The sequence below is a fragment of the Castanea sativa genome, chromosome 10 (genome assembly GCF_040712315.1).
Source record: "Castanea sativa cultivar Marrone di Chiusa Pesio chromosome 10, ASM4071231v1".
Lineage (NCBI taxonomy): Eukaryota > Viridiplantae > Streptophyta > Magnoliopsida > Fagales > Fagaceae > Castanea > Castanea sativa.
The window spans coordinates 35,480,308-35,552,396 of NC_134022.1; the positions used below are offsets into that span (position 1 = coordinate 35,480,308).

The 72,089-nt window shown below is 37.5% G+C and overlaps 1 protein-coding gene across 2 annotated transcripts; it reads right to left on the bottom strand.

The window, feature by feature from the left end:
- Window positions 1-10,305: 10,305 nt before the first annotated feature.
- LOC142612590 (pre-mRNA-processing protein 40A) lies at window positions 10,306-51,205 on the bottom strand. Of its 2 annotated transcripts, none has more exons than XM_075784695.1 (29): window positions 51,063-51,205; window positions 48,014-48,076; window positions 47,350-47,415; window positions 46,929-47,252; window positions 46,638-46,835; window positions 45,678-45,751; window positions 45,428-45,497; window positions 41,713-41,762; window positions 41,522-41,579; window positions 41,053-41,420; window positions 40,871-40,943; window positions 40,447-40,545; window positions 40,279-40,347; window positions 40,124-40,201; window positions 39,835-39,921; window positions 39,684-39,718; window positions 39,476-39,581; window positions 36,319-36,399; window positions 36,105-36,197; window positions 35,983-36,036; window positions 35,668-35,784; window positions 35,437-35,535; window positions 31,869-31,910; window positions 31,706-31,798; window positions 22,040-22,147; window positions 21,862-21,926; window positions 17,764-17,866; window positions 10,988-11,356; window positions 10,306-10,890 (listed from the first exon to the last, which is right to left on the bottom strand). In XM_075784695.1, the coding sequence occupies exons 2-29, from the start codon at window positions 48,044-48,046 to the stop codon at window positions 10,759-10,761; spliced, it is 3,144 nt and encodes a 1,047-aa protein (XP_075640810.1). In that variant the 5' UTR covers window positions 48,047-48,076; window positions 51,063-51,205; the 3' UTR covers window positions 10,306-10,758. The 2 variants fall into 2 exon arrangements, with proteins under 2 accessions (XP_075640810.1, XP_075640809.1); XM_075784694.1 differs by having other exon boundaries at window positions 41,713-41,765.
- Window positions 51,206-72,089: the final 20,884 nt, after the last annotated feature.

Below are 72,089 nucleotides of genomic sequence, written 5' to 3' on the forward strand. Positions count from 1 at the left end.
CCCCAAAAACTTTCCAGACCCAACGCCGAAAGAGCATTTTGAGGCATTAAGGCGCAACTTGTACTTTCTTAACACCTGAAAGGTGTCAGCCAGGTCTCTCACATGTGAAGGTATCGTTTTGCTCTTTACCACCATATCGTCTACATACACCTCAATAGTCTTCCCCAACTGCTGTTCGAACATCCTGGTCATCATTCTTTGGTAAGTAGCCCCAGCATTTTTCAAACCAAATGGCATGACCTTATAATGATAATTCCCCGTCGGGGTAATGAAGGCAGTCCTCTCTTGGTCCTCCAATGCCAAGGGAATCTGGTGGTAACCTTGGAAAGCGTCCAAAAAACTCATCCGAGGATGTTCGACAGTGGCATCCACCAGTTGATCAAGACGCGGCATGGGGAACGAATCTTTGGGACAGGCCTTGTTCAGATCAGTAAAGTCCACACAAACCCTCCACGTTCCATTCTTCTTTTTAATAACAACTGTATGGGCCAACCACTCGGGGTAGAAAACTTCTTTGATAGCCCCAAATCTTCGAGTTTAAGCACCTCTTCCTTCACAAACCCCTCGAATGTTCTCTGGAAGAGCGCCGAGGTGGTTGCCTTCTCGGAACAATAGCTGGGTTGACATTTAAATGATGACAAATGAAGCTCAGATCGACACTTGGAGCTTCGTAAGGATCCCACGCAAAAACATCAATATTGTCCTTCAGAAATTCTAACAATTCGATCTTCTCTTGGTGTGGCAAAAGTATGCCAACTTGGAAGAACCTCTCTGGGTTATCGGCTACTGGAAACTTCTCTAACTCCTCACAATATGTCTCCTCTCCTGCCACCATCCCAGATGAACCAGGAGCTGTTAACTGCTATAAGTCTTTGGTGACCAGAGCCGAAGATTCGGCTTCCGTCTGGTGCAGCACTGCAGCCGATATGCATTGCCTGGCCACCGATTGGCTGCCGAGGACCTCTTCAACACATTCCCCCGAGGGAAATTTAACCTTAACATGCAAGGTAGAGGAGACAGCTCTAAGAGCGTGCAGCCATGGCCTGGCGAGGATGGCTGTATATGGAGAGTACGCGTCAACCACAATAAAGTCCACCTCAACCGTTTCTGAGCCGGATTGAACGGGCAAACGAATCTGTCCCTTCGGCACAACGGCTCTCCCTTCAAAGCTTATAAGCGGCGAGTCATAAGGGGTAAGATCTTCCAGCTTCAATCTCAATCCCTTAAATAGATCAGGGTACATGATATCTGCACCGCTGCCCTGGTCTATCATCACGCTCCTCACATCATAGTTCCCTATCCTGAGCGTAACTACAAGAGCATCGTCATGGGGTTGGATAGTCCCTACTTTATCCTCCTCAGAAAATCCCAAGACGGGCAAATTGAGCTTCAACCTCTTCGACCTGCAGCCTGTCTCCTCGGCCTGAGAATGAGGAACTTCCATCACCCTAGTGGGAGCCGAACCGGTCCTGCCAGGTGCAGCAAAAATAACATTAATTGTTCCTAAAAACGGCCGAGATGAATTATTCCTCTGATTGTTTGAACCAGATTGACTGCCCTGCCCGCTAGGTTGGCACAGGTGCTGCTTCAGTTTTCCTTCACTGATAAGCTGCTCCAAGTGGTTCCAAAGGGTCCGACAATTCTCAGTAGTATGGCCCACATCTTGGTGGTACTGGCAAAAGAGGTTCTGATTCCTCTTCGCAGGGTCTCCTGCCATCTTATCAGGCCATTTGAAGAAGGGTTCTTTACGAACTTTCTCCAGCAGCTGATGTACCGGTTCTCGGAATACAGTGTTCACGGCCTGAGGTGCTGCCGAGGCGGACTGTCCAACGTGATCTCTCCTCGGCCTGTTATTGTGGTATCTGTCCGACCTGAAATCCCTTCTCTCTTGCGGGATAACCTTTTCCTTACCCTTTCCTTGCTGTTGGTCTTCCTCTACTCTCTTATACTCGTCAATACGGTCCATGAGGCGACGTACACTGCGGACGAGCTTTTTAGTCAGAGACTTTCTCAGGTCGTGATCAGTGGGAAGGCCTACCTTAAAGGTATTAAGCGCCACCTCATCAAAGTCGCCATCTATTTCATTAAACATCTCCCAATAACGGTCGGAGTATGCTTTCAACGTCTCCCCTTCCCTCATGGTCATGGATAACAGCGAGTCTAATGGCCGAGGTACTCTGCTACACGTAATGAACCGCGAAGCGAATGCTCTAGTAAGCTCCCCAAACGAACCTATGGACCCCGATTTAAGGCCATTGAACCACCTCACAAAGAATGTGTCCCGAAGTTAGAGGGGAAAACTTTACACATCGTGGTCTCGTTGTGAGAGTGCACCGCCATCCTCCGGTTAAAGTGACTCACGTGCTCCACCGGATCAGTCCCGGCCATTGTAGATGGTAAAAGTGGGTCTGGTAAACCTCCTGGGAAGCCTTCCTTTCTCAATCCTCCGTGTGAATGGAGATTTGGAGAGTTGGTGCAACGCCCTACTCATAGCATCGTTGCCTAAGCCCCTAGAATGAAGCTTCTTACGTCTGCAAGTTGGCTGGTCGTCCTCCTCACCGGAGGACGTTGCACTGGTGGGGGAGCGCGACCTCGAGCTGTAGCCATCTCCCCTATCCTCCTCTGAGGAAGGATTAGATAAGGACGGTGAAAACCTACGTTTAGCACGACATAACTTTCTCTTCAAACGATTGATTTCCTTCTGCATGGATTTAAAACCCTCCTCGTGGGTGGTGCTACCCCCACCATGAGTATGGCTAGCCCTGGGATATTCTGTGTGGACGCTTCCCTCACGATCCCTTCGACGCTCAAGACGCTCGAAATGATCCTCCGGTTGTGATCCCTGTGACTCTGCATGGTGAGCACCTAAGCCTGCCATAGTATCCCCACCTCTTCTAGACTAGATTTCCCACAGACGGCGCCAATTGTAAGTGCACAATTGCACTTGGACCCAAAGACAATCACGGGCTCAGGCCCAATGAGCCTTAAACAATAAAAATTTGTAGAGTGTGGGCTTGAAACCTAGGTTAGAAGTACTGGGAGCTTGATAACAAACTTTTATAAATAAACACAAGTAAATAACGAACGATAATGACAAATGAATCTCCTCGGACTCGAGCCGAGGACTACTTCTTTTTTTATTTCTCTTTCTTCCTTTAAGATTACAATCTCTTAATTTCTTTCTTTGTTTTTTTCATCCCCCACTTTCTTTGGCCTTTACCCCCCTTTTATACTGCCTTCCCTGATACATTTTGAACATTGACTAGAAGTTTCCACCTCACTGTTCAGGGGTCACCTTTCCATTAATGCGGCTAAGGAGGTAGGTGTAGAGCCTTTAATGCGGAGGTGGCAACCTTTACTTTTGATATTTTCTTTAATACTGGTGCATCTAGAAGATTCAGGATGTCCGCTTTTAACCACTGGTCTTTCCAGAGTTGTGCTTTGACCTTCATAATGAAACTTTGAATTCTCTAGGGCTTGTCCGAGGAGAAACTCGTTATCGGCTGTATCCTCCGACCCTCGGCGTGTGGGCCAATTCATAGAGTTTAATCCTGGAACAGGTCGGCCCTCCATGTTACAGCCCAAAGGCCCATAGGCCCACTTGGGTCCTTTTACTCCCCACACTCATTTTAAAGAACTTTTATCTATCTCAATATTTAAAACTTTTCAACATTGTCTTCCACACTTTACAATGGTTCAGAACTTTTAGATAGAGACCCAAATCAAATCCAAATTTTTTTGTAAAGGGTTACTTAAACCCGTTATGTCTATCAAATATTCATGTTATACTTTTTTTTTTTAGTGGAAATATTAATGTTATACACTTATACTAATACCTTTAGTTTTCTATCTTTTAATTATTAAAAAAAAAACCTCTAGATTGTGATGTGCAATATTGTCTTCGACATTTTTCATTAAAAAAAAACCAATAAACATTACTCTAGCTTTATTTAATATTTATTAACAGTCTTTTATTTGCAATTAATTTTTTTATAAAATTTATTTTTAATTAATCACTTCTTCCAAATCCAACAACTTTACTTTTTTATTAGTATGATGATTTGCTTGCTTAAAATTTTTCATATAGATATTAAATGTAGTAAAATTTTGGACTTATTTAGTTGTTAATTTGTACTTGAATTAACTATATATTTTTGTGAGATATATTATTGAATCACAATCTTATTAAATATCTATCATAGATTTATCATATGCAAAATTTCACAACATTTAGTTGTCAATGCCTTCTACTACTGTAAGTGCACAATTGCACCTGGACCCAAAGACAATCACGGGCTCAGGCCCAATGAGCCTTAAACAATGAAATTTGTAGAGTGTGGACTTGAAATCTAGATTAGAAGTACTGAGAACTTAATAACAGGCTAAGATGTGCACACACTTGTAAATAATAAATGATAACTGCAAATAGACCTCCTCGGACGTGAGCCGAGGACCACTTCTGTATTATTTCTCTTTCTTTCTTAAAGGTTACAATTCTTCTTTTCTTTCTTTGTTTCTTGGACCCCCCCTTTCTTTGGCATTCATCTCCCTTAAATACTTCTTTTCCTGATACATTATCCACGTGTTGCTCAAACCTCCTCCCCCCCTAGATATTTCTTTTCTTAGTGCCTTTGAATAGTGACCAGAAGTTTCAGTTCCACTATTTAGGAGTCGCTTCCCCATTAATGCGGCCAGGGAGGTAGGTGCAGAGTCTTTAATGTGGAGGTGGCAGCATTTACTCTTGGTATTTCTCTAACACCGGTGTATCTAGAAGGCTCAGGGTTTCCCCCTTTTAACCAACAGTCCTTCCAGAATTCTGCCTTGACCTTCGTAGTGAATCTTCGACTTCTTTCGGATCTGTCCGAGGAGAAACTCATCCCCGGCTGTATCCTCGGACCCTCGGCGTATGAGCCGATTCGCAGTACTAATAAATCCTTAGCTCAAGAGCAAATCGGCCCTCCTTGCTACAGCCCAAAAGGCCCAAATGCCCACTTGGGTTCCTCTACACCCCACAACTACTAAACCTAAGTTTTTTTTTTCTTTTTCTTATTTTTTTTTTAGTCACAAGAAATGAGAGATCAATTAAAGACATAGTTGAAACTTTTGTAGAAGCATAATGTCTTTCTCATTTTTTTCTTAGCTTTCTTGTTTATTATTATTATTATTGTTGTTGTTGTTGTTGTTGTTGTTGTTGTTGTTGTTATTATTATTATTATTATTATTATTATTATACATGGAGAGTGGAGACCTTCAAATTAAGAGGTTCTTACATTCATAGATTGGACACGTCATACGAGGAACCTAATAAAATATAACTCATTTTGTAATGTAAATAATAACTTATACATATTGCCTATCAAATATTCAAATTTTCTTCTATTAATAGCCTTAGTTGAAAATTCATAATATTTTCAAATACTTGTTTAAAAAACTCTTATCTATCTCAATATTTATAACCTTTCAAAAGTCTTCCACATTTTACATCCGAAAAAAAAAACCAATAAACATTACTTTAAGGAAACTAAATCAGTAGTTCTATTTAGTTTATCAAAAATAATTAGTAGTTCTACTTAATATTTATTTAACTTACAAAATACACCACCACCCAGTCCCACCCCCAATTTGACAAACCAACGATTCACTCGTTAGCATCAGGCCCAAATTCACCCTACTAATTCTAAACTAAAAATAGAGATAGTGCTCTAGATCCTTCCAAATAAGTCCAAACTCATCAGCATCCAACTCCAAATGTACCAAAATGGCTCCTATCTTACCTAAAATCCCTTAATCCCCACCTCTAATCTCACAAGCTGACATTAAAAATTGGATTTCCAAATCAAATTTGAGCGAGAGCATTAGCGTTTAAGCTTAGTGGAGAAGTGCGAGATTGTCTATTTGGTATTGGTCTTTACTCTTTATACAAAACTTTACTAATTGTTCCATGTTAGATGATAATTAGTGAGAAAACAAATGCTACTAGCCTTCAATCAAGCATCTCATTTGCATCTCTCTCTTTCTCAGTATGTTTTGCACTGTGATTATTTTCTAACCAAATTTGATGTTATCCAAATGATGGAGTTTCAACAATGGGGGCATTGCTGCATCCGTTGGTCTTTAATGAAAACGAGAGAAGTGGACGCCTTTGTTATGGGTGCATGGAACCAGTATTTGGCCCTAGCTACAGTTGTAAAGAATGTGGAGAAGGGTGTTACATTCATCATAAATCATGTGCTGAACTACCCCTTGGGTTGGACCATCGCTCACACCCAAACATCCTCTTATTCTCTTCGACATAAAAATATATCTTGATGACGATGAAGAATATGACAAATTTAGCAAATGCAACGTCTGTGGAGAACAGAGTAATGAACACAGTTATTGTTGTTCCCGATGCAACTTCAACGTTCACATCAGATGCTCTTCTTTATCAATCACCATCCAAATTGAATTCCATGACCACCAATTGACCCGCATTTGGCATCTGATGAAGTTCACTTGCAACTTTTGTGGCAAAGAAGGTAATCTGCCCTATTTTTGTGTCCAATGCGATTTTCTTATACATTCAAGTTGTGCTACTTGCCCACGCATACTAAAAGTTGATCATCACAACTACCCTCTCCACCTCACCCCTTCTCTTGAAGTCCATCAATCCGACTCTCCAATTTGTCTACTCTGTGTTCAAAAAGTGGATACACTCTGGCTTTACTATTGCCCAAGATGCGATTTTGCTGCCCACCTCTATTGTGCTATGCTCCCCTCAAATCGAGAGTACGTAAATTTTCAGGCACTTAAAGATGAGCAGTCCACCAAGTCAAAATCTGAAGATCCAGAGCTCTATCAATCCTTTGACTCAGAAGTTTGCAAAGTCATAAAAACCACTGTGGGGGCGGATGGAACTAAAATAGCCACAGAAATCGAACACTTTAGCCACAAGCATGATTTGAAGCTTAATGATGAGATTTGTAATAACACAAAATGCAACGGGTGTGTACAATACATTCTTCCTCCATTTTACAGTTGTACCCGGTGTAACTTCTTTCTTCATAAATCTTGTTCTAAATTACCCAAGATAAATCGACACCAACTTGATCAACACACTCTCACACTCAGTTATCAGCAAGCTTCTTTTTTCTGTAATTACTATGCCCAGTGGTGCAATGGCTTAAAATACAATTGTTCGATAGACAACCTTAATTTCAATGTTCAATGAATTTTATTATTAGACACCCTCACTCTTGCCATTCATGAGCATCATCTTTACCTCACCAACCGAAACTATAAACAAAAGTGTAGCAATTGTAATTCTGAAAGGTATACTGTATTATGCTGTTCCACTTGTGAATTTGTTTTAGACTTAAAATGTGCTACACTACCACTAACCACATGGTACAACCAACATGAACATCCATTCACTCTTTGTTATACTCCTGAAGATGACTTTGGTGAATATTATCGTGATAATTGTGAAAAAGAACGAGATTCCAAGCAATAGTTCTACTACTGTGCAGAGTGCAGCTTTCCTACTCATTGAGACTGTATTCTTGGGAAAACTCCAAATGTCAAGAAACACATATAATAGCCACCTGTTGGGACGTACTACACATTAATTTGATTGTTACCCACACACAATTATTTTCATTGAAGAAATAAAGACCACTGGCAATGTCAAAAGTGATCTATCAATGTGCCCAATGTAATTTCAACGTTCACAACAATTGTTTATAGAAAGACCACTGTTGTTTATAGAAAGACCACTGTTTTAATTCTAGCCTTTAATTCTTTATTTTTGAATCTATTTTATTATTATGGTTGTCTATTGGTGTAGTTTTGGGGAAATTTGTTTTTTAGATGAAGCTTATTAGGCTGTTTATTGGTTTGTGGCTAATTTGTGTGTAATTTGAGTTGGTTGGGGGATGGAACATTGGTCGGTTGTTGATGATGTGACCATTTTGGGTCTATGGGTGGTGTTTGGGCTATATCCTACCTATTTCACAAAAGATCTTAGTAACCTCAAGACTCAAGTTGCATCAATTACATAATACACAAGCAGGTAAGGCTCAAAATTTTAAAAATTCAACGTTTTTTTATCTTTTTTGGGTGAATTTGCCATAGTTATTACGTATATCTAAATTACAAATTCTCTTAAGATACATGAAATTTCTTTGAAGTAATTGTTAATAAAAATGTGAAGTTGGACTTCTCTGATTCCTATTCTACTTAAATAATACCTAAATACTAAAAATATCAATTTTACTGCATTCTAAGTACAAAAAAAAAAATCATCTTAAATGAGGGGGGAAGTTGTGGTCATCAAAATAGCCCATGAAATAAGAAAATAATTCTCAAAGTTACTTGTGAATTGGACAGCTGTTTATGGTGATATGATGTACTATTTCATTCATTCATTGTCTCTATATGATTTTTATTCTGCTGAAGTATATTTAAATGGGCACAAAAAGGCCATTCCAAAAGGGATGTTTTGGAGGCGGTCTCTTAATATCACTGATATTCTCCACCTTGAAGCTTAAAACTTGCTCGCTGTTCTTGTTCACCTACCAGATCATCATGGGAGAAAACCTCCTGGGGGTAAGGGGAGGTGAATGTTTATAGCTAAATCCGAAACCTATGCAATTTATATATTTAATTTCAGATTTACAATTATAAACTTTGAGTAACGAGTGGAATGATTGAGTAACGAAATAAACTTTGACATGCTTGGAAAACTTGCAATCTAACAATAATTTGTTTTCATGGTAGACTGGAAAAGATGTTGCCACACAATACATTCATGGTGGGGTTTAGGATGGCTCTTATAAGGTGACCATGTCACCTTGGATCTTATTGTTATTATTACTTTTTGCCCATAATGATACTGTTTCCTCTAGTTTCTTGTTGGAGTGTGAGAGACGGTAGATGCATATTGATAAAAACAGAAAATTCTTGTAACAGCCAAGTAGACAACCATAAGAACAGAAATTCCTGTAACAACCAAGCAGACATCCAAAAGAATAGAAAATTCCTGGGTTGCATAGTTGATCTTTTTGAAAAGGCCCAAAGGCTGTCCAATTTCTGAGCTCCAGATATAATCTTTGTAAATTGTTAAATGAAGAGAAAATTGATTTATTTTTCTATAGGAAAAACTGTAGCATGAAACGTGCTAGCATATATGAATCCTTTTGGTACAAAATTGAGATTTATTTTCTTCTGTGCAGTACAGATATATTGTCTTAAATTCTTATAATGAATAAAATTTGTTGATCTTGAATTTGAAGTTTTGCAGGGGATGTAACTTTCCAAATCCTGGAAACCTTGAACAGTGTCAAACGCAGAGCAATACAAGATGTTCTTGAAGATAATTTACATGAAGAAACTCAGATATTCGTATGTGACATCAACCCAAACATGTTAAATGTTGGTAAAAAGCGAGCCATGGAGAGGTAAATAAGAGGAGTGAGTAAACTAACATTATACAAATTATGTGTAATGTGCAGAGGATTCCATATGGAATTTGTATCAGATATATTGCCTTTTTATTTAAAAATGAACATTTGCTCCTAAATTTTTAGGTCTTGGTGAAGACAAATCCCTAATAAGGGTGGAGGGGTGTAGAAGCCTTGAACTTCAAAGATAATTCATTGGATGGTTACACAAGCATTTGGGATTAGGAATAATAGGGATAAATCCCAAGGTAGACAGATCTAATTAATCGAGGTAGTCATAAGTAACTAAATCATCAAAAGAGACGGCTTAGGTACTTTACCAACCAAAGGGCTGGTAGACGGACCTGTAACCTGGATGGAGAGAATGAATGATATTAAGATAGAAAGTAGTAGAGAGATGAAGAGGTAAAGGAGAGGAAGAGTTTTGAAAAATTAATAATAAAAATAATGGTTAAAAAATATTTTAATTTTTAAATAAAGAATCTTTTTAAGTCACCTTATTAAATAAGAAAATGTTTTAAATAATTAGAAATAAAAAAGATAATAACGTGACTACTAAAGTGGCTCAACCGGAACGTAGCAACAATAAATGTTACGCTTTAACTTTTAGATATATATAATTATAATATTGATGATTTTTTGTTCTCCCAAATTAGAATTCGATTTCATTTTTTTTTTTCTTTCCTCCAATCTCTCTAAAAAAACAATAAAAAATTATAAGTAAAGACCGAATTGCTTAACACAATTTATTAATAAAAAAAATAAAAAAGAAAGAAAGAAAGAAGAATCTTGATGTTCAGTCTCATGAAAAATTTAAAAAAAAAAAAAAAATTGAAAGGGTAAAGAAAATGTGAAAGCATCTGGATTCACATTAGAAAGATAGAAAGAGAAATATTATTTAATTTGAATCCGGATGTTCGCTCACACCCGGAATTCTACTTGACACCACTTTCACATGTCCGCACAGAATCCAGATTTCATGCAATTCGACAGTTCAACAACCAGATTCCTCATATTCATAATTTGTCACTTCCAAAACCTAATAATCAACATGCTTGAAAATGTACTATAACATTTGCATACCATCAAAATCCTATAATCAAATCAATGATCACTTTTCCATAGAAACAGAACCAGCAACATTTTAAGAATATAAGACGCATCTAATATCCAATCTAATATACAAACCGTATCTGTTCTTTTTTCTTTGACAGCTGATCAGTGAAGCAATTCTTAGTCCTACTTTGTCAAAAGTACTTGGCTAGCATTTATAATGAACTAAGCGAATGTTAGCAATCTCTAAGAATGGAATATATGGCTACTGGATTTCCCCATCCTCACCAAGCTCACCATCTTCAAGTTCCTCATATCCACTTCTTCGACCATCCCGGTGCTCTCTCCTGTGTCTTTTATGCCGGTTTTCACTATCTGATTCAGGTGAGTATGCATGCTGCAAAGAAACATCAGGAAAAGTTCAAAAAATAAGTAAAATTGCGATCATTGTACATAAAACGTTACCGAAACATATCAAAAGAAAAATCACTAGCCTTTCTTGACTTTTTGCGGTCACTGCCATGTCTACGTGATTTTTTAGACTCTTCCTTCTCATCCTTATCAGAACTTATATGGTCACTGCCATGTCTGCGTGATTTCTTAGACTCTTCCTTCTCATCCTTATCAGAACTTACATCATCTGTGGCACTTTGGTGCCTCTTCCGGTGTTTCCTATCTTTGTCTTTTTCCCTTTTCTTGTCCTCTTTATAGCTATGGTTGTCAATCACGTCTACGGTTTCACCATCTGTTTCATCCTTCTTAAATCGTTCCTTCCCCTTTTCTCTTTCACGCTCCCTCTCCTTCTCCTTTCTTTCTTTCTCCTTCCGCTTTTCTTTCTCCTCTCTCTCTCTCTCTTTTTTGGCCTGCAAAGAAATTACAATCTTCAATAGAAGTGCTTCAAATGACAGAACTGCTGGAGATATATATGTATACTTAATGAGTATCATTTACAACACAAGAAAAGGTTCACAAAAAAGCCTCAACAAGCAGCACAAATACTCAGATCAGCAGACATTCTCGAGTAAGAGGTATACAGGATGCTCAATCTTAATATTCAGGGGCATAATAAACCAATGTTTGCAATTGGTTTCAAATTAAACCTTGATGTTTCAATTGCTTCAGTGTCTACCCTATAATTTTAAAATCATTGCAGTCTTCACACTTAGGGAATCTCTATCTAAAGTAATGGAAACCTATGGCTGCACCTGAGACCTTTTAGGCACTGAGAAAAGCCCTTCATGTCGATGTCAAGCAGTATTTTAGGGCAAGAAAACCCACAACTGGAGGTTGTCTTTATTGGACTGGTGACGAGCTAGGGGTTTTCTATTCAACCCTAACACAACCCAATTAATAAACATGTGAAAACCCCTCAACCTTAACATAACCTGTTTATTAAGCAAATTGACATGACACGACTTAATAAACAATTCATGTTGGGTTGAACATGAACCATTTCATCCTGTCGTTTAATACACATGTTGTATTGGGTTCACATAGATATGACCCATTTCAACCTGCTTATAAGTTATAAAATATCAGCCAAAGTGATCATTTCATATTTTGTAAGCACATAATAATTTACAAGCAAATAAATTTTACACATTCTATTTCATACTAAAATCAACTAAAGTACTAATAACATACAATCTAAAAGTTCTTAATTTAACCCAAAAAAATTCCACCCAAAATTAGAAAGACAATTAAAATAAAAAGATGGGAAAAAAAAAAAAGCACTTCCCCCCCTTTTATCTATAGAGTAGTTGACAATTTCCTTCATAAACTATAAAATTTAGCAATGCCCCTCCTTAAATATTGAAAATGGGCAAATACCCCCTATCGATAATTAAATTGTTAATACATAATGGGATCTTTTGATCCCTGGAATATTCAGCAAGGAAATTTCTAAAACACCCTCAACAGTAAATTTAACTCTAATTTATTTGCCTACTCTAAAACAATAAAAAAATATATACTAAAAAAAAAAAAAACCCACAATGAACAGCCCCAATCCGACAAAACAAAATCGCACCCTCTAAACTGTATAAAGAACAGTGAGACTCTGTTTTGTTTCATTTCATGCTTGACATTTGCTTGCTTTTTAGGTTGTGATTGAGTGTGAGAAGAAATGTGGTGTGGGCCTTTTGTACTTTAGTTTTAGCACTGTTTTCATATATACAAGCCAGTATCTCCATTTCAATGGGAGCGTGCACACAGCTCAGTTCTCAAGAAACAGGAGAAATTTAAGTGGTTTTTTGTTGTTGTTGTTGTTCTGATATCGGAATGTGCTCCTTTCCTTGCTTTTGGTTTTCTTAAGTCTCGGCTGGGCTAGGTATGGTTAGGAGTTAGGTTGCGCGGATACTAATAGGTCTAATACAATAGGGGGTATGACATTATACAAGTTATGCAGATATGGCATTTCTTGAAAAACTAGGGAACAACACGTTGGGGATAAGGCAATCGATCAATTAACTAAAAATTAATTATAGGTATATTTTATATATTTTTGGACAAAATTTATGTTTATTTTAGGTTTTAAAATTAAGTAACGATAATAAAATGTTTGAAAACATATCTAAAGTTAATTTAAAGGCAATCATAGATGGCAAAGAAATAAAGTGAACTATTTGTAGGTACTTATTTTACCTACAAATAATTCAATTTTATAAATAAATAAAATAATTCTAGTAAATGTTGTACACAATAACATCTTTGTACATTATATTTATATAATTATAAAATCTCAAATAACAATACTCAATAGACTAACAAATTTATTATTAAACTCACAGCAACTATCATTTAAAAGAAGAACGAAAAAAATTCACAAGTCACAACTAACATTAAGACTTGAGATTTAAAAGAGTCTTTGTCAAAGGGTGGCAGACTCACTATGTTGAAAAGTACCCTGTCAAGCCTTCCGACTTATTATCTTTCCCTTTTTACTGTTCCTAAAGTTGTGGCAATGAGATTGGAATGAATTCAGAGAAATTTTTTATGGGGTTCTTCAGTTGAGTGCTTCAAATACCCCTTGGTGGCTTGGGAAAAGGCTTGCTTACCCTGCGAGTTGGGTGGGTTGGGAATTCGGAATTTGGTGTCGTTTAATCAGGCTCTATTAGGGAAATTGCCTTGGAGGTATGGCCATGAAACTACTCATCTGTGGCGGAGGGTCATACCCATGAAATATGGGGAGGGGAAAGGGGGGTGGAGCACTAGAGTTTATAGAAGGGCTCATGGTTGTGGTTTATGGCAAAGTATTAGTAAAGGGTGGGAAAGTTTTTCTAAGCATTTGTCTTTTGTGGTGAGGGATGGTTCTTGTATTCTTTTTTGGCATGATAAGTGGACTGGGGATAATTCTCTCAAATCTCTTTATCCTCAGTTATTTGTGTGTTCAACCAACAAGAAAGCTTGTATTTCTAAAGTGTTGAATCCTCCAATTGATGATAATGATAGAGTATGGAGTTTAGGACTATATAGGGAATTTAATGATTGGGAGTTGGCGGCTTCCTATTCCCTTCTTCACTTCATTCAAACTCGGATTCCTAAGGGTGGAGGTAGTGAAAGACTTTATTAGTGTCTTGATGGAAGTGGGAAGTTTGATGTTCGGTCTTTTTATCATAAGATTCGAAATGTAACTCTTTCTACTTTCTCTTGGAAGGGCATTTGGAAAGTAAAGGTTCCTAAAAGGGTGGCATTCTTTATGTCGACAACAACTCATGGCCAGATCCTTACTTTGGATAATCTTATGCTCCGTGGCCGCACTTTGGCAAATCGTTGTTGTATGTGTTGAAATGAGGAATCTATAGATCACCTGCTGATTTCCTATCCAATTGCTCATTCTTTGTAGATGTATATGTTTCGGCTATTTGGGATTGATTGGGTCATGCCATGTTCCATTACAGATTTATTTTTTCGTTGGTATCAGTGGCTTGGAAAACATAATTCCAATATTTGGAATCTGGTTCTGAGCTATTTAATGAGGAATATTTGGACTGAACGGAGTTGGCATTCTTTTGAGGATACTGGGAAATCATTGGCTCAGTTGTTAGATTTATGCCAATGGACCCTCTTTGATTGGTCTTGGTGTCAGGGCCTCTTGGATTGTTCCATACTTATGGATTTTCTTTTGTCTTTTAAAATAGCTTAGTGTCTATTAGCTTCTTGTTACCTCTTTTTTCTCTTTGTTCACTATCGTGAACCATTAGTATTTTTCATGCTATTCCTTTTTCAATAAAAATTTTTCTTACCTATGAAAAAAAAAAAAAAATCTTTAACCAACAATAACAATAATACTAACATGTTCCTATTGCAAAAAAGTTCAAAGCTTGTCACGTGTCCTGATGGGGTAAATGGAATCAAGCCGTGAAAACAATAATTGGAAATTACTTTTCATCATGTATCACTCTCACGTGGAATAAGCAGAAAAAACAAGAAAAGTCTAATAAACAAAAATGGATTTTGCAAAAAAAAAAAAAAAAAAAAAAAAAGGGAAAGAAGAAAGAAAAAGAAGATTAAGGAGAGTGGGGCAATGTGAGGACAAGGAGAAGAGAAGAAGAAGCTGTGGAGAGAGTAATCAGCGATAGCAGCAATTGGAAACATGGTGGTCAGTGCGGTGGGGAGCTGGACAGGTGTCGAAATCCCCTTGCTTTCTCTCTCTTTTTTTATCCCAGGTCCAGGACTTACCCAAACCACGTTGTGACCATGTTCTGGGCCTTCTGGCTGTGCCCGTAATAAAATAAAATTTTGGCTGGGTGTGTACCCAATAAATTTGTACCCATACCCATGTAGGACATGGATACTTCGCCAATTTTTGTGTATCCGAGCATCATAGGTTAGGAGTAGAAAGATTGGGTTCTAGTGTCGTGGGAGGCCATATCTAGAGTCTCTGTCTCTCCACATGAGGCCAGGTTGCTATCAATGTCGGTTCTAGGATTTTTGAAACCACAATCTCAATCTCAAAATTCAGAAGATAGAACATAAGCTTTTCTCATCTTAACATTGTCTGAATTTGACAGAACTGTTTTCAGCCAAGTCCATTGACAAAACATTGTTGGTTTCACTCAAATTTATCATACTCAAATCTGATCTTATCTTTGCAAGTTGAGATCTATTCCAAAAATGTACAAGTTGAGATTTTGTGTATTGGGGCTGTGATACTCAGGTTGAGGGTACGATTTTTTTTTCCTTTTTTAGTGTAGAGTAAGTAAATAAATTAGACTTAAAGTTACTGTTAAGGGTGTTTTAGTAATTTCATTGTGGAATATTCTAGGAATCAAAAGATTCTATTATGTACTAACAAGTGAACTAACAGTTAGGGGCGTGGGCTCATTTTCAATAGTTAAGGTAGGACATTGATCGATTTTATACTTTAGGGAAGAAATTGTAAACAAACCCCATAGAGAAAGGGGGGAAAGTGCTTTTTTCCCTAAAAAGAAATGAGAGTTTTTTTTCTTTATTTTGGGTAAAAGGGCTAAGGGCTATAAAATTCCAATGAAGAGAAGAATTATCAATGCAACCATTAAATTTCTTTTAATTATTGACTTTCGTATTTAAAATTCAAATTTATGCAGAATAAACAATAACAACAACAACAAAGCCTTAGTCACTAACTTTTTGAGGTCGGCTATGGATTTTCAACATTTTAATTAGGATTTTCCACATCTAGTCTTTTCCTCCATTCTATTCTATCCAAAGTCATAATCTTTGATACTTCCTTAATTGACATGTCCTTTTTAACTACTACTAATGTTATTTGATCTTCCTCTACCTTTTTTGGTTCCCTCAACCAGAATCAGTTCACCCTTATATATTGGTGCTCGATCACTCTCCTATGAATATGACCAAATTGTCTCAAGCAACTTTCCCACATCTTTTCCTCCTTAAGGTATACTTAATTGACATGTTCATTTTAACTACTTCTACTAATGTTATTTTTGATCTTCCTCCACCTTTTTTCATTCCCTCAACTTAAATCAGCCCACTCTTACTTATCGGTGCATCAATCACTCTCCTGTGAATATGACCAAACTATCTCAACCGACTCCCCCTCATCTTTTAATCAATAAGGGTCAACCCTATATTTCAACGGATTTCCTAATTTTGAATCCTATCTTTCCATGTATCTCAAGCAACTTTCAATCATCTTTTCATCAATGGGGGTCACCCCAATATTTAGGCAGAGTTTCTCATTTCGAATCCTATCTTTCAGTGTATTTCCACTTATCCATCTTAATATTATCATTTCAACTATAGTCATTTTATGAATATATTGCTTCTTAACAACCACAACGTTTAGTACCATAAAGCATTGCTAGTCTTATAACAATATTATAAAATTCCCTTTGACTTAATAGGTATTCTACAATGACACAATGAAGAGTTTCAACCACCTCGACATGAATAATGAAGCGGTTCGTTTTAGGTTGATTGCAGATTCAGCAAGTCAAAATGAATTTGAACAATTTATTCATCCTTTCAAAATGGGTCCTATCTAAACACTAACCCCCAAAAAGGCGTGTCATGTTCACAGTTGTATCAGCAGATATTGTTACCCCTTCAAACTGAAGGATTTTCAATACTTAAGAAGTACAGTTTACGTGAGTATATGTTTTTTTTTTATTAGTAAAAAGAGGGATAAAGTTTATGTGAGTATATGTTTTGTAACAATAGACTCAATGGATTCAAATTGTAACGTTTTCTGAAAGTATTAAGTAGACATTGATATAATTGCAACTTTAGAATATGAATCTGATGTCAAACTTTAGGCTTTATTATGTAATTACCCTAATATTACAATATATCATTTATTAATGTATAAAAGCATTTTTGGCAAAACAAACACGAAAGCTCGGCAATTTTATTGAAAAAGGAAAAACCCAACAAAGACATCAATCAACTGGTCACTGTTTCAGTAGTTTTTCTTCATCACCATGATAAGATGAGGCAAAAAATGAAAATAATATTAGGCTCCTAAGTTAGTACATGAACACCTTGAAAGGTATAACAATAAAGAAGAGATTCAATTTCATTAGATGGATTACACAACTCACATCTATATCTGCTTCAAAAATATATAGCAAGGGTAAGGAACAGTAACTCTTGGAAGTGCTTTGAAAAGGAAACCAGCAGACCAAGTTATATATAGCAGATATACTACATAGCAGGCAGTTCCAGTCAACTACTTCAATATTTGCAATAGTAATAACATATCATACTAGACAATTTAATTATCTTGTTTCAAACTATCTAGGCATGTTTGACAAGACTTGCATACCTTTTCCTCCTCACGCTTGCGCTCCTTCTCTTTAGCCTTTTCCTGCAAGTTTGCAATGTATTCCTCAAAAATCTCCCTCCTAAAGCTCTCCTCCCCAATTGATCTGAACAAGGGGAAAATTGGCTTGGATAAGTAAAAGTAAGGAATGATCAAATGCAAATACCCTTAAAGAATGACAGATGAACACTCATTAGGTCTTAAAAATCAATAATAGAACTGCAAGGCACCCTCCCAATCAAAGTAAAATATTCAAACAAAAATCTCAAAAAGCTATTCTAAATTTTTTGCATAGATTGCTCTTTGTTCTCAAAAGTCTGGTGATTCCTCTCTTTCCATATGGATCATATAATGCAATGCAGTGTAGCCGTAAGTGCAAAAGATCACAATTGTCTAGCTATAGTGCAATGCAACAAGAAGTGCTCGACTGTTTCACTATTGCCATTACACATCTATCAATCAATAGCTTCTGTTTAACAAGGTTATCTATTCTCAGTATAAAATTCAAAGCTGCTGTCCATACCAAAACAGCTACCTTATGTGGAACCTTACTGCCCCAGACACCTTTCCAACGGAACACAGAGTTAGCTGCACACCTCAAACATGTGTAATAGGACCAAACACCAAGTATAGTGAATTTCCTTATATGCCCCATTTTTTATTTTTTAAGTGTAGTGATAATATAATATATTAGGGGTGTTTTAGTTAATAGAAGTAGATATATATATATATATATATATATATTTTAAAAAAAACAAAACAAACAAACATGAGAGAGGGGGAGAAAAAAAAAAGATAACTGATGAGTCAGTTGTTTAGTAACTTGAGATATAGAGTTTAACAAAAACAAAAAAACAACTTGAGATATATTAGAGATTTTTTTTAGCAAAAGATATATTAGAGAGTTAGAATTAAAATTTAGGAACAGATTGATGGTAAATGAATTTTTTTTTTTTTAAATTTAGCTAAAATTTATGATTTTTTAAATTAATAATTTCACATATATAACCCTATTATTTAAGCTTTACAAATTGGTAAATTTGAGAGTATTCTAGGCATCAAAATTGAGATCCCAAACAAGGGAAGCCATAATAAATACTAATAAAAACTTCTCTTCTTTCTCTACCTCGTCTCCAAACCCAAGTTGAAGAATTGAAAATCCTCTTTCTCTCAATAGAGAGACGAGCAAATGGCTTGCTAGGTTGTGTGAGTTTATTTGGGGATTGGCTTTATTGGTGAATTAGCGACAAGGTGTGTTGACGCAATCATCGTTGATGGATGAATTGCGATTATTAGAGGTGATGAGTTACAAAATTGAAACTTCATTTTGGTCCAAAGTAGCTTAAATGGTATAAAATACAAAGTATAGAGTTCTTTTCGAATATATATCTTTTAGACTTTCCCTTTTCACAGAAAACTCAAATCTGCAATTGCTCCTTTGAGTTCGGTAATGATAAAACAAATGTTGTTGTCCGAGCAGTGTCTCCCGAATGACATTGTGTACGACATCCTAAGTCAGATGCTAGTGAAATCCTTAATCCAATTCAGTTGTGATACTAAATCTTTTGAAACCATAATCACCAACCCCAAATTCATTGCCACACATCTCAACCAAGCTATACTATCCAATAACAACACTCACACTCACAATGGTTATCTTCTATATACACCACATCCTTCATCACCTTACACGGAGGAAGAATTGCATACCATTGTTTACAACACTGACCACACTTCGACTGAGGTGCATACCGTTGTTTACAACACTGACCACTCTTTGATTGAGGTTTCTAGCTTTAAAATCCCCCATGTTCTTGGTAGTACCAACATTGTTGCCTTCTGTAATGGCTTGTTTTGTCTCACTAAAAATTTTGAGAAGAGCTTACCTGGTTGAAGTCTATATTTGTGGAAGCCAAGCATTAGAATGTTTAAAATGGTTCCTACTTGTGACTACCTTGCAGTTTCTAGTGTCACTCTTGGATTTGCTCATCAAAACAATGATTTGCTCTTAAAATTTCAATCAAGATTCTCAATGATTTCACTAGCATTTGACTTAGGATGCCATACACAATGTTGTTCGGGAGACACTGCTAGGACAACAACACCATTTGTTTTTTCATTAGCGAACTCAAAGGAGCGATTGCAGATTTGGGCTTTCTATGTTAAGGGTTCTATGAAGAGGGAAAGACTAAAAGATACATATTTCCGAAAAGAACTCTATATTCTATAGTCTATACTATTTAAGCTACTCTGAACCAAAACAAAGCTTCAATTTTGTAACACATCACCTCTAATCGCAACCCATCCATCATCGATAATAGCATCAACCCACCTTGTCGCTAATTCACCAATAAAGCAAATCCCCATATGAATTCACACAAACTAGCAAGCCACTTGCACGTTGCACTATTGAGAGAGAGGGTTTTCATTTCTTAAACTGGGTTTGGTGACGAGGTAGAGAAAGAAGAGAAGTTTTTTTGTGTGTTTATTATGGCTTCTCCTGTGTGAGATCTCAATTTTGATGCCTAAAATACTCTCAAATTTACCAATCTGTAAAACTTAAATAATAGGTTATATAGGTAAAATTATTAATTTTAAAAACCCTAAATTTTAGCTAAATTTAAAATAAAATAAAAAAGCCGTTTACCAACAATTTGTTCCTAAATTTTAGTTCCAACTCTCTAGTATATCTTTTGCTTAAAAAATAAATAAATAAAAACTCTCTAATATATCTCAAGTTTTTTTTTTTTTTTTTTTTTGTTAAACTCTATATCTCAAGTTGCCAAACAACTGGCTCATCAATTATAATCCAAATTAAAAACTCCTCAATTTTAGCTACAACTTTTTCTTTTTCTCCCTCTCTCTCACTTTTTTTTTTCACTCTCCACATTAAAATATATATATATACACACTTCTACTAACTAAAATACCCCTAATATATTATATTATCACTACACTTAGAAAATAAAAAATGGGGCAAATAAGGATATTCAATAACTAAATTCGAAAATTTTATAATTAAAAAAAAAAAATCAAATCCCACATTCACCCCATTTTCCTAAAAGTTAGCATACCTCTTCAAAAGTTAAAATTTAAAATACTCAACTTTTAAAATCTTTTCTTTTTACAATTTGTTTGGCAAAGGATTCAAATAGGCCAACCACAACTTCTCCTAAACTCTAGATAGAGTTTTTATTTTTTCTTTAAAAGAAAAAAAAAAAAAAAAAAAGCCCACTAGACCACAACTTCTCCTAAACTCACTATCTCTAATATATATATATATATATCACACAATCTCTAAAAGGAAATATATATCTCATACACGTTTGACACATCATTTTCCTAATTTTAAAACATTACAAAATTTTAAATATCAACAGGCAAAGCCAAAGGATTCACATTTAGAGGGTACAATTTGTAATTTAGTTTTCCTTCAATATTGGAGATACTAGTAATGCTGATACAAATTAGGGTGCCTACATGTATTCACATTAATTCAATTAGCTTTACATCCATGGCAATTCTGCCTATAGTAATCATGAAACTATTAATCATCAAGTTATGACCAATAAAATAAGACTGTTAGTTAAACACGTATATTAGACATGCCATGTTCTAGGATATGCACAACATTTCTCACACCTTTTTTTTTTAATAATCAAATAAAAGCCGTAGTCCTCAAAGGGATCCTTTAGTGTTTAATAAGATTTAGTTTTATGCATCAAAACAAATACTTTCAAGTTTATAGCCAATAGAAAGAAATACAATACAATAATGGATTTATTTACACAGGAAAACAAAATTAACAAAATTGACTCATTAAGCGGGGTTATTTCTGGGTTAATGTTGGAGCGTCAAAAAGATGCACTCCTAAGAAATATTTCCTTCCCAATTAACAATAACCAATGGAAAAGATGTATAGCACATTGCCTTGGGGATCATATGCCATAAGAACTGGGAATTACAACCAAAGGGGCAAGATAGTAACTTAACTAAGTCCACTATTAAGAAAGGAAGATTAAACTCACAAAAATTAACTAACACAGGCATGTTCTACAGAGGAGAATAAAAGGGGGAGTGGGGAGGGGGTTAATGTAGTACCTATATTCTTGGCTCTCTTCAAAAAGTGGTCTGCAATCTTCCCAAACAGAAGATGCAGTAATTTCCTATAAAGTGGAACAGAAATCAGAAGTTAGATGGGATGGTCAACACAATCAACTTACCCTAGCAGTTCAAAATGGAAATATCTATGTCCAATTTAACAACAGTCTCACAATACCTTGAATGTGTATAATAGCTTTGTGAAGTCATCGGCAAGACGTTGACGCTTTCTAGCTTCCTTCTCCTCCTTCTCCTTGGCTCTCTCTAATGACTCCTCAAACACAAGCTTCAAAGAAGTACAATTAAAATTTTAATTTAACATATAGCACAGACAAACTTCATGCACATTTTTCAGGCATACTCTATAATCACAGTGTGATTTCATCTTGGTATGATAACAGAAGCAAGGTTGTTCAGGCTTATTTAACAGAACAATCAAAATGTCTCTCCACCTCAGTCACTCCAACAAGGGATGGACAAATTATTGCCATGAGCAACAATAAGTAGCAAACACGGCAGCAATTAAGACTCCATGTAAAGCATTTATGAAAAAATGTAACACAGATAAACAGAAATCCAATCAGAAAAATTAATGACCACTCACAGCAGTCAATTAATCATACATAGAATGCAAACGTGGTGTTAGTTGTATATGGGATTTCTTAATATAAGACAGCCACACACACATCTTTATAAAAGCAGAGGATAAAAGGCAAAACAATGATGACGATGATGATAAAGAGCATGAAGTCAGGATAACGTCATGAAAAGAATAAAAAAGATAATAAAAATAGTAAGAAAGAGAGGCAAAGGATGGCAGCATGAATTGAGTAATATTTAGCATTATGCTTCATTTTTCAAAATACGTGTAGTGCATATAAAATTATAATATTCAGTTTATTTTTCAAGGTTTAAGTCTATTTAAAAATTGACTCAAGATTTAACAATTGTGGTATCTAAACATATCCAATACAGATACATGTACACACAGATACATATCTGATACATATATTGACAAGTAGATTTTTTCACAGATATGCTGGGATAAAACGGGATATGGCTTTTATATGACAAAGATACATTTCAGATATGGGATCAATTAAAATGTATTGTAAAAAGAAAATGAAAAGTTTAAATGCTAGATTTGGGATCCAATGTGTTAGAAATTTTGAAACCTAAATTTTCTATGAATCTCAAACATGGATCATTGATCATGTGCTCTTTTGTTAATTTTTAGCTTCAAAATAGATTATTTATTTATTTATTTATTTATGAGTAGCTTCAAAATTAGATTTATAATGTATACTTGGTCTAAGTTTATGCCATTGGTGTTTGTTATTTATCTTTAAAACAAAATATTGTGTGGTTGAGTGCACACACACAATTACATATTAATTCATCAATGCATCCCAGCACTATTGTATACTAAATTCCCAGGAAGAAACAAATACTGCCAAGTTGGGGGCGTATCGTATTCCTATTGGTGCTTCATAGGGTCAAACTACATCACCCTGGGGGGGGGGCCTTAAAAAGAAACTTATATTTATAATCTGTGGTGTGAAAATTGAGCAGCTCAAGAAAACCCTCTATAAATGATTTAACATTAATGTAACCGGAAAAATTCGACAACAAAAAGTCCTACATGAGGATTTAAAAATAAAAGAAGCATCTTTAGCACATCTTATCAAGGGTCAGCACTTATGTCATCACAGTCAAGCCATGTCTCATGAAACAAAGAAGTTAAGAGGTTTGTTGAAGATGTCACACGAAGAGCACCAGATGATTTTTACAGTGCAGATGAAAGTGTGGGTCGCATGCACTTAATTGAAGTAATCAGATAGTATTTAATTGAAGTAAATCAGACGTTGTTTTAAAAAAATAAAAAATCGGACATTGTTTGAAAAAAAAAAAAATTTGGTAATTGAAAGCAATTATTCATAGACAATATAATGACCGAGTGATAATCACGTAATATTTAAACATAACATTTAATATAATTCTCTTGTGCTTTACAAAATATACAGCAAAACTATGATATTTGATAGCCACAATCAAAAGTACAAAGTTTCATCAAAATATAACTAAAAGGCAAATACCAAGTCTAATATAAGCAATGCAATAGAATTCAAAAATATAGAATCTTCATGCTCATTAAACGGAAGACCATCATCATTACATCACGCGATATATAACCCTCATAATCTCACTCATCTAAACTAATAGCCTCTCCCCCATTAGGAGTATGTTGTGAACCAGAACTTGAACCTGTTGCCCTCCCTAGTAACCTCACTCTTGATCTCATGTTGAATCTTTCTTCAACTCTGGCAGCTCTAGGTTACTCATTCAAAAACAAATAAATCCAGCAGCTCTAGCAACATTACCCCATGTCAAGTATAGTATACACAGAAATAAGGTGATTTGGAACATGATCACTCATTGCCTAATGTAACCCTCATCATCTTACTCATCTAAACTAATAGCCTCTCCCTCATTAGGAGTATTTTGTGAACTAGAACTTAAACCTGCTGCCCTCCCTAGTGACCTCACTCTTGATCTCATGTTGAATCTTTCTTCAACTCCAGCAGCTCTAGGTTACTTATCAACTAGGAAGCATGGGTGCGGGTGCAGTGCAGCACGGTAATTTTTGAAAAAATAAGATACGGGTGTGGCGGAATACGTTTATTAATTAATTATAAAATATATTTTTACTTATATTTTCTATATATTGCTATGCATTTTTTTTTTCATATAATAATAGTAAACATATATCAATTTAAGAGTAATAGTAGATAAATAAAGATAATTGAGATGATTTTAGGGTTTTTCCTTTAAAGTTTACAAACAAAACGGTGTGTTTTGATTGGTCGGAATGGTGGGGAAGGAGGCCCTCCCTACTCCAATGGAAAGGGGGGCTGCCGGCCCATATCAGACTGATTCAGGTCCTGTATCGGACCATTTCGGACTGTATTGATCCAAATCAAAAAAATTAAAAATTAAAAAAAAAAAATTCATCCACGGACGCGCATGCAGCCGCGTCCGAGGCCACACAGTGCATCCATGCCAATCGGACTTGGGTGCGCCGGCCAAATCAGCGCAGCCATGCTTCCTAGCTTATCAAAAACAAAATCCAGCAGCTCTAGCAACATCACCCCATGTCAAGTTTAGCCGTACACAGAAATGGGATAATTTGGAACATGATCCCTCGTTGCCTAATGTAGAGTATTTGGCAGTAGAGGAATGCTCGGATTTTTTAAGGAACCGAAAGATCGATTCATGACCTAAAGTTTCCTTTTTTCCAAAATTTTCTTGGATGGATAAATGCATTGGATGTTTTCACTTGTACTTCTTTGTCTGATTTGCTTGATAGCTGTACTTTCCATGCATCATAGTCCTTTTGTTTTCACGTTTTCCTCAGTACACTTCCTGTGTACTTTGCTAGAAAGCATGGGTGCAGCTCCAGGGCCACCGCAACCGCACCGGACTAGCAGCTACACAGCGACACTCCTCTAACGCGACAATTCGGCCTTTTTTTTTTTTGATTCGCGCCGATTATGGCCAAAATCAGCCGAAACTGGCCAAAATACATGTTAAAAAAAATAAATAAATAAACTTGTGAGTTGTATTCTAATTTATGAATATCATGTTTTAATTTTTTTTTTTGATAAGTAATAAAGAAATTTATTGAAAAAAGAGAGTCACCCAAGTACACAGGAAGTATACAAGGGAGAACAAATCAAAGACGAACATTACAAAAATCAAGGAAATCCAAAATAGAAAGAAAAGGAAGGCTTCTCCACACGGAGAACCAATCAAGTAAGGTTCGGAAAAAACGAGACTTAAGAACAGGCATGGAACTCTCGATGTCTTCAAAGCATCTACTATTTCTCTCCTTCCAAATACACCACAACAAGCAATGAGGAACGGCCTTCCAAATATCTCCATTACGATAGCGACCAAAACGACCTTGCCAAAGAAGCCAAAAGCCCCACAACGTACCTTGGCATAACCCGCCTTACTCCAAATAAACCGAAGACCATGTCCCACAATTCCATGGCAACCGGCAAAGTGAAGAAAGAGATGGTCAACACTTTCACAATTGCACTTGCACATATAACACCAATCCCGGATGCAAATCTTTCTTTTCTTAAATTGTCTAGCGTACATTTCCCCAAAGCCGCATGGTCCATACAAGGAAAGCTACTCTAGAGGGGATCTCCCGCTTCCAAATGCTTTTCCAAGGGAAAATTTGCTCCTTATGACCAACAAGAAGATGGTAGTAAGAACTAACCGTGAACCCTTTTACTCTTACAGTGCACAATGAGGACTTGTCCTCCCCAATCCCCCTTACGGGAGTGCTATAAATGGAATTGATGAAGCTCCTGAAAGCTTCCAATTCACGATTATGCACATCCCTACAAAACTGAAACTCCCAATGGAGGACTCCATTGGTGTACCTCAAAAGATCCGCCACAGTAGCCTCTTTTCTACGACAAATCCTAAATAATTCCGAATAGCGAACGGCAAGAGAAGAAGAACCACACCAATGATCTAGCCAGAACAGCACCTTTGATCCATCTCCAATATCAAACATAATAAAACGAGATAAAAAGTGCCACCCCCGTCTAATGTTTTTCCACAAACTGACACCATAAGGACCAGAGAAAGAGGTAGAACACCAGCCACCCCAATCACAACCATACTTCACCGCAATCACTTGACGCCAAAGAGCATCCCTTTTTTGCCCAAATCTCCATAACCACTTCCCTAATAAGGCAATATTGAAGGTTCTCAGATTCCTGATCCCCAACCCACCTGAAGAGAGAGGAGAACACACCGAAGACCAATCAACCAGATGAAATTTGGGCTCATCTCCTAGACCACCCCAAAGAAAGTCACGTTGAAGTCTAGCAATTCGGTTGGCCACAGAAGCAGGAATAGGGAATAAGGAAATAAGTAGGAAGATTGGAGAGAGTACTTTTAATTAAAGTGACTCTACCTCCCTTGGATAAATATAATTTTTTCCAACCTGCTAATTTTCTTTCCATCCTTTCAAGAATAGGAATCCAAATTGACTTGTCCTTAAATTTTTCCCCCAAAGGAAGACCCAAGTATTTCATAGGGAGGGACCCATGATTGCAACCTAAGACAGCCACTAAAAGATCCATATCTTGCACCGACCACCGCCACCACTTCGACTTACCCAAATTAACCTTCGTACCCGACACGCCTTCAAACCAAATGAGCACCATACGGAGAGTCAAGAACTCGATCAATGTTAGCATCACAAAAAATAAGAGTATCATCACGAAAAGGAGATGGGAAACCATCAAAGGTCTACCATCGAAACACCAACTCTAAAGCCGATAAACGGCCTTCAAGGGCAGCCTTTATCCAACATTCTACTAATGGCTTCCATAACCAAAACAAATAACAAGGGGGACAAAGGATCACCTTGCCGCAACCCCCTTGAGCTTCCAAAAAACCCATGAGGAGTACCATTAATAAGGATAGAGAAACGAACCGTTGATACACAGAAGGAAATCCAACGTCTCCACTTATCTGAAAAACCGCAACGCTCAAGCAAGTAATTAAGGAATCTCCAATTCACATGATCGAAGGCTTTTTCTATGTCCAGTTTACATAACAACCCTGGCAGCCCAGACTTTAATCTACTATCAAGACATTCATTGGCAATAAGAACAAAATCAAGGATCTGCCTATTTAGAACAAAGGCATTCTGAGGAGCTGAGATGATCTCTCCTAAAACCATGCGAAGACGATTAGCCAAAGCTTTGGCAAGAATTTTATAAATCCCCCCAACAAGGCTAATAGGTCGGAAGTCCTTAACTTCCACTCATATTCTCAAAACGAAAGGGGGTTCGCCCTCTACGAAGATTCCCACTCTCCAAAAGAATAGGAAAATGATCGGATAACACTCTAGGAAGCCTTTTTTGAGAGAAATGAGAGAAGTGATCTGCCCAAGCCGGAGAAAAGAGGAACCGATCAATTCTAGAGACCGAGGTAGAGTTAGACCATGTGAAAAGGCCTCCCTCCAAAGGGTTATCCATTAGCCCATGAAGAGAAATAAAATCAGAAAAATCAGTCATGCAGCGGGTGAATCTTCCCGCCCCTAACCTCTCCGAAGGAAAGCGGGTGACATTGAAATCCCCTCCCAAACACCAAGGTAAATTCCACCAACTAATCAAGCCAGCCAATTCCTCCCACAAATATTGACGCTCTCTATAAAAATTAGGGCCATAGGTACCTGTGAAGGCCCACTCAAAGTGGTCACTAACGTTTTTAAACCTACATGAAATTGAGAAACACCCCACTGCTTCTTCAATTTTTTCAACCACCCTTCTATCCCACAAGAGCAGAATACTACCGGAAGCTCCCTCAAAACCCAAGTAAAGCCAATCTATGAAAGGACAACTCCAGATACATTTAACAAGGCCTCTTGTAATCCATTCCAGTTTAGTCTCTTGCAAACAAACTATATCAGCCTTCCAAGAGCGTAAAAGTTTACGAACCTTGAGTCGTTTTTCCTTGCCATTCAGACCTCTGACATTCCAAGATATAATCTTCAGATTCATTGAGAAATAAAAAGAGCCCTGTCCTTACCATTATCACTGCGCCTATAAGAGGCTCGGACCATAATTGACAGCTAAACAAACCCCTCAATTCCCTAATCCCTTTCCTCCCCGAGCTCTTCAATGCTTTATCGAATGAACCATAAAATCCCTTTGCCGTAATCGCCTTCAACAGCCCAACAGAATTTGGTAGCCGGCTCTTCCAAACCTTCGAGGGATGTCCCAAGAAAATCATCAAAGCCATCGAATTTTTCCCCGAAACCACACCGAGTACTTGTCCTTTCCCGCAAATTATCCACCAAAGTTGTTGACCCTTCAGAATATCCCCGACACCCGTAGGTAAGGAGACGGCCGTGGGTTCAACATCGAGAGAGGAGCCGAAAAATCGAGAATCCGGGAAACATCCTCTGAACCAATATCTGAAACCCAATCCTCCACACTAACCTCAACCCCTTTATCCAGATCAGAATTAATCTCCCTAGGTTCCGATGACTCCTCTGGGACCAACACCAACTGGTTCGACTCATTCGTTCCAACAACCGCAGCATCCGATGGCAAAGAAATAAGAATCGGGACAGCCACTCTCTTACCGTCTCGTAATTCAAGAACCCACTGCTCAGAATTACCCCATTTCCTGATGGCTTTGTCTGTGTGCTCATGGATGATCCGTTGGATGTCACAATGCAAGGCCACTCCAGTATCCGAGCACAGGGACTCATCCAAAACATTATCGGAGCACAGGGACCCATCCACTTCATTATCTAACACAGGACTCACCCACTTCATTATCGAGCACAGGACACCTCCACCGAGGCATTTGAGTAGCGGGACTCGGGCCACGAGGCTTCGAAGATATCGGGCACAGAGAGACTTCGAGCACGTTGGTTCCAAGCGCGACAGTGCTCCGAGAAGAGACAGTGCACGCCGACAAGCTTAGCGCAACTCCGTATTTGCCGTCGCCGACGAAATAAGGGTGGGAGTGGGGTTTGCGAGGAGAAAACAATGGGTTGGTCGAGACTTAAACACGGGGCCGGGAAGGTTTGGGTTTCCACTTAAAGGCGCTACTTGGGTTTGGGTTTGGAGTTAGGCCCACGGGTTTGGGTTTGGAGTTAGGCCGGGAAGGATGTGTTTTGGGTTTGGAGTAAGGCCCACGGTAGGACAGATTGGCAGGGGTTTGGGGTTAGGAATGGGCTTCGGGTTAGAGGTTTCGAGATGGTAATGGGTTTGGAAAATGGTTAAACTGGAGGCAGTCTGGCTTAAAAGAAATGGTGGGCTTGAAGTTAGAAGCCAGGCCCATAGAAGGAACCACCTCATTGAAATTGACCACAGATCTCCCACTTACCAATCGGGCCCACGACCAACTTAAAGAGAGTTCCAAACTCATCCCATCATCACTTTCAGCGAAAAGATCTTCTCTCCGTCGAGAGAATCCACCTTCCCAAGACCTGCTCTCGCGAGAATCCCGGGTCCGAGAATTCGCATTTGCAAAGTTGGACTTTCAAGGGTCCAACATTAAATGAGTTGGATTCCGCAGCCTCCGCGGGGATCCTGGACAGAGGAGGATTCGCCGCCACGACCCGCCCGAAAGTAAGGGGTTCTTTACAACAAACTTTTGCTCCACAGCCGCCGCAAAGGATTTGGAGGCTAAGAATTCAGACCTGTGTAAGAACTTGGGGGGCTGGTTAAAGGCAGGAGAATCAGGAGCTATTGCCTTTCTCAAGTGACAACCAAAACCTCTCCAACCACAGCAGCTTACCTTCCGCACTACAATGAAGCCTTTACGCCTACTATGAAGGAGTTCGTAGATCATAAGGAAAGAGCCATGTGCATTGAGACCCAGCTGAAGAATAAAACTGCTCTCCATCTCTAACAGCTTTTGCAAAGTGTCCAGGGGGTTTGGAGTAAATAAAGTCTTCCAACAAAGATACGCCTTGTGCAGACTCTTTGCCCATGAAAACAGACTGAAGAGAACCTCTGCCTCTCTCGAAAATACGAAGAAGGAAGAAAGAACCCCCTTCTTCCACAGAAAATTCAAAGGATTTTGACTCAACAAAGAAAAATAAAGAGCCACCCATGACCGAAAGAAAGCAAACCACTAACTTAAACTAATCACCATTAGCAAACATCATGTTTTAATTATTATCTACTATTACTCTTAAATTGGTATATATTTACAATTATATGAAAAAGTATGCTTAGCATTAGCAATATATAGAAAATATAAATAATAATTTTTTAATCGCCGCACCCGCACCGTACTTTTTCAAAAATTGCTGAGTCCCGCACCCGCACCCGAATCCGAATACACACCTGTGCTTCATAGGTGCTTTGGCTCATTGTATTTGATTTTTTTTTTTTTCAATGTAGTTTTATTATTTATTAAGAAAAAACTACCTCATTTCAAGTAATCATCATGAAACACAAGATCATTTTAGCAGTCATTGCTTTTTCTTCTCTTCTACCAGTCAGTCACTCATTACTATCATCTATATCTTTCAAAGAAATTAAACCATATGGTCGCTTTACTTTTCTTTTATTTATTTTTTTTTCTCTTCAGAAAATTTTAATGAAAGGTGAGCTTTGGTGTAGTATATCACACAACAATATTGGTATTTGTGTAACAAATGAAGTACACGTATCAATAATATTAAGAAAGAACAAAAAAGCATGCTTTGTTCCTATCAAAAAAATAAAGCACACTTAGGCATACTTTTATAAATGAGCTTCACTTTGTGAGTAAAAAGCACTTCACCCTTAGTGCCTGGCTTTGAATGCTTAAATGCGCCTTTACCAACAATTGTACAACAAAAGTTTTGCTTGTTTTTTTTATGAGTATTACCTTAAGCCAGAAAGATGGAAAGACTGGGTCATCCATCCTTTAAATTATGATTAGAGACTGTTACTGATAAATAAATAAAAAAAGGTAGAATGACTACTACTTAAACAAAAGTGTTACTTCTTCATTTAGATGCAGGCATTGCTAGCTTCTAGTTAGATGAGTAGAAAGAGAACTAACAGGAAAATCATCCATTAGGGAAAAAATCCAACTCAAATGATTTTTAGGGAACTTGAATACCTCGTCTGGGTGAACAAATTTTTATTGCACTTGACATCAACCCATCAAATGACAAAGACCTCAAGTTCTATTGAACCATAGAACTAAGTTGACCACATGACTACATATTCTGATTTCTCAGATGCAATAATCTCAGAAAGAAGGGTAAAATAAAACACAAATAATTTTATAGAGGTACCTTTAAGTTGATATCTGAAATCGGTGGGGAACCAACATCTTCAATAATGGCCTCCTTAAAGTCTTCAAACGTCCATGTTGCCAAAAAGGTAAGCTGCAAAAAACATAGTTGAAATTAAAAATATGCCAAAATAAGACACAACAAGAAGTTCATAATATCCTACCTTCCCCATTACATCCTTGATACGTGTTTTGTCATCACGATACTGTCAATACGCAAAAGAACCATGTTAGAGATTTACATATTAGCATTGCAGCTTTCAATTACTTCAAAAAAGCATTATGTGCATGTCAAATATAATGCAGGACAATGAACTCTAAACAGGAGCATGTGTTTGGAAAATAAAATGAGAAGGAAAAGGGTATAGAACCCAAGAATCAGCAACTAGGGTTCCATTACTTGTTTTAAAAAAAAAATATCAGCAACTAGGATCTGCTTGTAAGCACCAAACTATAAGAACAGAAAATAGAACCTAAAAGTCAACACCTAGAGTTACTTGCAGTCAGCACCAAGCATGAGAGAATGCCAGGAATCTATAATTAGCACCTGGATTGCTTGGAATTAGCACCAAGCACTAAAAAAAACTTCCAACCCAAATTTTATTAATCCATGATCAACTTTCCATTATAGAGCCTTTAAATAAGACTCCCAAATTACTTATCATAAAAAATAATAACAAATAAATAAATAACAACTCCACAACTAAGAAAAGGAAATAACGCATAATCAATTATATTAAATACGAAAATAAAATCAAATCAAATTAAAATCCTAAAAAGTCTTTAACATCTATCAGCATCAATCAACATTAAATGAATCTATTAGATTCTTCTTCTTTTAAGATGCATTTAAGACATCCACTGCATCATTTTACTTCACCGTTTAAATTAAGCAAGTATATAAACACAACAATGAAGTTTTTTGGAGCAGCCCGAAGCATAGATCAGGATAAATTAATAAAATAAAGATAATCAACAATACAAATTGAAGCACAACACTGAACCCAATAGAGGAAAAAGGGGATTCGTATTAGTGGTAGTAGTAAGTGGTATTTGCTGGGTGATGCTGCGAAGGGTAGTGGATTTGTTGGATAGTTGGTCTTGCAATTTCAGGCAGCATAGTAATTTAGTCATTTGGAGGATTGCGCCGCACTGTTTGATGTGGTGTATCTAGCAGGAACAGAATTTGAGAAGATTTGAGGATTGTGAACGGTCTAGTCTTGAGTTTAAGTCTTTTTTTCTTTTTTACTCTTCACGAATGGTGTTTGGTTTTACCTTCTTTTTCTTGTATTTCCCTTCTTGTGTTGCTTGATTTTTGTACTTTGGCTTCTTGATGTTTTTGCCTCTTTCGTACATTTCCTATGTACGGGGCTGTTTCTTTCAATATATTTTATATATTACTTATCAAAAAAAAAAACAATAAATAAAACCAAGTGGCACAACACTGAACCTATTGCCAAAACCACTAAAACCAAAGAGGTACATAAACGACAATCAACAATTACAAAAGATGTTGATAAGTTCAAATTAAATAGGCAACGATGTTCAATGGAACTTTAGATCCACCAAAAAAATAAAAAGCAAAAAAGAAAGCATCTTGTTCAGGCAGACCCAAAAAAAAATACAGAAACAAAAGCATGTGCAAAATCAGACACTTGATCCATTGATTAGGTATTGGCCCAAAGGCTTGTGGTCGTAAGTAAAATACTTTAATGAAAAATTGACCCAAATAAAAAGAAAAAAAAGAATAGTGAATAAATTACAAATCCAGATGATAACTTTCTTTTTGTTTTATATGGGCTTATACCATTTGCAAACTACCTTTGTGCTTGAGTTAGTGTGCTTGTGCCCCTTTTGACACTTTCTTACGATATCTTATTGTTTATCAAAAATTAAAACAAAGATAAAATAGGATTACCCACATCTGAGAGAAATTCTAACAAGTTCTTTTTTTCAATAAGTTAGAGAAATTCTAACAAGTTATCAAGCTAAAGTTCACTTTTTAACTTTGGAATGCCCTAGAATTTTCAATTTAAGCCAGAACAAGTCTACAATTGAGAGACGCTGTAACCTCATTTTGTTCCCATCCAGAATTTAACAAAAAACTACTTGAAGTTTCTTAACAAAAAACTCACCTCTGAAAAAAATCACACTGAACAAGGGTGAAGAGATAGGAAAAAGACTTAGGATGTTTTTATTGTCTTTTTTTATATACATAAGAAAGATTGAATATTAAAAAAAGCTACTTTATGCAAAATGAGCACAAAGCAGTCAAAGTGTTCAAGGAAGAAAGAGAAAAGAACAAAGAAGAAAATTGATTACAAAAGAGAAGAGGACTAAGGAACAAAGGGAGGGAGTCACTAGATGTGAGTCCCCAAGCCCGAGACTAGTCAAAAAGAGAACCACTAAAAGAAGCAAGCAGTTAGTCTCCCCGACTATCCAAGCACATATCAAATTATTTTAAAGTATCTTTTGCCTAGGCAAGGGGCGGAGGAGAGAAGAATTTGGAATGTTCGTTTTAGTAGATTTTTTAATGATTGGGAGATGGATGAAGGGCTGCATTTTCTTCGTATATTGGGTGTCAATACTCCTCCTATGGATGTTGGAGACCGAATGAGATGGAAATTGAAGCCTAATGGGGCTTTTCACATCCGGTCGCATTATAACAAATTAAGGGATTCTCACTCAACTGTCTTTCCTTGGAAAGCTATTTGGAGAGTAAATGCCCCTAGGCAAGTTTCTTTTTTTGTTTGGTGTGTAACTTGGAATGAGATCCTAATGGGAGATAACTTGAGATTGAAGAGATTGGATTTTGTGGATGCGTGCATTATGTGCCGTCATTGTGGAGAGACGGTAGACCACTTACTTCTTCATTGTGCGATGGCTTGTCGATTATGGAGCTTTGTTTTTATAACTTTTGGCTTGTCTTGGGTTATTCCTAGATCGATCCCAGACTTGCTTTTTGGCTGGTGGAATTGGCCAGGGAAGCATTCGTCTCAGATCTGGAACTTAGTCCTATTGTGCATCCTATGGTGTATTTGGAAAGCACAGAATCGAAGGACTTTTAAAGATTTGGATAGCTCCAGTAATCAGTTGCTTGCTTCTATTAGTGGAACTCTTTTTGATTGGTCTCGAGCGTGGGGACTCACTTCTAGTGATTCCCTCCCTTCTTTTCTTTGCTCCCTTTTTCTTTTGTAATTTTTCTGTTGTTTGGTTTTCTCTTATGTTTCTCTCTGTTTTCTTCTTCTTGTATTTTCTGGGTTTGCTCTATATTCTTCATGCATAGAGTAGTCTTTTGTGTGTATATATATATATATATATATCATTCTTACTTATTAAAAAAAAAAAAGTATCTTCTCTTATGAATAATTATTTTACTATGTGTGTGTGTTTGCACATATCAATTGCAAACAAAAAATCTTCCATATATTCAATTATTATTATTATATATATATATATATATATTTCTATTGTAAATCTTTATAAAAGCAATAACTTTAATAATCAGTTTGGCTTGAGGGGGAAGGAGGGGGAGTGGAGGGGATTAGAGTAGAATTTGCCAAAAATTATGCTAATTTACTACCAACTCTACTCTACTCCCCCTCCCTCCCCACCAATCCAAACGGCCCTAAACAAATATTTTGGCTCTATACTTTTCTTTTCCGACAAAGAAGTGATTAATCTATAAGACATTCAATAATTTTTTTTTTTTTTAAAAAAAGGAGAATTTACCTGTTTCTCTAATTCTTCAGCAACGTCCTCAAATAGCTCCTTTGGTGTGGAACCAGAGATGTTTGATGCAATGGCTTGATATTGAGGCAAATCCTTCACCTAAATACAAAGAAAAAACACTAAACACAAAAGCAATTTCTAATCCAGATGCACTTCCTATTCAACCAAATTTTTGTATTTAGGTGACTCTCCTTCAAATTTGTTTCACAATAAATGGAACCAGATAGGTACCTTTAAGCAATAATCATGCCAGTGAGTTTTAGCTGTAAGAATGCCAGTGGCAACATGCCCTTCCATCAGCAAGCGAAACTCATCACGATTTTTCCGCTCAGCCCGCCTCAATTGTTCCTTATTTTTGGACACAAATGAAAATGAGAAAATAGAGTAGAAGAAAATTAATAACCCTTTTTTATAAGTAAATTACACATGCCCAGTAGGTTTTGAAACCATGACATCACCCTCCAACTAACACTTGCAAGGGGAGAAGGTGCAGTTAAGCTAAAGGTCATTGGCAAGAAAATTAATAATCATAAAGATGGATTATACCTTTTGTATCTTCTTTTGCTCCTCTTCATCCTTCTCCAGGTCACGTATATAGTCCTGCCACAAACTATATCAACATATGGTTCCGGTAAATATTTTAAGCAAGCATAAATAAGGCAAAATACCTCGAAAACGAGCAAACGGTCCAATTTTTCAAGACGTGAGCATCTTTCATCATCTTCTAAGCGATCTTGAACTTTTCGCCAGTGTGAATTTACCTAAAATAAAGAAGAAGAAAAAAAAGAGAAAAAGAAAGGCTCATGATTTTTATTTTAAAAAAAAAAAAAACATATAGTAACTTGTCTCTATGACTCATGTACTACATTTTTCAGGATATACCTTAATAAAGTCACAGGATTCCAAAAATTTCCTATATTCTGCTACATTCTGCCTATGATCCTCCACAGCCTTTTCCTTTTCCTGCATTCATATATAAAGGCATAAAAAGAAAGAAGCATGTGCTTAACGACATACAGATGGCCACTCCTGAAAAATATCTCAAATTCTATTGAAATATATAAATGTGTGTGTGTGTGTGTCGCTAAAGCATCTTTCTCAATCTATATGCAACACGGCAACTGTGTGTATGCTTTTTTAATCTATGTAACTGCATGACCCATAGCTTTTTAAAATCTTATTTCATATTTTTTGAACCAGAACATATGATGCTAGCTACTATATAAAAGATCTTTCTTTTTCTATTTTTTTTTGTAGAAGACGTAAAAGGAACGGTTATGCTTATTTAACCGCTTCCTGACTCAAATTTTACTTCATTATCAGTCCCAAAGCACAATAAGACTGAATCAACAAACAATATCACAACCTAGAAAAACATGTACATCAATAAAATACTTCACTGATGCATTTGTGGTATATCCATTACCTATGAATGGGAAAACAAATTAACATATTTAACCAATATGCATACAATGTTTGCTTCTCATTCAGTTTTCAAATTTCATGATTCCTATGACATAAAAAGAGTTCTGGACATCCAAGCAGAGTTCTTGTCTGGTACAGACAGAACAATTTAAGATATAACCAGCAAGCTGAAAAAGACATTCATAGTAGACATTGGAACATAAGATTTGAAAAGGCTATAAATTAATGGCATTTCATGCTAGCAGAGAGCTGGCAAGGCTGTATTCAGTTGTCCCAGAGCAGGTTGGAAGATGATCTAATAGTTTGAAAGCAGGAGCAAATTGGGTGTTGCATGTGAGTTCTTTCTTTAAATCATTAAGGAACTAAAGGAAAATTGTCCCAGAAAGATGTTTAAATTTGTTAGCAAATAATAAGATTTCCTTTAGCAAGATACACAGTTTGAGATAAAGTCTTAAATATTCATCACATAATGCGATCTGACATATCAATGCCTGCTATTTCTACAAAAAGGTGATAGGTAGTGAACAGCTTCCTTGCGTATTATTATTTTAAGCAAAGTGAGTCTGTGTTCAACAGTTCAAGAGTTAGATCATTTTTTAATCTGAGCAGGGACTCTAGCTGTCAAATCCCCATAAGTTTGCACTTTGAAATTCAGCCATTTACCCAATATGTTGTAGCATAGAGGAGACACTAGGAGTTCCCTTGGATTACCTGATACAAGGTTCTGACTTCTTTATTTTTTGATAAGTAACGTAAGAATATTATTAATAATAGAAAAAGTGCCAAGCTGAGTACATTGGGGATGTACTATGGGGGGCACAAATCAGGAACAAAAGTACAATGATCAAGAAAATTAGGAAAAGAAGAACAAGAAAAATGAGAAAAGAACACTCCATTCTAAGAGAGTGCAAGAAAAAAGACAGTCTCTAGCAAAGAACGTTCACAACCCTCAAAGCTTTTAGCATTCCTTTCACGCCATTTGCACCAAATCAAGCAATGAGGCACTAATCTCCAAACATCACTATGACGATGTCACGCAAACTTTCTTTGCCAAGCCTCAAACAACTCAAGAGCATTATGAGGCATAACCCATTGAATACCAAACAAGCAGAAAACCACAAACCACAACTCCCAAGCTACAAGGCAATGAAGTAGAAGATGATCCACCGACTCCCCACATCTCTTACACATATAGCACCAGTCAAGCACTATTCCACGTCTTTTACGAAGGTTGGCTGTCATTAAGATCTTACCTAAGGAAGCAGACCAAGAAAAGAAAGCCACCCTTGGAAGAACCTTCGATTGCCATATCATTCTCTATGGGAAGGAAACAAGAGTAGGAGGGTAGAAGGAGCTATAATATCCTCTAACCTCAAAACCTCTGTTTCTTGCAGGCTTCCAACAAACCTTATATGGGCCAAACCCCCGCACTGTCAAAGAATAAACCAACCCCATAAACCGATCAAAGGCTTCTTCTTACCAATCTTGTAGTGGACGACGAAATTGCACATTCCAGTGAAACCTCCCAGCAGACCAACTCATAACTTCAGCCACCAAGGACTCCTTTGACCTACTAAGACAATAAAACTCTGGAAAGGCCTCTTGGAAAGTACAATCCCCGCACCACACATGCTTCCAAAATTTCACTCTAGTACCATCCCCCATATCATATATAAGGAGCTTAGAGAAGTTCAACTAGTCACTTCTAATGTATCTCCACAAGCTGACCCCATAAGGACTTGTCACCTTTTTTGTACACCAACCACCCCAAATATTCTCATATTTTGCCTCTATAACCCTCCTCCATAAAGCATCAGTCTCCATGCCATACCTCCACAACCATTTTCCTAGCAAGGCAGAATTAAAGCTTCCCAAACGTCTTATACCCAACCCCCCAACCTGTAAAGGCTCACAAACCTTGGCCCATTTAACTAAATGTATTTTAGGTTCACCACCAATCCCATTCCATAGAAAATATCTCTGTAATTTCTTCATACGCTTTGCCACCTTACCCAGTAAAGGAAGAAGGGAAAGGAAGTATGTAGGTAGGGACGAGAGTGAGCTTTTAATGAGTGTCACCTTACCCCCTTTAGATATATACAGTCTCTTCCAACCTGTTAATCTCCTCTCCATTCTCTCTAGGATAGGATTCCAAACAGATAAATTCTTAAACTTAGCACCTAATGGAAGGCCCAAATATTTCAAGGGCAGAGAAGACTGCCCACACCCCAACAGACCCACCAAAGCCTCCAAATTGTGCACCCCACAAGGTTCTGACTTCTGCCAGGTGAGGCCATGTATCCATGGTTTACTCCCCACTGGGCCTTGCTTTGGTTTTTTTAAAATAAATAAATAAAAGAGAAGAGGAGAAAAACCAAGGATTAAAAAAATTATTTAAAAAAAAAATCAAATTTCACTGCCACCGGCCCACCGTTATTAAAACTTAGATCTTAAGGCCCACCAAAAAACCCGAAAAATTTTACATTGACAGCTAACATTGTGCCCATCCTTTTGCCCTGATTATATATGGAATACTATGGACAAAGATCTGAAATTAAAACTGGGTGCATCTTTCACAATTATAACATGAGCAAATGAAGTAGCAATTTCTTACCTTCCTCTCGAGTTCCACCATGTAGCTTTCAAAAAGATCCTCCCGGTCTCTAGTTCGCTCAACGGCCTTGAATCGTTCATCATTTTCAAACATACTAACAGCTTTGCTGATCAGGGCAAAATCTTCAGTTAGAAAATCTATAACATTTTGCATCCAACCTAAGATTATTATTTCCAAAAAAAAAAATAGTACAGTGAGAGGCATGAACCTCCATCTGGTGGATGATGTTAGTTCTTTGGACTCCTGAAAAGACATCACACCAAAAATATATATAAATATTTAGAGAGTTAAAAAGCAGCATATAGATCAGCTTTATAGAGGAATGCCAAAGGGGACACGATAAATTTAAATCAACATACTTCCAACATCTTTGTGAATTCTTCCCGAGCTTTTTTCTGCCTCATGCGCCTCTCCTCCGCTTCCAGTTTCTTCCTTTGACCTAAGTACTGGTAATAACATATATAACCAATTTGGTGTTTAAAATAAAAATAAAAAAGATGGAATTTTTTATGTATATATAGAAAATTAATGACCAAGAAAATTTTGAATCATTAAGGACTAGTTGAATTCAAAAACAATTCCATTTATGCAAAACCGGGAGAAAAAATCAAAGTAAAATCATTCACATAAGTTGCACAAAAGGCTTACCTCATTAAATGCTTGCTTCCGCTCACCAAGTGTTTTCAGAGCACCATATCTTTTGTCATTAATTATCTCTCTCATTGCCTGATGTTAAAATTCATTGAGAAGCATTTAGAAAGTGATGAGTGGCATTCAAAACAGGAAAGGATTAACCAAGCTACCTGCTCCCAAGTCCAATCAGACTGCACATTAACAGATTCCAGCAGAGCTTTGAATGCGTTTTTTGCCTCCTAAATACAAAAGATGAAGTGGAGTTGAGAAACAATGACTCCACAGCTTCACAGTTCTGAACAAGAAACTCAATAAGAAGTAAAACTACAGGTCAGTACCAGCTTACTGGCATACACCAAAGGTTCATCATCAAGCATTTTCTCCTCTAAAGGAGTCACATTAATTTTTCCAGCAACTGCCATTCCTTTTTTTGCTTCCTGCCAGGGACACCACAGGAAAATGTCAAGGAAATCAAATCGAGTATTTGGTTTTGGTAATTGTATGCCTATTTTTGACAAGGTGGTTAATATGTTTTGCAAATGGGCTGACGAGCAACCTTGTTTTAAAGGGTAACCTGAGCTAGATAGATATTGTAATGAACTAATTTTACATGACATGCAATTTATGGAAAATGAAAATCATGTGCTTATCTCCAAAATATGCAACCAGCATCCAGGAGGACCAGGAAAATTGTTGCCATGATTGAAAATAATAGTCCAATTGAAGACTTACAGAAGCATCTGCTGAAGAAACTAGCCTTACCTCAATATCTTGTACAGAAGCTCCATCAGCAGAACCTTGAAGGTCTTGAGATATTAGGTTTTCAAAATGACTCCTGTAACAATTGAGGATACAGAAGGAACATTCAAACTGAAATCCTAATTCAATGAAAAATAAATAACATAACATAAATTCAAAATGAAAGTGATATAATAAGTCTATACGTTGATGCCGGGTTGGCATTGATTGAAGCAGCAGGAACTCCAGTACTTCCTGAAACAGCACTAACTGGAGAAGCAGCCAGTACAGGTGGTTGGTTACCAACTGCACTTGCAGGTACAGCAGGCTGTGCACTAGAAACAGCTGATGATCCAGAAAGCACAGGGGAAGGATTAGAAACTGCAACAACAGGTGTCACTAGAACTGGGCTCAAAGCCACCCCAGCTAATGTTGAAGCAGTGCTGGAGCTAACTGAGATAGTTGCCACAGATGTTTCAGCCGAGGAGACAGCGACATCTGGGGCATGAGAAGTCACACTTGGCTCTGATTGCGTTCCCTGGCTAGCTGCTTTTTGAGCCTGTTCACGAGCCAACTGAAAGCAAGCATCCCGAAGTTAAATTCCCCACCAAAAATTTAAAATTTTAAAAATTTAAAAAAAAAAACAAAAACCAAAAGCCAAACTTAAAGACAAACCTTCAATTCCTCTGGAATTGTCCATTTAGATTCCTTAGTAACCTTGTTGAAATAATACCTGCAAAAGTCACTCCTATTATAGCTTAAACAAATTGTATGCATCAAGCATTAAAAAAGAAAATGATAAACAGAATGCCAAAAAATGATACAGGTAAATGAAAATTAGACAGAAAAAGAAAGAAAGAACACACTTTCTTCCCTCTGGAGAGGTATATTCCTTCCACACAGTTGATGCATCAGCCTTCTGTTGCAATGACAACAATAATTAAGTGAGCATGTGAAATTGAGAAGAGTAAATTGTTCAAGAGAGAATACTAAAGTGTTTTAAAAATAATAAGAAAAAGGGAATAATTAGCAGGGTCAATTGAATACATTTTCACACACTAAGGAAAATAAAAAGAACATGTTCAACAATTAAAAGCAAATAAGAACAATGGAAAACTTACCTGTATACTTAGTTACTTTGTAATCTTTACACTTATACACACAAAATATAAAACAAAGAGTTAAAAATGAAAACCAGATCAACCTAAAATGCTTATGTTTATATATAAAGGACATGCATGCCCCAGTTACAACAAAATGCAATTAAATACAGGAAACAAAAACCATGCAAATTAAACAATATCCACAGTACAAGCAAAAAGTGAAAATTGACCAAAATGAAATATTTAATGGTTAATTCAATAAGTGACACAAATGTGGCCCTAATTTCAAAAACAATAGCCACGTGTTTCTTTCCATCCAATATTGTCTCCAAAACAACCCCATAAACACAAAATATTCTTGGTCATCCTAATATGACCAAAAAGAATAGTAGAATCCCTAAAGGAGCTCTTGCAAGAAACACTTACCTCATCATTGCAGTCAGATGAGTCCTCTAAACACAAACAATAACAAAACCTCGACAATTGAAGCTATAATGTAAGGTAAACTAAGAATGATATGTGAGCCATCAAATTTGGACACATTTACAAGTTTCTCACTACATGTAAATGTTTAGTTACGATAGATGATCCATGATAAAACCATAATAAAAAGGTATATTTGACAGCATGTCTACCATTCTTCCAACATTCCATGATCTCTATCAACCTGTAATACAAGATGAACACCATCCAATTAAATCATTCCAACAAAATCACTTGTCCACGATAAAGTTGTTACGGTATAACCACTAATTTTTCTGACAGACAATGAACTCCATAAATCATATTAGACACGCAGAGAACACTGTAGAGTCTCTGCATAATGCACAATAGAAACTCATAATATATAACAATCTGAGAAGAGAAATTCCAGATTCCAAGCAACAACTTCATGTATGTGGAATGAACTCCTATTCCATCCATGCATCTATCCATTCCCTTAGTATCCCAAGCACGTTATCCTGGAAGTCCTAATATCTCTCCTATCACCTTTGAGCTGATCATCATCAGATTTGATGAAACCATCAGCTCAAAACACCCCCTCTTAAAGCCTAATGGTACACATTATAGACCAGAGTTGACATAAATAAGACTACTCAGTGCCAATTTTGAAGAAAATTCTTTACCTGCATTGACATATGGCAAGTGGGGATAGTGAGCAGCACGTATTAAAATATAAAAAATTAAAAACAGAGTGACAAAGAATGTAATTTGCATCATCATAGTATGGTGAAGGGTAGACGCTTAACTTCTCAATTATAGTGAGGCTTATATCATTACACTATATACATAAAACATTGCAAAATGCTAACAGAGTCACCATATGACAGCAGCATGTTAAAAGAGGGCAGCCTCAAGGCAGAAAATTTAATAAATGTTATTGTCACACAATATGTTGTCAAACAGGATGTACTATAAATTTGAACTTTAAGAACTATCAATCACAAATGAACTGTATGGCTATAAAGATGAAGCCCAATCAAAGGTTGGATGAATGAGCTCAAAAAACTAATTTGCTACAAATCCAACCAAGATCATTTACAATGGCTTCCAGGTCTTACAAGAGAAAAATAAAATAAAAAAATTTAATATTGATCAATAATAATATGACCGGGAACAAAATATTCCCCAAAAGACTGAAGATATTTTTTTCTTTTTCTGCTTTTTAAAAAAAAAAGGATTCATTTCCTACTTCTATATGTAGGACTATATCAGGTAGGGACTCTTTTTGCCTTAAAAAATGCAGAACCTAAGAGAAGAGAAAATACAGAGTTTCCATAGCAGCATCTGCTGCACAACCCAAAGCATATTTTAGATAAAACAGCATCTTCACGTAAGCTACAACAAATTGGTAAATACTATTGCAAAGTTCAACCTAGAAATCATGTTTCCTATTATTGCGAAGGAAATCAAGAGATAGCATCCAACAGGTAGTATGTTGGATATTAAGAAGAAAATATGTATTTCAGTCTATGCTTGTGTCTCCAATAAGTAATAACACACCAATGTATTAATAAGTATTTGATATGTACTAGTCATGCATCAATCTTTTAAAACATGCAATCTTAAGGAGCATGACAAGGCATGGGACAAATATAGAACTATAGTACTTCCTATATTTGACCACCAAATCAGAACATTTAAGCAATCTAATCTAATTAGAAAGAAAAGGAATCAGCCAGTTCATGTCTATCTCATGCCTAGCACAATCTAAAAGATGAGTACATGATAAATATGAACAAGAGAAAGATGAAGACACATAATTCTCTCACTACTGAAATTTTAGATTTCATATGCTATTATGTCATCTCAACTACAAATCCGCTATTTCTTCACCTAAGAAAAGTTATTTTTTGACAATTTGTAGCTTAACCAAAGATGTTTCCAGATTTGACAAGAAACCCACTTCTTTAGGAGGGTTAAAATACCTGGTTGCCCTTTAATGTCAAGGAGAAGCTGAACTATGTTCTCTAGAAACCATTAGGTTCTGAAATTTTTCAGCACCCCCAACCCCCCAGGAAAAACAAAACAGAATTGAGCACGGATTTGTATGTGCAGAACATAAATCACCATTAACTCCATTACAAGTCAACCTAGAGAGCCTAAGAAAAAAGATTCAGAAATATGAAATATAATACAATCCACCAAAAATTTAAACTTGGGTACAGCAATTAACATTGACCCAGCATTTCATACCTCCAAAATCAGTAAGCACCTAAATGTACCTGCAGAAACACCCTTTGAAAACCATAGATACCAAACAAGTCATAAAAAAATAAAAAATAAAACAAAACAAAACAAAAGCATGCAACTGTTACAAAGGCAAGAAAAAAAAAATCAATTATAATAAAAGGCACAGTACATATGAACATGAAAGATGGATAAATAAAAGTTACAATCTCACAGAACACATATCACGGAGACAGTAATATTGCTGTTTTGTGGAGCACACAAGCAAGATTGCAATCCATATTCATCTAAAAAAGAATTGCACAATAAGGGAGATACATGAAAAAATAAAAAGAGGAAGAAAAAACAAATAAAAGCAGACGATGGTAGCAGACTATTGCCATAATAAATATGAAGTTGATTCCTTATCCTACGACACCAATACTTGACATGGGTCAAATACATCCAACCACCAATTCTGGATTAAAATTGACCCTACATGATAAATAAGATGTAAATAACAAATTGTTGCCTGCCTTGAGAAAGAGAAACGCCGCCTTCATAGTGAGCATATAGAGCAGTCGTTAAATTTCTCCAAACTTGCCATGACATCTACAAACCAGTGAAGCACATGCAAATAAAAGGAGAATTCGCATAAAACAATATGATCAATCTGGCTCCAATTATCAGCACCCATAAAGAGAATGAAATTTGTGGCCATACTTAAACATTTCAATGGCATGTTCAACAGGTAATAGAAGATGACAATTAAATACGGCAAAAGCAACCAATCGATAATCTAACACACCTCAATTGGGGTCATCAATTCCGGTGGCTTCTCCCAACTAGACTGTTTTGTCCTCTTGTTGTAATAATATCTGGAAGAAAGCAAGATTTGGTCAGAGTGAGCTACTGAGAAAAGAGAATGCCATCAACCATTTCAAAGAAAAACTAAAATTCAAATCAGAATGCTGAACTATTAGAATGAAGCATGAGGTCAATAACATTGCAGGAGACAAGTATAAATAGTAAGACCTGCAGCCATAGCAATAAATTACCTTCTCCCATCAGCAGATGAATGCTCTTGCCAATCAGATGAGGACGGTTGATTAAGGCTAGGGACATTTACTGCCTGGTTCCAAATTAGAAATTCCAAAACCATAACTAGTCAGTTTTCACAAAACAACCAAAAAAAAAAAAATCAACGCACAAGGACTAAAGCCGGATACAAAAATCTATTAGTATTACATTGAGCAATTATCAGAAGCCTATTTCAAAGTTTCTCATGTTAATGCTGAATTCCCATAAGGTGACTGCAAAATATCACTACCCTCCCCTCTCAAGCTATCTACCCTTCAATTCATAAAACTGAATTTCCCTTAAGGTTATTGAAAATATGAATATCCTCACCTCTCAGGTTATCTGCCTTTCACTTGGATTACAATTTTGTTAAAATTATTTTAACATAAATTGCTAGGCTTACATTGAAAAAAGGCAGGAGAAATAATTACTGACATCATTACATCACGGGATAATATTGAGGTTAAAAATGTCACAAGTTATATGGTGCAATAATCAGTAACCCACTCAAGTTAGCAAGTAAACCTAGTCTAAAGAAAAATTAGCAGCCTGGTCAACAATTTTTAGTAATGAGTTGGACCAAGAAGTTTTGGGTGATTGAATCCACTTTATACTTTAATAAAATAGAGAGACTTGGATCAAATTGAGAGTTCGCTTTACCATGAGGATGCCAAGACGAGATTTGAAAACAACAAAGTAAATGAAAAGGGGGAGGGGGGGGGGGAATATATGTGTGTGTGTGTGTGTGTGTGTAAGACTACAATACAAAGTAAAATCACCTTCTCCAAATTAATATAATATTAAATGAATTAAATATTATTAAGAAATGTCATATTACACTTCATTGGGCAAGAATAAATTTTTTCAAGAAACTTAAAAAGCACATCATAAAATAGTGAAACACAAAGAAAAGCAAGAAGAAAATGAAGAACACTTACAGAATCCATAGAAGGAATGACTGGAGGTTGTTGACCAGTCTGCTGTACAGGTGTCGCAAATGCTGCACTCTGACCTCCAGAGGACATCCAAGGTTGCCCTGCAACAGGTACAACAGGTGCAGGCATTTGAGACATTGGCTGGAACTGGGACGATGCACTAATATTATTTTGGTGCTGGCCAAAAGAAGATGGTGCAAACTGAAGAATGCAGAAAAATGTAAATAAGCGCCAAATTTAGGCCACAAAATCAAGCAAAGCACATATAACAGGAAAACCTTAGTGAGATCTCACAGTATATGATGAAGAGATAGGTATTCCTGAGCCAGGCATATGATTCACTAAAGCAGGGGCACTTTGTTGAGACTGCAGTGGCATGGATGCAAGAGGCCTATTTGTCTGACCATATGGCATTTGTATACCCTGTGATGATGGCATAGCGTGACCAGGCAGAGTTGGCCTTGAAGGTAACTGCTGTATTGGTTGAGAAAATTGTAGTGGCTGACTTGGACCAGCAGGCATTGCAACATTGGAGGGAAACCCCTGTCCCATAGGCCGAAACTGCTGAGATGCCGGTGGAACAAATGGCTGTCCTTGCTGTGTTGGAACTGGCCGAAACTGCAGCCAAAGAAATTTCCCATGACACAGTAACTCAAAACTCTTATAAAAAAACAGATGATAAAACTCAGTAAACCAGGATGGGAAAGGAAATTACTTGCATAGATAAAGATGAACCAAAACTTTGAGGACCCAAGGATCCAACTGCAGGGGGGCGAAGTGGCTAATCCAGAGAAAGAGAGACCAGGAATGAAGAATTAACAAATAAAATAAATGCCATATGCCTTCATATAAAATCTAAATAAAGCGTAAGCATTTATATGAGGTTAAAAATGATTTTCTATAAGCAAAGGTTCTTTCAAAAATGATTTTCTATAAGCAAAGGTTCTTTCAAAAATGATTAATTGAGCAGACCAAAAATAAAAGAATAGGTTTAGAAACAATTCAACTGACCACAATGTCAAGACAGAGTGAAAGCACCATGTTCACATAATCACATTCAAGTTAATTTTATTTGAAGAAGAACAAATTTTCAATCTAAAAAGGTAGGAAATATATTTTCATAATCTGAGGGATGCAAACAAAAATGACTGAGATCCACAGATACTCAGAAAAAATTATCACACTTCAACCTACTTTTATGAAACCTTTGCCAGAGTCACAACTTGTTTGAGATGAAAATAAACTCATACAGCTGAGTAAACAAAAGCATATTCAAAGAGTTGTAACCACACCAAAAAAATATGACAACAATAAATACATAAATTTGGGAATATAAGGTTCAGATTCTGAGTTATAAATCCAAATGTTAAGTTTGCTACCTGTGAACCAGAGGACTGAGAGTTGTTGGCCATTTCACCACATAAGCAAGCCCCCTCAAACGGCTGAAAAATTAACAAGTCAGAAGTTTTTTTTTTTTATAATTCAATAGCTGGGAGAGGGGGGATTTGAACCTTGGATGTCTTTGTTGGAAACATCAAGAGGTGCCAATTGAGCTACAAGGCTCTTGGCATCAACAAGTAATAACATCTTGTCAAAATCAATAAGATAACACAGTGCTACAGCCCCACAAACAGGAGAGCAATGTGCATCCATCTGCTTCTAAGAAATCAAATAATCCGGGCAAATGATACCAAGCTAATGAAAGAAAAAAAATTCTAAGCCAACTTACATAGTCCATCATTGCAATATTTCTCTTAATGTTCCATTCAGGTCTTCAGTTTTATTAATAGGTTTCTGATCACAGCCATATGAACTATGAATAGTACTGTTGAAATTAGAACTCAAAACCCCAAGATCTAAGCTCAAAATTCATTTAATGAAGAGCACCTCAGGTACACTTTTTTGTTGCTTTTCGAAGAAGTACAAAGAACACCTAGCGTGCTTTTTAAATTTTTGCTAAAAAAATATATGAAACATTAAAATTTCCTACTCGATCTCGAAGGAAAAGACAAGGACCAGTGATTTATTATACAAACACTATTCTTAAGGTGTTATATTACACAAACAACTTTTTTGTTAACATATCAAAAAACTCAAAAAAAAAAGAAGATAATTTACTATTCTTGTGCTTGTCTTTGTCTATTGAACATATCACAGTTATATATTTTTATAAAACACGAGAATTATATAATATGTTACATATAAAATTTCTTTTTCTTTTTTTTGATAGGTAAAAAATGTCAAAGAAAAGGAAATTATGTATGAAATTTCTATGACTAGATTATTATCATATTGTCCATTGATAATTGTTTTCAAATTTACTACATAAAAGTTTAAGAAATTGAAATAACTTGCGTAAAATTTAAACTTACGAAACTTTGTGCAATTGCACCATTTTAGCTAATAGGCAAAATATATTAATATTTTGAGTTATTAACGTTTTTTATTACATGTTATTTATCTTTGAATCAGAGGTTATTATATATTATTTTTGAAATATGTGCAGTTCACTTCAATCAAGGGTGCACTTGTGTTTTGCTCTTAAGCTCCAAGAGGCCTATGCGCTTAAGTGCACTCAACGCTCTTACCAACATTGATTATGAAGTGAAAAAATAATAATAATAATTCTTATGGCTAATGTAACATTAGCTCTCTTTGTTTAATCTTATTATTTATTCCACTGATCATAGTCAAATGAGTTCATTGCCATCTCTATCAATAGAGATATTAGTTATGCTTAGTTCAAAGTTCAAACACGCCCTTTTGATGAGTGATAAAAATCCATTAAAAAAAAATACAAAAGGAGTGCAACCCTAGTTAATGGCAGGTATACAAGTGGAAAGCCCAGTTAAAAAAATAGTTTAAAAATTAAAAATTAATATGAAAGATGTTAATGAAAATTCAAGGTCCAATAACTATAGAAAGTCAACAGTGGAATAAGCCTAAGAAGTCAAAGTCCAGTCATACAAAGTCTTCCAGACTAAATACTTCAACTTCAATTTATGCTTCTCTTTCCCTTCAAAGCACCGAACATTTCTTTCTCTCGAAAGACATTAGATTATACATGGGGAAACAGCGTTCCAAATCTCTCCACTGCTTCTCTCACCAAAACGTCCTTTCCAACAATATAACGTCTTCCAGACTAAATACCTCAACTTCAAGGTATGCTTCTCTTTCCCTTCAAAGCACCAAACATTTCTTTCTCTCGAAATGCATTAGATTATACACGGGGAAACAGTGTTCCAAATCTCCCCATTGCTTCGCTTACCAAACATCCTTTACAACAAGATAAAAATTCCAACACAAAAGAAGACATTACCCAAGACACGCCAAACAAGCATAATATCAAAGACCACAATTCCCAAGACACGCTCTCTCCCTAGCTTTTGCACACAAAGCACCAATCCAATATGATTAACCCTCACTTCCGAAGGTTACATGTAGCGAAGGTCTCACCTAATGACACACAATTGATGGAACATAAGCTTACCAACCTACTCTCAGAGCCTTAAATAATAACTCGTCACTTCGAAGACTTGTGTACTCAAAGGGATCCATTGTAAATTGTCTCCCTCCCCGCAATGTAACTATATAGTATATAGGACAACCATTACCTAATGCATATCTTCAAATTCCCAATCCTGCACCTCTCTAATGAATAACGGGTTCCAGTAAAAGATAAATCCACATTTCAAAAAAAAAGGAAAATATATAAATCCTACCTGATATCAATCTAACCCCCCCCCCCCTCTTTTTCTAGAAATTCACTTTTGCCAGAACATCCCTCATAAGGGTTGTCCCAACATTCTTGATTTTGCCATAATGCACACATAAATCACTTACCATTACCTATTTACATCAAAAGGCACATGCAACTCAATTGCTAGCTCCCTTCATTAGTTCTCTTTATGAGTGGTCTTTTGCTTCGGGTTTCATAGAAGGTAATTCTGTTCAATCTTTCATAGAGTCAACTCATACGTAGATATTTTTCTAGTTGTAATTTTTTAGGCTGCTTCGTGTTTTATTTTTTCATGAAGTAGTCTCTATTCAATAAAATTATTCTTACTTATCAAAAAACAAACACCACCATTCCAATTTTCCCAACTTAAATGACTCAATAAATAACCATCAGAACTAAACACAAATAATTCAGACAACATTAAGTAGCTACATTCAGTATCTATATCTTCAGACAACCAAATTCAATAGTGTTAATACCATTAAAAAAAAATTCTACAAGGTTGGGCGTCCTATCATGCTCCCTTTCAGTTGTATAGATAAAGGAAATCAGAGAAAATTTCTGACCACTAAAAACCTAATTTCAGTATTTCGTTTCTCTTTTGTCCTCTATTTTCCCAGCAACCAAACAAAGAATAAAAATTTTCGCAATACAAAACAAATTCGAAATAAGAAATGAAGTGAACTTACAGGCAGAGCAGAGGAAGGAGAAGCAGTGGGCAACAAGTACTGAACGAGTGCTTGTCGGTGGAGTAGAACTGTAGAAGTGAAATACTTTTGATCTCTCGGTATCGGACTCTCGGGTGCTAGGGTTTAAGAGAGAGGGATTGGCAAAAGATAAATCGTAGGAGGAGAGAATGCTGGGAAATAAGAAAAATTTAGAGAGTTTAATTGTATTCCGAATATAGCCCTAGAGTTGTGCGAAAATTCACACGCAAAGCGGCCCGCGTGACTCAATCCATCACCCATGAGTCATGACTCCTCGGGTGTAAGAAACATACATCACCACGTTATGACTCGTTAATGACTTCCACCGTTTCGGTTGTCTGGTTACTCGACCCACGAGCCTTTTTTGTTACCCGCATTAAAGTTTTTTTTTATTTAAATATTATCATAATTTTTAATTATAAAATATATTATATCACCTTAATTTTATTATATTCTTAAATAATACAATGTTATATTTTTGTATTGAGATTACTGTGGGGGTAAAAAGATCCTGATGGGAATGTGGGCCTTTTGGGCCGTGTTAAGGAAGGCCGACCTGCTCCTGGGTTTAGAATCTGTTAGTACTATGGGTCGGCCCATACGCCGAGGATGAGCTTACCCTCGGATGAACATCGAAGAACTCGGGATTTCATGGTAAAGATTAGGGGATAACACGGTTAAGGCCAATGGTTAAGAGGGGTGAACCCTAGAACGCCCCAGAAGCACCGGTGTTGAAGAAATGTCAAAGATAAAGGCTGCTGCCTCCACATTAAAGACCCTGCACCTACCACCCTAGCCGCATTTATGGGGAAGTGACACCTGAACAGTGGAAGGGAAACTTCTAGTTACTGTTCAAAGGCACTAAGAAAAGAAATATCTAGGCTAAGGGAGGAGTTGGGGCAACACGTGTACAAAGTATTAAAAAGATGAGTATTTTAAGGGGGAACCTGGAAGAAAAATGGGGACGGACTTTTTGTAACCTAAAAAGAAAAAAGGCTAAGAGAAAGATATAATATAAGAACAGCTCTCGGCTTACATCCGAGGAGGCCTATCTACAATATTCCTTATTGTTTCCAAATATTTGCCATCTTTAGTTTGTCATTTAATCCCCACACACTTCTAACCTGGGTTTCAAGCCCACACTCTACAAATTCATATTGTTTAAGGCTCATTGGGCCTGAGCCCATAACTGTTCTTGGGACCAGGTGTAATTGTGCACTTACAATTGGTGCCGTCTGTGGGAACCTAGTCTAGAAGAGGTAGGGATATTATGGCAGGCTTAGGCTCTCACCATGCAGAGTCACAAGGATCACAACCGGAAGATCATTTCGAACGTCTTGAACATCGTAGGGATCGTGAGGGAAGCGTCCATACAGAATACCCAGGGGCTAGCCATACTCATGGAGGGGGTAGCACTACCCATGATGAGGGTTCTAAATCCATGCAGAAGGAAATCAATCGTTTGAAGAGGAAGTTACGCCGTGCTAAACGTAAGGTCTCCCCGTCCTCGTCTAGTTCTTCCTCAGAGAAGGATAGGGGACTTGGCTACAGTTCAAGGTCATGTTCCCCCACCAGCCGCAACATCCTCCGGTGAGGAGGACGACCAGCCAGCCCGCAGACGTAAGAAGCTTCATTCTAGGGGCTTGGGCAACGATACCATGAGTAGGGCGTTGCACCAGCTCTCTAAATCTCCGTTTTCACGGAGGATCGAGAGGGGGAGGCTTCCCAGGAGGTTCACCCAGCCCACCTTTACCATATATAATGGTCGGACTGATCCGGTGGAGCACGTGAGTCACTTCAACCAAAGGATGGCAGTGCACTCTCACAACGAGACTTTGATGTGTAAAGTCTTCCCCTCCAGCTTGGGACCTGTGGCTATGAGATGGTTTAACGGTCTCAAATCGGGATCTGTAGGCTCATTTGGGGAGTTAACTAGGGCATTTGCTTCGCGGTTCATTACGTGTAGCAGAGTCCCTCAGCCATTGGACTCGTTGCTATCCATGGCCATGAAGGAAGGGGAGACACTGAAAGCATACTCCGATCGATACTGGGAGATGTTTAATGAAATAGATGGCGACTTTGATGAGGTGGCGCTTAATACCTTTAAGGTGGGTCTCCCTACTGATCACGACCTAAGAAAGTCTTTGACGAAAAAGCCCGTCCGCAGCGTACGCCGTCTTATGGATCGTATTGATGAATACAAAAGGGTAGAGGAAGACCAGCAGCAGGGAAAAGGAAAGGAGAAGGTTATCCCACAGGAGAGAAGGGATTTTAGGTCGGACAGATATCACAACAACAAGCCGAGGAGGGATTACTTCGGACAATCCGGCTCGGCAGCACCTCAAGCTGTAAATACTGTGTTCCGAGAACCAGTGCATCAGTTATTAGAAAAAGTTCGTAAAGAGCCCTTCTTCAGATGGCCCGGCAAGATGGCAGGGGACCCTGCGAGAAGAAATCAAAACCTTTTCTGTCGCATCATCGGGATGTGGGTCACACTACCGAAAACCGTCGGACTTCGTGGAACCATCTAGAGCAGCTCGTCGGTGAGGGAAAGTTAAAGCAAAGACTTGTGTCAGCCCCACCGGGGTGTCACCAAGTTGGTTCAAACAACCAGAGGAACAGTTCATCTCGGCCAGCATTGGGAACAATTAATGTTATCTTCGCTGCACCTGGTAGGACCGGCTCAAGTCCCACTAGGGTGATGGCGGTTTCCCATCCGCAGGCCGAGGATGCGGATAGCAGGCCGAAGAGATTAAAAGGCACTTTACCTGTCTTGGGTTTCTCCGAGGAGGATAAAGTAGGGACTATCTAGCCCCATGACGATGCTCTTGTGGTTACCCTCAGGATAGGGAACTATGATGTGAGAAGGGTGATGATAGATCAGGGCAGCGGTGCAGATATCATGTACCCTGATCTATTTAAAGGGCTAAGATTAGAGTTGGAAGATCTAACCCCTTACGACTCCCCACTTATAAGCTTCGAAGGAAGGGCCGTTGTGCCGAAGGGACAGATCCGTTTACCCCGTTCAATCCGGCACAGAAACGGTTGAGGTAGATTTCATTGTGGTTGACGCGTACTCTCCATATACAGCCATCCTCGCCAGGCCATGGCTGCACGCTTTGGGAGCTGTCTCCTCTACCTTACATGTTAAGGTGAAGTTCCCCTCGGGGGAGCATGTTGAGGAAATCCTCGGCAGCCAGGTAGTGGCTAGGCAATGCATATCGGCTGCGGTGCTTCGTCAGTCAGAAATTGAGTCATCAACCTTGCCCATCCAGGAGTCATAGCAATTAACGGCTCCAGAGGCACCTGGAGCGATGACAGGAGACGAGGCTGTTTGTGAAGAGTTAGAGAAGTTTGTAATAACAGATGATCCAGAGAGGTTCTTCCAAGTTGGCATAATTTTGCCACACCAAGAGAAGATGGAGTTGTTGAAATTTCTGAAGGATAATTTAGATGTTTTTGCGTGGGACCCCTATGAGGCTCCAGGCGTAGATCCGAACTTTATTTGTCATCGTTTAAACGTCAATCCTGCCATCGTTCCGAGAAGGCAGCCACCTCGGCGATCTTCCCGAGAACATTCTGAGGCTGTGAAGGAAGAGGTTCTTAAACTCAAAAGGGCGGGGGCTATCAGAGAAGTTTTCTACCCTGAATGGTTGGCTCATACTGTTGTTGTTAAAAAGAAGAACGGCAAGTGGAGAGTATGTGTGGACTTTACTGATCTGAACAAGGCCTGTCCTAAAGATTTGTTCCCAATGCCACAGATTGATCAACTGGTAGATGCTACTGTTGGACACCCTCGGATGAGTTTCTTGGACGCCTTCCAGGGTTACCACCAAATTCCCTTGGCGTTAGAGGATCAGGAGAATACTGCTTTCATTACTCCAACCGGAACTATCATTATAAGGTCATGCCATTTGGATTAAAAAATGCCGGGGCTACTTATCAAAGAATGATGACCCGAATATTTGAACAAAGAATCGGGGAAAACCATCGAAGTATACGTGGATGATATGGTGGTGAAGAGTAAGACAGTACCTTCACACATGACAGATCTGGCCGACACTTTCCAGATGCTAAGGAAGTATAAGTTGCGCCTTAACGCCTCCAAGTGTTCTTTTGGCGTGGGATCTGGAAAGTTCTTGGGATATATGATTACTCATAGGGGCATAGAGGTAAACCCAGTGCAGGTTAAGGCTATTCAGAATTTGCAGCCGCCTAGGAATCCAAAAGAGATTCAGAAATTGACTGGAATGGTTGCTGCGTTGAATAGATTTATTTCTCGGTCAGCTGACCGGTGCTGTCCTTTCTTTCAGTTGTTGCACAAGTGGAAAGGGTTTCAATGGACCGAGGACTGCGAGTTAGCTTTCCAACAGTTTAAGCAATATCTTTCTCGGCCACCTATTTTATCTCGCCCTGAGGTGGACGAGGTTTTATTCGCTTATCCGGCCGTGGCTATTCACGCGGTGAGCTTAGTCCTTATAAGGAATGAAAGCGGAGTACAGAGACCGATCTACTATGTTAGTAAGTCCTTGAATGAGGCTGAGGTGCGCTATCTGCCCTTGGAAAAAGCGCTTCTGGCTGTAGTCCACGCCACGCGCAAACTTCCCCATTATTTCCAATCTCATACTGTGGTTGTTTTGACCCAGTTGCCTCTTAAGGCTGTGTTGCGTAGTGCTGATTATTCTGGCAGGGTGGCAAAATGGGGAACCATTTTGGGAGCCTTCGATGTTAAGTACAATCCTCGCACTTCGGTAAAGGGACAGGTCCTCGCTGATTTGGTGGCAGAGTTTACTGAACCATTGTTAGAAGAAACTTCAAAAGAAGTACACATGGGTGAAAAATCAATTGGTGTGATCACCGCCGTATCGCCCTCGGCCTGGAGAGTTTATGTGGATGGGGCTGCGAATCAAAAAGGGTCTGGTGTCGGACTTGTTTTAATGTCCCCTGAAGGAATTGTCTTCGAAAAATCTTTGAGATTGGCCTTCTCGGCTACTAACAATGAGGCCGAGTATGAAGCAGTCTTAGTGGGCATGCAGATGGTACATAAGATGGGTGGCAAGGAAATCCAGGTGTTCTCAGACTCTCAGTTAGTGGTCGGCCAGGTCATGGAGACCATGGAGGCTAGAGACCCCAGAATGTAGGAATATTTGGCCCAGGTCAAACGCCAGCAGGCTGAATTCGACTCCTTTTCCTTAGCTCACGTTTCTAGGAGTGGAAACACTCATGCAGATTCCTTGGCTACGTTGGCAACATCCTCGGCTCAAGGTTTACCAAGGGTTATCCTCGTTCAGGATTTGGTAGAACCTTCTCTTGTAACTGCTAACGCACCTCGCATCCATCTAATAAGGCCTGGTCCTAGTTGGATGGATTCGATCATATCTTTTCTTAAAAATGACATTCTTCCCGAAGCCAAGGTTGAAGCAGAAAAGGTACGTCGAAAGACACCGCGTTTCTGGTTGTCCGAGGACCAGAAGCTATACAAACGATCCTTTTCAGGACCGTATTTGTTGTGTGTACACCCTGAATCAACAGAAGCATTACTGGAGGAATTGCATGAGGGAATTTGTGGGAGCCACACTGGGGGAAGGTCCTTAGCCCATAGAGCCCTAACTCAGGGTTATTGGTGGCCTAATATGCAGAGGGAGGCTCAGGATTATGCCAAAAAATGTGATCAATGTCAGAGGTTCGCCCCTAATATCCACCAACCTGGAGGGGTTCTTAACCCTCTCTCCAGCCCTTGGCCTTTCGCACAGTGGGGCTTGGACATTGTAGGGCAATTTCCGAGGGCTGCTGGCAACAAAAGATGGCTGCTCGTGGGAACAGACTACTTCACTAAATGGGTTGAAGCTGAGCCCTTAGCCAATATCCGAGATGTTGATTCAAAGAAATTTATATGGAAAAATATTGTTACTAGATTTGGTATACCGCATACACTTATCTCAGACAATGGCGTTCAATTTGACAGCAACGCCTTTAGGCAATATTGTGGTGACATGGGTATCATAAATAGATATTCTACCCCAGCTTATCCTCGAGGAAATGGGCAGGCCGAGGCCGTTAACAAGGTCATAGTCAACGGGCTCAAGAAGAGGTTGGATGATGCGAAAGGTAAATGGGTAGAAGAGCTCCCTCATGTCCTGTGGACGTATCGGACCACACCGCGTAGATCCACTGGAGAAACGTCATTCTCTATGACTTATGGAGCCGAGGCGGTGATACCTTTGGAATCTGGTTTTCCTACTCTAAAGACAAGTTCTTTTAGCCCAGAGAATAACGAGGGACTTCTAGAGAAAGATCTTGATTTACTTGAGGAACGGCGTGAGGCAACTATAGTCCAAATGACCTATTATCAGCAGAAGCTAAAACGAGGATATGATGCCCACGTGAAGCTAAGGCCGCTTGCGCCTGGTGATCTTGTATTAAGGAAAGTTGTAGGCACTTCTAAGAACCCAGCTTGGGGTAAGCTCGGACCTAACTGGGAAGGCCCCTATCGCATTGTTTCAATAGCAGGCATAGGGTCGTATAGGCTAGCTGACCTAGACGAACGAATTGTACCACGTCCATGGAATGTAAATAATCTTAGAAGGTATTATTATTAATGAAAGTGAGCTTTTGTCAATATATTTCAAAGTTATGAGTAGTTCTGATTCTTGAAGTTATCATTTTTTAAGAATCAAACAGAAACTTGGTTAAGTGTAGTCCTCGGACCACAAACCTTGTGGAAATTGATGTCTTGTCATTTGTTAAACAGAACCTTAGTTATGTCGGGTCTTCGGACCTCTTACTTTGGGAAAATTAACATTTGAAGTTATCATTTTTAAGAATCAAACAGAAACTTGGTTAAGTGCAGTCCTCGGACCACAAACCTTGTGGAAATTGATGTCTTGTCATTTGTTAAACAGAACCTTAGTTATGCTGGGTCTTCGGACCTCCTACTTTGGGAAAATTAACATTTGAAGTTATCATTTTTAAGAATCAAACAGAAACTTGGTTAAGTGCAGTCCTCGGACCACCAACCTTGTGGAAATTGATGTCTTGTCATTTGTTAAACAGAACCTTAGTTATGTCGGGTCTTCGGACCTCCTACTTTGGGAAAATTAACATTTGAAGTTATCCTTTTTAAGAATCAAACAGAAACTTGGTTAAGTGCAGTCCTCGGACCACAAACCTTGTAGAAATTGATGTCTTGTCATTTGTTAAACAGAACCTTAGTTATGCCGGGTCTTCGGACCTCCTACTTTGGGAAAATTAACATTTGAAGTTATCATTTTTAAGAATCAAACAGAAACTTGGTTAAGTGCAGTCCTCGGACCACAAACCTTGTGGAAATTGATGTCTTGTCATTTGTTAAACAGAACCTTAGTTATGTCGGGTCTTCGGACCTCCTACTTTGGGAAAATTAACATTTGAAGTTATCCTTTTTAAGAATCAAACAGAAACTTGGTTAAGTGCAGTCCTCGGACCACAAACCTTGTGGAAATTGATGTCTTGTCATTTGTTAAACAGAACCTTAGTTATGCCGGGTCTTCGGACCTCCTACTTTGGGAAAATTAACATTTGAGGTTATCATTTTTAAGAATCAAACAGAAACTTGGTTAAGTGCAATCCTCGGACCACAAACCTTGTGAAAATTGATGTCTTGTCATTTGTTAAACAGAACCTTAGTTATGTCGGGTCTTCGGACCTCCTACTTTGGGAAAATTAACATTTGAAGTTATCATTTTCAAGAATTAAACAGAAACTTGGTTAAGTGCAGTTCTCGGACCACAAACCTTGTGGAAATTGATGTCTTGTTATTTGTTAAACAGAACCTTAGTTATGTCGGGTCCTTGGGTCTCCTACTTTGGAAAATTAACATTTAAAGTTATAACTTTTAAGAATCAAACGGAAAATTGGTTAAGTCTCATCTTCGGACCACAACTTTGATCAAGGTTGTCTCCTTATTATGACTGGATGTTAATGCGTTACTGTTTACTAAATTCGGATCTTAAGTTTTATATCTTTGGTTGTTAAACAATTTTGTGTAAGGAACGGTCCTCGGATCTTACATCCTGCTAGAAACAGTGTTATGCATTATAAGGGTTTAATCGTTATATGACGTCCTCTCTTCTTTTTAATCAAGGCATTGTTCAAATATATTAACCATGTCACTTTTTATTAAATCTTTAATAATATGCACATGGTTATGTGGAAGTTATGAATGTGCAATCCTTGGAGTTAGATTTGTGTACTTTGAGAAACTTTTGCTATGACTTAATGGGAAACTTTTGTAATAAGTACAAAAAGAATAAAGTAAAAACAGGTATAACCCAAGTGAAAAGCAAACGAAATTGTTCTTCATTAATCTGTTAAATATACATTACATATAGAATTCAAAAATGGAAAAAGAGAAGCCCTAAACTAAGTCCTAAGCTTTTGGAGGAGGATCTTGCTGAGAGGTACTGGTGCCCTCGGTCTTTCTCAACTCTAGCTCAAAGGGAGTCAAGACTTGCTTTCCCTTATCTGCTGTCTTCGTTGAAAGGACGTTGGGTTCCACTATCTGGCTCAAGTCCTTCTCTGCATTCCCTTCTCCTTCCTTCTCTTTGTTGGAACCAGAGGGTTCTGTAGGATCAGGAACTTGCTGTGGGACCACTGGAGGTAGAGCAGGAAGAATTGTCTCGGGGGTAGGAGTAGCAGCAGGAGCCTCTTCAATCTCCTGTATTTCTAGGGGAAGCCAAACGTTCTCGGACTTCCTCAGATCTGAAGATTGGGGAACTCCTGCTACGTTTAAAGCTTCCCCCCATACTTTTTGACAGTATTCGCGGCATAAAGCCGCGAACTCCTTTGTCACCGCTCCTCCGTGGTTGCTACCCCTTCATCGAAACTTGCCTCGCTTGCGCCGTGGAGAGAGAGTTGGAAGGAGCCGGCTTCTTTCTTCATCAACGCCAGCTCCTTCTTCGCATCCGAGCACTCCCTTTGAGCTTGGGAGATTTCTTCATCTCTTTCATGAAGGAGCTTGCGCCGTCCTTCTATCCGGGTCTTCATGGTCTTCAAGTTTGACTCGACCCCATTTTTCTCTCTCCTCGGATCGCCCACCTCCGAGGTCAACTTCTCATTCTCGCAAGGGCCGTGCCCAAGGACTTCTCGCTTCCATCCCGATTTCGAGCTCGCCCGGCTACCTTCCGAGTGTCTTCTATAAACTTCTCGGCTACAAAGACCTCCTGGATAGCCTATAACAAAAGATGACGGAGTTAGGAATAGTAAAAAATAAACTCACTTATAAATATTGTTGAAAGTGGAATCTTCCTAAAAAGGGGAAAAACTTACCAGCGCTAGATCTCTTTTTAGTGACAGGAATAGTTGTGGCTGGCCCATTTTTTCCAAGGTCTCCATATCCTTGGGCAGCAGGAGGGGGCGTTCCAAAACCTCGGCCAAGTGGTGGGCATGGCCTTGTTGAACCGCCCTTATACTGGACTGGCAGGAGATGGGTGCGCCGTCCAGTCTTAGATCGGGGGACCAGGTGGTCGGTGCTCGGCGCACTTCAGCCTCGTCCCTATATTCCCCGATTTCGACCGAGCGGGCCCTACCCTTGCCCTTGTCCACCTTCTCGCCGGGGCCGGTGGAAGTTGTTGTCGTGGTTTCTTGGGGTCTTTATTAATCGTCCCCTCGTTATCCCCCTTCCTCTTCTTCTTTGGATCCTCGGCTGGAAGTTTTGGCTCAGCTGGAGGAGGGGGAGGTGGTAAGGATGGGGGAACTTGAGACGTCCCCCTCTTTTTCTCTGCAACCTTAGCAGCCCTATTGGTGAGGAGACCCTCCATTCTTCCCATGTCTTCTTCAAATTCGTCCTCGGGAAGGGCAACCACAAACCCTGCAATTCCAGAGACCTCGGTGGCTTCTTCCTCCTCGTCGGAAAGTACCACAAACTGGTTCCCGCGAGGTCTCTCGGTGTCTTCGAGATGGAATTGGTCTATCTTGTCGTCAAGTGTGTGTGAAGAAGACACCTGCTCTTCTGGAACGACAGTTGCTTGTGAGTGCACGGCGAGGGGGACTGCTGCTATCGGCCGGTTGTACAGAATGGTGTTAGGAGCGTCTGGGAGGTCACGGTCGTCCAAAAAGTGGGGCCGAGCTACGTTTATCCTCTTTCGTCTTCGGTCGCCCGCAATTATGGCGTTCTCTATCTCTTGGAAGTCCGAGGAAAGGGGAGTGTACCCTAGAATGAGGTGAGCAGCCCGGAGTTGTAAGTCTTCGCTAACGAACACCTCGGAGCGAAGTACTCGGTTTAGATCTGCGATGTTACAGTGACTCAGACGAGGACGCACGTGCTGCTTATCTGCAAAAAAGACGTCAAAGCAAACAAACCTGGTCAGATTCACACAGATATTTAACAAATTTAAGTAAGTACGAATACGCATTTCTGTGTGTGTTAGAAGAAGTTGTGTAGTGGGGAGATTAATCCTACGGCGTCGCACCTGGATCCCCCCACTGAACTGGGCAGTGGAAGTCGTCGTGCCAGTTCTCGGACACGATCAAGTAGTCATCCTTCATGCCTTTGTTTGATTTGGGCAGACAGGAGATTAGCCTAACGGTGCTGGACCGAGATTTAATATAATAACCTACCTTAGAAAGTTTATGGGACTCATATATGAACACGACATCGTGCCATGTGAGGTTTAAACCCATATGCTCATTTAGAGCATCTACACTACCTAGAACTCTAAAAACGTTTGGGAGGCATTGATCGGGACACAACCGGTGGTTGCGAAGGTACTCCCGAGTTACAGGTTTCATTGGAAGGGTCATCCCACCCTCTATAAAGGCTATTATTGGGATGATAACCTCTCCCTCTTTCCTGGAACCGGCCACGGCTTCTGCCGGGCAATATTCTAATCCTACGTCGCTGGGAATACGGTATTTGGCCCTAAAGCTTTCCATCCCAGCGGCGGTATCTACTAGACACTTAAAATTACCCATTAGAAAAGAACGAAAGGCTAAACTCTAAGAGGGAGAATGTTTGTAGTGGTAGCCGAGGACAAATACCGAGGAGAAAGGGTTAAGAATAGAGAGAGCAAGAACTTACAAAGTTGAAGGTACGGGTTTCCACGGTTTTCTGCTGGTAAAGAATAATTGTTGGTGTTTTGATGGGATTGATCCCTGAGGAATTAAATGAAGGCGCAGGTTCCCGAAGCGTCACGACGTGCGAAAAGGCGGCCTCGAAATTATATTTGTCCCGCCTAAAATTTCGTGGAGTAACGAGGGCCGTTGGATGCCCATCTCACCGTTGAACGTGAGGGACAAAGTGTAACTGGCAGTAATAAGTACGCGCGTTGTTGAAAATAAAACCGCCAAGTGGCATATTCTGGGACGCGAAACGATTTCCACACGTGCCATCACTCACAAAGTGAGTGGAGTAGGTTCTCGTCGGATCAAAACCCTATTTTTCTCCTCGGACGTTGAAAATTAGAGTTTTGAGGGGCTATTGTGGGGGGGTAAAAAGATCCTGATGGGAATGTGGGCCTTTTGGGCCGTGTTAAGGAAGGCCGACCTGCTCTTGGGTTTAGAATCTGTTAGTACTATGGGTCGGCCCATACGCCGAGGATGAGCTTACCCTCGGATGAATATCGAAGAACTCGGGATTTCATGGTAAAGATTAGGGGATGACACGGTTAAGGCCAATGGTTAAGAGGGGTGAACCCTAGAACGCCCCAGAAGCACCGGTGTTGAAGAAATGTCAAAGATAAAGGCTGCTGCCTCCACATTAAAGACCCTGCACCTACCACCCTGGCCGCATTTATGGGGAAGTGACACCTGAACAGTGGAAGGGAAACTTTTAGTTACTGTTCAAAGGCACTAAGAAAAGAAATATCTAGGCTAAGGGAGGAGTTGGGGCAACACGTGTACAAAGTATTAAAAAGAGGAGTATTTAAGGGGGAACCTGGAAGAAAAATGGGGACGGACTTTTTGTAACCTAAAAAGAAAAAAGGCTAAGAGAAAGATATAATATAAGAACAGCTCTCGGCTTACATCCGAGGAGGCCTATCTACAATATTCCTTGTTGTTTCCAAATATTTGCCATCTTTAGTTTGTCATTTAATCCCCACACACTTCTAACCTGGGTTTCAAGCCCACACTCTACAAATTCATATTGTTTAAGGCTCATTGGGCCTGAGCCCATAACTGTTCTTGGGACCAGGTGTAATTGTGCACTTACAATTACATTAATATAAAATTACAATAACGTAATATTATAGTATAATATAACATTACAGGGAACCAAGTGCTTCTATAAGATTAACAAATTTATTTCTTTTATATATATATATATATATATAGGAAGCTAGAAATCTTTTTTCTTTTTTTTTTACTGAAGGATATTCATCTTTACAGCGGGAAGATTAGTCTTTTTGTATAGGTAAACTTATTATTAATTAAATCAGAGTGAGAAAATTTAGTTGCCAGGAGTCATCTATATATATATATATAATATGTGAAGCAGAGAGAAATTCCAATTGCAATTCTAAATTACAATTCTAATCTATATTGTGTCACGTGTCAATGTAAATATGAAATTGAAGTCTAATTTTCCTCCATCTATTGTAATTCCGATGTGTTTCTTTTTTTTTTTCCCACACCCGTGTATTTTCAGGTTCACCTCCCTTTTCCACACCAATTTAGGCATCTTAATATACAACTCCCCTCTTCTTCCATCAATGTTATGGAATTTCAAAAGAATTTCTCGGTATCAATGATGCATGTATTTGGATATTTCTGTATCTTATATAAGAAGAGGTTCTCCAGATATTCCGATTGTACTTATCTTTACAATTTTCATGGTCCTGGTTTATGCTCTGCAAAACGAATTTCAACAATTCCTAAGGTTTGATTACTGCTTTCTTTCATCTGCCTATACTGTCGTTCCTTTTTATGTAAATTTTTTATTGTTTAATTATATAATTTTGTAGTTTTCCTATGATTGATGTTGCATGTTTATTTTCTTTCATCTGCCTATACTTTCTTTCCTTTTTGTCAATAATTTTTATTGTTTAATTATAAAATTGTTTTGTTTTCTTATCATTGATGTTGCATATTTCTTTTCTTTTTCATAACACGTTATCAGCACGAGTCTCTACCCAATTTTGAAAAGAAGTTGTAATCCTATAATTCTTCAAACATCAAAGATTATTTATGTAGTTTTCTCAACTCACCGTAAGTTTTCTTTTAAGGAATTAGTATTTATCCTATTTGTTTGTCTTTACGTTTTATGCTCATAATTTTAGTTATTTTTAATTGATTAAATTTTATTTAATGAGATTCACGTTATTCTATTGTTATATATTGTTATGAGATGCACGTTATGAGATTCACATTTAATTGATTAAAATAGTTTGTGATAAAGCAACTTAATTATAGTTATATGTACCATGTATGAATCAGTTTTGAATATATATGTCTATGTAGCATTCTTTCATTAGAATTTTGTATGATAAAAATATTTGTTAAAAAATTACATAATGCTAAGTTTTATTAAACATGAATAAACTAAGTCTTTTAAACATGACTAAACTCATGATTAAAAAAAAAAAAACCAATAGTATCACTTAAATAATAAAATGCAATATATTTATTTACATTGTTTTAATAAATTATATCTATTCATGTGCGGTAGCATGGGTTACATACTAGTATATATATATATATATATATATATATATATATATATATATATATATATATATATATATATATATATATATATATATATATATATATATATATATATATATAAAGGATTTGTTATCTACAGGTTTAGGAAGTAGAACTTCAACCATTACTAGGGAATTTTTATTTATTTTTATATATAAAACTAGAGATCTTTTAGATGTGCAAAATAACAAGATGAGGCATATTAATAAGAATAACGTCTTCTCCAAATCAATTTGAATGAATCCCTTTCAACTCACAATGTGATGATTTATAAATCATCTATTTATTGACATCTCTTTATGCACAAAGTGCTTACGAGTTTAGGAGGAAATAGTTCAAGTTACACCTATTTAATTGGCACATTCTTATGCACAAAGTACTTGTAAATTGCGGATAAAATAATTTAAGTTACAGGATTAGCAGCATGTTGTAACTATCTAAAAATATATATATATTACATGACTTATATTATTGTTGCTCTCCCTCCCTGCGAATTCCCATGAGGTGTTATTTTGAAAAATAAGTACGTTAATATCAATGCATTTATTTTATTATTAAGAGTTATAAAAGTGTACTAGAAGTCTTTAATGCTAAAACTCTAAATTTTAGCTTTAGCCTTAAAGTTATTTTCAACTTTTAGTGCTTGTTTAGTATTGCCATAGAGCCAAAAGCCTTATAGCTGAATTGACACATCTCCATGTATAAAGTATTTGTGAGGTTAATAGCATTTTGTAATTATCTCTAAAAAAAAAGTATTGCTATAGAAAATAGAGTCGTTTCTCAAAAAAAGAAAAGGAAAATAGAGTTTTACTTTTAGCTTTTGCAACATAGGGTGTTGACTAAAAAGCTCTTTAGCATTATAAATATTTGGCAAATTATAATGAATTTAAAAATTCTGAATTTATAAAGTACCAACAATAAATTGTAGAAATTTTTCCTCAAATTAAAAAATTATGATAAAAAAAAAAGCTTCAAATTTTAGGCTACGTTTGTTTTAATGTAAAATATTTTTCAAGTGTAAAATAATTTCAGGTGACAATATTTTCGGGAAAGGAAAATAATTTCTAGTGTTTGGTTGCATTTTAAAAATTATATTAGAAAATAATTTTAAGGTTTTGATAACATTTTGAAAATGCAAAATTTTCTACTAGTTTCTCACATTTTCTCAGCCATTTTCTCAGCTTTCAAACAAATTTTACATCAGAAAATCCATCGACACCCACACACCAGCACCCACAGAGAATCCACCAGCACCCACACACCAAAACCACACAACACAAAAACCACCAACACCTACACCACCACAACAACAAAAAAAAAATTAGAGATCAAAACACCACCACCCACACCACCACAACAACAACAAAAAAAAAAATCAAAGATCAAAGAGAGAAAGATTGAGAGATTGAGGACAGATCGAGAAAGAGAGAGATCTGATTTGGCCTAGAGGACGGTGGCGGCCAGATCGAGAAAGAGAGAGATCTGATTTGGCCTAGAGGACGGTGGCGGCCAGATCGGTAACGGCAGTTCGAGCTTAAGGCTTTGGGCGATGAGATCGGTGGTTCAATCTAGAGGCGGTAGCGACGACGGGGGTGGGTGGTGGTTTGATTTAGAGGCGGTAGCGATCTCATGGCTCGATCTCGCCGGCGCAAGCTTGACAGCGCGTATGGGCTTGGGGCGGTGGTCTGAGTTCGACAGCACGAGCTCGATCTCACTCTCTCTTTGTGCTCTCTCTCTCTCTCTCTCTCTCTCTCTCTCTCTGTTTTCTAGAAAATAAGATTTGAAGGTAAAATAAAAACGAAAATGGTTTTACAGGTGGGGAGGGGTATTTTACGGTCAAAGTGTAAGTGCTTTTTAGTTTGACCAAATTTTCAGTTACTGCTAAACACACGCAAATGTGTAAAATATTTTCTAAAACTAATTTATAGTCGAAACAAACGCACCCTTAGTTTTTCCTTATAGAGCTTTGAGAAGAGCATAAAACTCTTTTTAGCAAGTTAACAAACATCGCATTTTTTACCCACAAAGAGCTTTTCAGCTCTAAAAGTTCTGTAAGGCTTTGCTTAACTCTAAGCCAGATAAAGCCTTAAGGATTAACAAGAGTAGGGATGGCCATGGGTAGGGTATGGGTATACCCGATCCATACCCGACCCGAAAAGCTTACCCATGGATACCCGAATATCAATATCCATTAATATCCATACCCGAATCTTACCCGAATTATTATCCATGGATATCCATACCCTACCCGAAACCCGAAACTTTTTTTTTTATTTTTTTTATGCAAATCATTTTAACTTAAAAACTAACCAAATTTCCGTGTTGAGTAGGGCCTTACGAAATTTAAGAGCTAAAAATGAAGTGTATGGTAACCCACTAAAAAGAGCTTTATACTCTTAAAAATTTTACACGAGAAAGCCGAAAGTTAGAGCTTTTAGGAAAATTGAACTACTGTACATGCTTTAGAAATTCAGATCTTTAGAGCACTATTCACTATAAATTTTCCAAACACTCAGAACGGTAAAGAGATTCTTAGTCAAAGCTCTATATCACAAAAGTTTTAATGCTAAAGCTCCACAGCTCTATTTTCCTAGAGCAATAATCGTACAGACCTTGCCGTCTTTGAACTCTTTGCAACTCATGTTAGTAAAGATCAAAGTTAACTAAAGGTTTACTTGGATCTTTTAAACTTAATATAGAGCAGAGAACATCTTAGCAATCTACAAAAAATACAATATAGATCAGCTCAGTAATATAATTCAGTCGGCATTCTAACAAATTTGATTAAATACAATATAATTTAATCATACGAGGATTACTCCCTTAGGCCTTAGGCCTTAGGCAAGCCAAATTTGTGGACTTGCAGAATTTGAGAAACAGAGCACAAGAAGAGACTATAACTTGGAAATTTTGTTTAGAGCTGGTCTGTCAATTATATTATATACAAAATGAAAAGTACACCAATAGCCTAATTCATTTCATTTTCTTTTAAAATTTGAACTTCAAGTCTAGATAGAAATAATTAACCAAGTTGGGGGTCTGGGAATTTTGGCTTGCCTCTGTACAGAAATTCACTTCTCTCTATAAATAGACATATCCCCAAATAGAATCAAACACCTTAATGCAATCAAAAACATCAAATCTAACACATACCCAGTTGATAAAATTCAATCAAAAACCAAATTCGACACATGCCCAGCTAAATTCAAACTCTAAAACCAAAATCTAACACACACTAGTTGACAAATTCAATCTAGAAAAGTAAACAAAAGTTAATAATCAACTAAACCCAGATACCCACAGAAAAGATTTTTCTTTTGAAACCAAACAAACAAAGAATGAGTCATTCACTTCAATACAATAATCCCAACAGAACCCATTTTCTAAAACCAAAAACGTATATCACTGTTTGTTCAACTGAAAAAATATTTGTGCAAAATAATAAATAAAACGAAGAAATCGGGCTTGCCTGAAATTATGATTTTGGAATCAGAAACGAAGAAATTTTTCAACTATTTTTGGTTGCCGATTTCAGCTCCAAGAAGCTGAACACTCGCAGAGTCGCAGATCGTTGGCTCAGGGACTCGTTGGCTCAGAAACACAGAGTCAGAACACAGAGAGAGAGAGAGAGAGAGAGAGAGTGTGTGACGGCAGAGACTGTGAGAGAGAGAGATTTAGGGTTTTTTTTTAAATACGGGTCGGGTATGGATATTATCCATACCCTACCCGAATAATTCGGGTAATATCCATACCCTACCCGTTAAGTTCTACCCATCAAGGACCGGGTATTACCCGGAATAATTGGATCGGGTAGGGTTGGATATCCATTACCCAATGGGTATGGCCATCCCTAAACAAGAGTGCAAAATGTCTTGCAATTTATGTTAAAAGAGCTTTAAGAGGCTTAAAAGTTAAAACACTTCTCCCTTTCTATTATCGTAATACCATACCCACACAGTTGGCATTTAAAGTGTTTGAGGAACTACAATGCTAAGGTGCTTTAAAACTATTACAACTTTTTTTTTTTTTTTTTTTGAGAAATAACTATTACAACTATTTGGTTACTAGTTTACTAAATGGAGTGCTAAGAAAGCAAGTCACGGTATATCGTTCTAGCACTGAAGCTAAATACTATCAACTTGATTCCATCATTGTCGAACTTCTGGCTTCATCAAATTTTCAAGGATTTTTGTACTTTTCTCTCTTAACTTCCTTTGATTTGGTGTGATATTATTTATGAGTTTTATTTATCTATGGTCTAATCCAATTTTTCATGATGGTAATAAAGAGCATCACTATGTTCGTGGAAAGGATGGTAATAAAGAGCACCGCATTTACATTAATATTGAGCAAATTGTTGACGTGTTCACGAATGGACTTACAAGTACTTTATTTAAGCTGCTTTGAGAGCAGTTCATGGTTCAAGATCGATCCATTAGCTTGTAGGGGTGCATTGGCGGAAACCAAGGTTGAAGGAAATCAAGGAAACCAGGTTGGTCACAATTACTCACATATATGTTACCACATCTGGTTTTAGTCAGCCATTGTTACAATTAGAGGGCTTTAAGAAGCAATCACATGCTACTCCTAAGAGTCCCTCCTAGTGTCATTGGTTTTGAAAATTGAAATTCTTACCAGATAGAAAGTTGTATTGCATTATAAAAGGAGTCCTAACCTTACTATACCTTATTGATGAGTCCATAAAAACCGTTAAGGTCGTCCATCTTAATGGACGATCATTGCGTCATAAGTAGGCCATCAAAGATAGATGAGTAATCACCCAACACATTCAATAACGACCATCAAAGGTCTTAAACTCTCTCATCAAGATAAAGAACGTTACAATTAGGGTAATAATCACCCTCATTTATGTCCAACAGCTACCTAAGTCACCTATAAAAGGGACAATCTGTCCATTTTCTAAGGTATGTCAAAAACCACTACAAATTGCTATCTATAGTAAAAAAGATATAGGCCGATACTAACTTAAGCATCGGAGACTCCCCCACTGGGCACAATCCGGTGGTCTCTTCGATCAACTCTCTTTATCTTGCAGGTTCTACAAGATCGTCTAAAGCTCCGGATTAAACGAGTGATCCAACTGACGATTTTGGAATCATCAGTTTGGCGCCGTCTGTGGGAAGGGTAAGTAGCCATCTAGCTCTTCCTGCAACAAAGGGTTCACTTAGTTTAATGGAGAATCATCAACACCAAAATACCAGATCTAGAGTACCCGATGGATGATACTCAATGATCATCTTTTTACTTTGCACATATCCATTTCTTCAATGAAGTTATTTAAATTTAAATTGGAGCCACGATGAGAAAGATAGAGGTATTACCAAGACACCTTCGTCATCAAAGCACGACTTGTCAACTATTCAAACGGACGATAATGAGAGAACCTAGATCCAAGGTCTCAAATTTGAGGATTTGGTTGCAAGACACCTCCCATTATCTAGATAATAAATAAATAGAAAGATCACTAAGATGCGCACAACAATGAAAGTACGACTCCCGGCGGCAACACATGATTGGACCGGTCGTCGACGACGTGAGAACTTCATAACACGTGACCTTCAACTTGGGTAGACCTTAAAGGAATGGTCCGGCTCCCGGATCTTAAGGTAAGATGAGTTTCTTCTCATTGTTACATTTAAATGATTTTAATTACCACATCTTGTTAAAAGATCTAGAAGACTAGAAGTCTAAAAACATAATAAACTCGTCCAAAACTTTAGAAACATAACAGAGGAGTTTACTATATTAAGTATCCTTTTGTTAAAAGAAAAAAAAAAGTGATTGAAGGTGGTCATATAATTTCCAGCCACCCAAGTCAAATATGATGAAATTACCATAGGAGAACTTTTCTTTCTTAGTTTCACCGGTTCCCCATTGTTTTTAGTTTGCATGAAATGTGGAACCAGACTTCAATAGAACATAATTACCTTACCAAAATTGTGATCTTAAATATGGGTATTAAAAAAAAAAAAAAGGTAATGAATACCTTGATTGTTATAAATTGCATCAGTTAAACCAGTCTCTTTGAGATCCTCGCCATTAAAGCCAAATATAATTATATATTATGGCCTAATTGATATCCTAATTATAGCCAAAAAAGGGTTTTACACCTTTACTACATTTCCTATTATAACACAAGGAGATCATTTTGTCTCTTTATAGCATTAAATAATTGGTATACTGATAGCATCTTGGTTGATATGCATATATTATACCATTAATTATGGCTTTTTATTTCACTACTTTTTCCTAATGCATCTTGCTAAGATATATATTAAAAAAAAAAAGTGAAATATTATTGCATTGCCAAAGATAATAAATCTTAATTTTCGACATTAGAGAAAGTTGAAGCCAAAATTTTGTCTTACCGAAATTATATCATAATTTTAGAGTTTAGACACTACAGAGGCTAAAGTCAAATTTTACCATCTTACCAAATTTAGAAACACTAAATTTGGAAATAAGAGAAAATCCAATAAGCCCAGCTGGGCCAACCTAATCAATATTAGGTAGGCGGAAGCCAATGATAATGAATATTCTATTTTTTTTGCTACAACTGCACCTTGTGAAAACTGTCATGATTTACGTATATTTGGCAAAAATGTTATATATACATGTCCAAGAAAACTAATCTTGAAGCGGTCATCTATGAGATTGAAAACATTCACAAAAGAGATGTATAAAAAATAAAGTTGACTGCAAAACCAAATATGGTGACGATGTGCGGTCTAGAGACGATGAACAGTTGTTAAAGCGAACTTGTCAAGAAGAACCTACCAAAGAGGAGATCAAAGATGGAAACATTCTCTTCAAACCGGTATATTGCCGAGCATTATATGGTCGGCTAAGGTTATGAATTTATGGTACTTTAGTATTGCAATTAAGGACCATTTAAGGTAAAGGCTTTCAACCTCCGTTATTTTAATCAAATTTAAATATTTTAATTTTTGTTATTAAGGAAAGCAAAGTCAACTTTAATTGCTTTGCCAAATATCAAAATCTCGATTTAGACATTTAAAAGCATGGAACCATATTTTATTGGGCTTGAATTCGATTTAACAAGAGATGTCTAATTATTTCTCTGAATTTAAGGAGAAATCTTATAAGCATATAAATTTACACATAATGTACATGACCCACTATTTTAAATTTTCCCAATCATACGTGCTACTTTGAGAAAGAACACGTTTTTGAATTGTTACATATTATCATACAATCTACTCTCATATTAGTATCAAGGTATGTGCATATGAGTTCATTAAACAACAAAGACATAGCATGTCATACCAAAATGGTTTGGCAATGTTA

Coding starts and splice junctions, on each gene's coding strand:
- LOC142612590 (XM_075784694.1), bottom strand. CDS start 48,046: ATGGCCAACAACTCTCAGTCCTCTGGTTCACAG. Junction 39,719..39,834: donor AATTCACAAAGATGTTGGAA/GTATGTTGATTT, acceptor ATGTCTTTTCAG/GAGTCCAAAGAACTAACATC. Junction 31,799..31,868: donor TCAAGGATGTAATGGGGAAG/GTAGGATATTAT, acceptor TGTTTTTTGCAG/CTTACCTTTTTGGCAACATG.